The 72,089-nt window shown below is 45.1% G+C and overlaps 1 protein-coding gene, 1 long non-coding RNA gene and 1 pseudogene across 2 annotated transcripts; 2 read left to right on the top strand and 1 right to left on the bottom strand.

Annotated features, from left to right (window-relative positions):
• Positions 1–11,676: 11,676 nt before the first annotated feature.
• On the top strand, positions 11,677–14,146 carry LOC147105548 (ATP-sensitive inward rectifier potassium channel 8 pseudogene; annotated as a pseudogene).
• Positions 14,147–18,947: 4,801 nt separating this feature from the next.
• LOC147105549 (uncharacterized) lies at positions 18,948–50,583 on the top strand. Its single transcript, XR_015081515.1, has 3 exons — positions 18,948–19,941; positions 40,759–41,128; positions 49,898–50,583. It is a non-coding gene; the product is annotated as an uncharacterized LOC147105549 (long non-coding RNA).
• Positions 50,584–50,989: 406 nt separating this feature from the next.
• Positions 50,990–58,983, bottom strand: LOC147105550 (ATP-sensitive inward rectifier potassium channel 8-like). Its single transcript, XM_086010015.1, has one exon. The coding sequence runs from the start codon at positions 58,104–58,106 to the stop codon at positions 56,874–56,876; it is 1,233 nt and encodes a 410-aa protein (XP_085866141.1). The 5' UTR covers positions 58,107–58,983; the 3' UTR covers positions 50,990–56,873.
• Positions 58,984–72,089: the final 13,106 nt, after the last annotated feature.

Consider the following 72,089-nt stretch of genomic DNA (forward strand, 5'->3'; position numbering starts at 1 on the left):
ACATCCAAACTGGAAAGGTTGCAAAATGCCTGGGGAACAGCATGCATTGACGCTCCCAAGTGGTCAATCTCTCGGGCATGAAATGAATTCTTTGGTCCAGATACCACGGACATCTGACACATTACTTTCACATCTGCTGAAGCAACATCTTTCCACTCTGGTTTATGGTAGTGTGGGCGACGAGACAGAGCATCTGCGTCAATGTTCTGTTGGTAATTACGTGGTGGCCCTCGGCGGCGAGGGTTGTAGCGATGGCAACGATTTCAGTCCGCGGCATATCGGCTTCCTTGAACTGGAACTCCACCTGGACCAGTGACGTTTTCCGCCTCTGCACCCTTTTCACCTTCCACTACGTCAAACTCCACAGTTTCACCGTCACCAACACTGTGTAGATATTTCCGTGGGTTATTCTTCTTTATGGCAGTCTGATGTACAAATACATCTTCCTTTGTATCATTCCTGTTGATGAATCCATAGCCATTTCGTACGTTGAACCACTTTACTGTTCCAAGAACCTTTGTTGCGTTGACTTTCTTCTCCCCTCGTCTATTATTGCACTTAGCGGAACATGTCTTAACTACAGGGACAGCAGGCCATTCTGTTACTGTGCCCCTTTGTAGTTTCCCGACTTCTTGGTAAGTTTTATGAGACGGTCATTTACTTTTTTTAGATTTTCCTCACCTCTACATTCTCGCTTGAAATATCCATCCTTTCCACAGTTATAACAAAAGACTCCAGGTCAATCTCCTTCATGGGGATATCCTTTAGAGGAATCATTCATTTTGCTGTTAGACTTCGCAGGGTGTTCAACCTTTCCACAGTTATAACAAAAGACTCCAGGTCTATCTCCTTCATGGGGATATCCTTTAGAGGAATCATTCATTTTGCTGTTAGACTTCGCAGGGTGTTCAATCTTTTGCACCCGTGCGTCATCCCTTTCTGTGTTGGGCTTAGACCGAAAATATGCCATCTCGGCTCTCATGACATTTATTTCCTTCTTCAGCTGTTCCATCTCAGGGTTGACATCACCCTTAGGAGTAGGAACTGTAACAGGAGTCACAAGCTTGGACATCACAGCACTCTTTGCTACATTCCGGGCCTGAAGCATATCCTCCTCCTCTCTGACTTCCCTTAGCAGCTCAGTGAAGGTAGGTGGATCTCGCAACTTATTGGTCATGCGTATGCGAAGAGCACTCACGTCTTCGAGCAATGCACCTCGCACAACCTGTTCAATATGGAACCGATTCATTTCAGGCAACTCAATCCCTCTTTTCCGTAACATACAATGCAGCAGTTTGTCTATTCTCAGCAGATAACTGGACAGCTTCTCTCCCTCACACTGGAATGTGCTTCTGAATCTGACCATCAAATCTGAAATGGTTTCAGTAGTTCCAAAGGCAGTTTCTAGAGCCTGCATGTAGTCAAAGGAAGTAGCAGAGGTGTTCTGCGCCTTTAAGAATCTTACAATGTCAGCAGCAGGACCCTTAAGGCTTTCTACTATTCTCTGCCTCTTCACATTGTCACTGCACTGCCATTCCTCTAGCAGAGACAGGGTCTGCTCAGCCCAGGCGTCGTACTCCTCTTCCCCACTGGGAGTTGGTCTCACTCCTGAGAACATACGGAGCTTACGGTATCCCTGAGCCTCGAAGGGCAGATTGGTGCATTTATCCACCGGAGAACTAATGGCACTGACCAACTGAGTGTTCATATCCAGGGCCGAAGGACCTATCAGACCTTTGACATCAGCAACAGTCTTTCCTTCTTGTCTCAAGAATTACAACAACTTGGTCTGAAACCCTTCTTCTTCCTTAATAGTAATAGGGACAAACTGAACTGGCCAGGGACCAGCCTCTTCAGAAAGCCCAACTGCCTCAGGTAAACCATGACCTCTCAGGTTCTCTGATGTCTGGATCAACACAAACTGCTTCTTGGTAGCTGTATCCAAGCAGCGCCCAACTATCCTAACCTTTCCAAAGGCTTTGACACAATTCAGAGCCCTTAGTAGACATCATTAGGGTCATCGTTAGCAACATCATTCAGCACAATGGCATGGGTAGTAGCTATTTGCTTCCGTTTGCACCAAGCTTCAATCTCAATAACATCCATCTTTTATGCTCAAACAGCCCAGTAGAAACCACAAACCACTCTCTTAGCAATGAGCATTCAATACTGTTAGTTTACTGACATAAATAGACCACAATCCCGGGAGAGCCCCCAAAATGTAACCCCTTCACGGTTCTTTAGATATATGTGAGATGTGGTCTCTGTTGTAGACAGTATTCTATAGTCCAGTAAGGAGATCACTACTACAATGGCTTAATTCTAACTATCTTACTTTATAGTTTTAACATCAGACAGTATAAGAAGATTACGGGTCAATGACCTAAATTAGACATTTGCATACATTAGAATGACTCTAGACATAATAAACATACATTCTCCATTTACATGGATTCAAAGGACTGTCCCTGTGTCCAAATTCGAGTGCACTCTTTCGTTGGCGCGCTTAAGTTGGAGCTCATGGTATGTATAATGTCTGCAAGACTTACGACTCCGAACCCCTTCGTTGAATTCTCTTCATGATCACTGAATCCCACTTTGAGTTCTGGATGCAGAGCACACAGCAGCAGCTGGAGTTGGTGACTCTCTCTCTCTCTCTCTGCAGCTTTTCCAAGTAGCTCCCCATCAGCACGAGGCAAGCAGCTCTCCCCAGACCTCTGCCTTGCAGATCTGGATTCAGACGACGATCCCCCGGTACTGGTGACTTGCAGCCAGCCAGTTCAGGATGCAGTGCTACTAATACGAAGGGCGGCGGCCGAGTTTGGAAGCCCGGGACGGGATGCGGCAGCCATTTGCCTCCTGAGCCCTCTTTTCAGAGCTCCTGCCCTCTCCTCTTCCAGTCGCTCTCTTTTCCCGCTCGAAAAACCCGACTCCACCCCTTCCTCCTGGGGTTTCTGCCTGGAGACAGCGCAGCCTCGCTGTCTGCAACAGTTGATACTGGTGCAGAATTATGGAAAGTCTGCTCTTAGTCACATTGTGTCCTTAAAAGTTCTTGCCGTACCTTCACATGGCAACTTTAACCCAGGGATTTATAACAATGATAATACAGTGTCTAAGTTAAAGATTGATAACCATACTTAGCGTACATAACATTTCCAGTGGGTATTACACAAAAATTGACCTAGCACAAGCATATTTGCAGATGGAGGTTGAGGAGTCCTCTCGGAAGTATCTCACGATAAACACTCACAAAGGTCTTTACCAGTATCATCGATTGGTATTCGGAGTAGCATCGGCTCCGGCGATATGGCAAAGAGCGATGGAACAAGTCCTGAAAGGGATTCCGGGGACTCAGTGTTACTTGGACGACATCCTTGTAACAGGTGAAGATGACAGTGAACACCTTAACAACCTAGAACAGGTGCTCACTAGACTACGGGAACATGGGCTCCGAGCCAACTGCCCCAAGTGCGAATTTTTAAAGAAACAGATATCGTATTGTGGCCACGTGATTGATGAAGAGGGGTTACATAAGTCCCCTGACAAAATTGAAGCGGTTGTTAAGGCCCCAGCGCCTGAAAATATGTCGCAACTGTGGTCATTCCTCGGATTGGTGAATTACTATCATAAGTTTTTGCCGAATTTGTCGAGAATTCTGCACCCACTGAACGCCCTGCTATGAACGGGGGTAGCATGGAAATGGAGCGATGATTGTAAGCGTGCTTTTCAGAAGAGTAAGGACTTAATCACTTCAAGGGAAGTATTGGCTCACTACAACCCAGCACTGCCAATCAGGCTGGCGTGTGATGCGTCTCCCTACGGCATTGGGGCGGTACTGTCACATAAATTCCTTGATGGTTTAGAGAGGCCGATAGCTTTTGCGTCACGCTCGTTAACTTCTGCCGAGCGTAACTACGCCCAGATTGACAGAGAGGCCCTCAGCCTAATGTGGGGGGTGAAGAAGTTCAATCACTACCTGCACGGTCAAAAATTTACTCTACTAACCGATCATCAACCTCTTGTCTCCATTTTCAACCCTCAGAAGGGCGTACCGATAATGACAGCACAACGGCTGCAGAGATGGTCCCTTTTCCTAGGGGCACACCAATATGACATCGAGTACAAAGGAACTAAACAGCATGGAAATGCTGATGGATTGTCACGTCTACCGTTGCCGATGGTGGAAGAAGAAGACCTTGCAGTGGATCCAATGGAGTTATTCCACTCGACCATAGTCGAATGTCTCCCTGTGACGAATGCAAACATAGAAAAGGAAACACGGAATGACCCGACACTATCACGGGTCTATGATTTAACGGTGAAGGGATGGCCAGCACATGGCGAACCACTGCTGCCAGCATTCTCGCCGAGAAGAGAACAGCTGTCAGTGTGCAGAGGAACCTTGATGTGTGGATCCAGAGTAGTAATTCCACCTAAGTTGACGGATAGAGTGCTCAATGAGCTTCATGAGGGTCATCTGGGTGGGGTAAAAATGAACAGCTTAGCCAGAGCGTTTGTGTGGTGGCCAGGAATCGATAGAGAAATCGAAGAGATGACCAAGAGCTGTGCAGGATGCCAGAAGGTCCAAAATGCCCCACCACAAGCTCCTCTGCATCCATGGGAGTGGCCCTCATCTCCATGGCAAAGGGTGCACATTGATTTTGCTGGTCCCTTCGTGGACTCGATGTTTTTAATTGCGGTGGATGCACATTCAAAGTGGCCAGAGGTAATAAAAATGTCCTGAACCACCACGGAAAAAACTATCACAGTTTTATGAACCATATTCGCCAGGAATGGGCTGCCTGAACAGATTTGCTCTGACAATGGACCACGGTTTGTGTCTGAAGAGTTCCGGAGGTTCTTAAAGAACAATGGTGTTAAGCATTACACATCTGCCCCATATCATCCAGCCACTAATGGATTGGCCGAGAGGTTTGTCCAAACATTCAAGAAGGCTATCAAGGCAATGTGTAATGAAGATATACCCCTACAACACAAGGTGGACAACTTCTTGTTTGCCTACCGGAATGCGACACATGCGGTTACCAACCAAACTCCAGCCATGATGTTCTTCAATCGAAGACTACGATGCCGCTTGGATTTGGTTAAGCCAAACGTCCAAAGAGATGTGGAGAACAGGCAGTTTCAGAATATGAATGAAAGGCCGACCAGGAGTTTTAAGATAGGTCAACCAGTTTTGGCCCGCCACTGAGAAATGGCAGCCAGGAACGATTTGTACATGACAAGGACCTCTCATGTATACCGTGGACGTTGGGGAGAGCATTGTAAGACGCCATGCTGACCAGATTCTAGAGTCACTGGAAAACGTCAACTCCACACCACGATCTGATACACCTGGTAATGAAATCGACGTTCCAATTGCAGCTACCGCAGAACCGGTAATATTGGAAGCAGATGAACCAAACAACGACATTGATCCCGACTCAACATTGCCAGAAGAACCTGATACCCCAAAGAGGCGTTATCCAAACAGAATCAGGAAGCCTCCTCAAAGACTGAACTTATAATTGCTTAAACTTAACCAATGTATCTAGCAACAGTAATTGTGATTGTAATTAGTTATCATTTAGTTGTTAAATGAATGTTATGTACTGTTTATCTAAAAGGGGAGGAATTGTTGTGTATGTACCTTTAAGAGAATAACTGGTCTCAGACTGCAGTACCGGCAGTGACCACCCCTGTATAAAAGGCGCTAGTGAGCCTCTGTGTTTTTAGTTTCACTATTGACTTCCACCAGTAAAGACTTATTTTGTTCACTCCTGCTGTCCGTGTCTCAATTATTCACGGACGTAACAGTGACCAATGCAGCATCCCTCCAGTTCACTGCTGCACATCAACCAGGGTATGCACACTGCCATGCCATATTAGCATAAGCTTACTCTTCAACCATAGGTGGCTACCATATGGCTCTGTAATTGCAGGCGACACTTGTCCAACATCATACTTCATCTCTGCTATATCCTGTTATTTCCTATCACTTTTACTATCAGCGTTACAAAAGCAAGTCGCCAAGCCCTCAATGCGCTTTTGCCATTTCCCATTACACAATCAACTGTTTGGCATAATTTATCTTTAACACATGACAAAAGGATAATAAACCAGCAAGAGTCAGAAAAAAAGAAACATCATCCAAGTGACTCCCCTTGTGACTATAGGTGCTTAATCTTTCTCTTACGCATGCTTCTACGTGGTGCTTCCCCTGTGGCTTCAGTAAATGTAGAGGCACCTTGCTGACTAGGATGCTGCGCCTGCTTAGATGCCTTTGGCGGGTGTCCTCTGGGTTTGGGAGCCTGGGAGGGCTCTTCAACAATCTGCTCTTCCTGCAGCTGTGCAGGGGCTGAAACAGCCATCTAGGTTGGGTCTGCAAAGTGGGTCTCTGACTGAGGACGCCGCAGTGGCATGGTCATGTGAACGCTTTGAGAGGCGCCCACACGTCCTTCTGTCCTGCCGCACCTCAGTGCTGGCAAATGGCTGGAGAGCACCTTGCTGCACTTCAGGGGGGTCATGAGGACCCATAACTGCACTGGCAGTCCTCAAAAGGACTTCCATGAAGCTCTGGTCTCTCTGCTCAATAGCCGCCCATCGCTCCACCAAAGATGTCATTCTATTTTGGACAGTCACCATGTTTTCCTGACTCTGGCAACTTATTTCCTCCATGGCCATAGCCATCCTTTCCACTGAGGTAGCATCTTTTCCATGGAGGTTGCCATCCTATCATGGTGGTGTGTTCATGTGCCATTGCCTCCACCACGGCAGTGCTGATGTTAGAGATGGACTCCTCCATTCTCTCCACACTCACACTAACCCTGGAGGCAAACCCTTCCAGAGACACCTTCACTTGTTCCTGTATTTCACGAACCGCTCTTTTTCTGGATGGTCCCAGAGGCACAGCGTCTGCATGCAGCTCAGCAGAGCTAGGAGAGTCCTGCGGCCTCTGCCGAGGACTCTCCACTGCTGTTGCTGTCTCCACCATCTGCTGATGCTCACTTGTGCATTGTGATAGACCAGGTGGCAACACTACTCTAACTCACGATGGCCCCAAGGAGGTGTGCGTTGCTGTACTGGTGAGACCTGGTGACGCTGCTCCCTCAAAGGCTTCAGGTTCCTCTGAGGATTTGTCCAGGTCTTCATCCTGGATCGTGGGGAGGGGGGCACTTGATGGTCCTGTGGGAGAGTAAAGGCATGATTTAGACATCTGATCTTGATGCAGCAGACACGTCCTTTTGAGCAGATGATACAATGCGATTCTCTATGAACATCATATGCCATTGCTTTCTGAGAGGGATGAAACTCTATTATGTCACCAGCTTCCTCTAGTGTGCCTGTCTCTCCATCGCCCACTTCCAGGTCCTCGCCACTTCCAACAATTTTGTTAGTTGCTTCCTCAGCACTGGTCAATGTTGCTAGGGTAGGTGTTCCTCCTCCAGTCATTGCTCTCTCTCTCTTAATGTGGGCTATCTTTTCCTGCAAGGAGGGCACAAGCGGTGTTTCAGCCACAGTGATGGAGTGAGTGTGAATAATCCCTACCATGGAAGCTTTGAGGGAGATGAAGATGGGGGTGTAAGGTGCCAAGAGGAAGGTAGCTCCCTGTGCATTGTTAGTTGTTGTCACTGCATGACAGTGAGAGTGAGTCTAAAGGGTGTATAGGCAGGATGTTGAAGTGATTCAGTGCAGAGACAGAGATGGATAGGAAAGGGTGCAAGGGAAGTAAGAGTAAGGTGGGATGTGGTGGAGCAGTCTTACAACGATGAGAAGAGAAGGGAAGCAGAGTGAAGGCAAGTGAGATGGGTACTCACTTTTGATGTTCGCACAAGATCATTAAACCTTTTGCGGCACTGGATCCATGACCGTGCATAAATGGACCTTGCGCTCACCTCCTGAGCAATGCGCAGCCAGGCTGCCTTGGTCTGCTGAGGAGGCTTCCTCCGGCCATCAGGAGGGAAGAGAATCTCCCTGCGCCCTCTGGCAGCATCCACAAGAGCATGGAGGGACTCATCATTAAACCGAGGAGTTGCCTTGCTCTGGAAGAAGTCATAGCTTTGAAAAGAAGTCCAGGAAACCACAGTGGAAAGGCTCAGGCTGGAAGGCAGCTTTAAAAGCAGCTGCTATGATGACGTCATCAGAGACGGCCAGCCGACCCGATCCCACTCATTGGACCGGTCAGCGCGCCTCCATGAAATTAACAAGCTCGTTGAATCAAAATCGGACATCTGCAGCTGATCCCGCCGGAAGCGGCTCCCGAACCCGCCCACCATGCAACCCAACTCCAACCCTCCTCGGGAATTAAAATCGAGCCCCATGAGTTCACAATCCCACCATGGGAGTTTGAGAAATTGAATTCAGTTTTAAAAACCTGAAAATAACAAGTGAGCATGAAGCCGTCGTAAAAACCCAACTGGTTCACTGATGTCCTTTAGGGAAGAAAAACTGCCGTCCTTACTCGGTCTGGGCCTATATGTGACTCCAGTCCCACACCAGCGTGGTTGGCACTTTGCCCTCTGAAGTGGTCTAGCAAGCCACTCAGTTGTATCAAACCGTTACATCCTAGCAGTTCAAGGAGAAGGCCCACCACCACCCTCTCGAGGGCAATTAGGGATGGGCAATAAATAGCGACCTTGCCAGCGATGCCCATATCCCAAGAATTTTTTTTTTTAAGTTCAAATAATGCTTTGAATCTTACTATGAGAGTTAAGTTTAAGAGACGTTTAACCATTATTAATATCATCTACATCCCAAGATTTCTTCTTCTCTCTTCTTCTTAGGCAGTCCCTCGGAACCGAGGATGACTTGCTTCCACATTAAAAATGAGTTCTCAGGTGACTGATGAGTCCAATGCGGGACCTACAGTCTCTGTCGCAGGTGGGGCAGATGGTGGTTGAAGGGGCGGGTGGGTGGGGTGCTTGGGTTGACGTGCGCTCCTTGCGCTGCCTGCGCTTGGCTTCCACTTGCTCCCGGCAAAGAGACTCGAGGTGTTCGGCGCCTTCCCGGATGCTTCTCCTCCACTTTGTGCGGTCTTGGGCCAGGGATTCCCAGGTGTCGGTGGGCATGTTACACTTTTTCAAGGAGGTTTTGAGGCCATGCCATCAAAGCTTAAACAAAAGCAAAAGGATGTTAAAGTCATTTAGTCTTTTGCAGTTAATTTTAAGCAAGGGTTGCTGATGGTAACAAGTTACTACTTAATCATGAGCCGTTAAAATAATGTGTATAATATCTTATAGATTTAAGTAAATTATAAAATAATTCTAGTTTTCCAGTCTTGGACTCCTATATTGATTAAGAATGTCCCACGCATTGTTACGTCTACACATCAGTTCCCCAACACGTGCTCATTGCAACATTGCACAGTGTTTGTAAATGTAAGACCAGATGTAAGGACGTGTCCCTGTCCAACTCCCGCCACAAACAAATCAAATCAAATCAAATCAAATCAACTTTTATTGTCATTGTTAGTGCACAAGTGCAGTACAACGAAATGTAGGCTTGCGGCTCCCGAGAGTGTACAATTTGGATTAGGACACTTAAACATTTCAACATACATTTGTACATATATATTAGCATAAATATGACCATAATAAAGTGCATCGGCAGATGTGCAGGCTTTAGTGTTTATTTGTGGAGTTCAGTAGGATGACAGCCCTGGGAAAGAAGCTGTTCCTAAATCTGGTCGTACGGGTGCGAATGCATCTGTAGCGTCTTCCAGATGGTAGGAGGGCGAACAGACTGTGGCTGGGGTGGGGAGGGTCTTTGATGATCCTGATCCTCGAAGCCGGTGACACTACTGTATCACCATGTGCTTCTATGCGGATATTGTATCAATGTATGCACCTCAAAACAAAATATACAACTGTAACACTATGTACACCAGTGTCAAATTCTTATTAAATAAACACATATCGCCTAGTATCTTGAATTAGGAATGTTATTTTCTCGCTTTCTGGGAATGTGTTAGCGAGGAGCGGATAGTCTCAAGCCCGTTTCATGTTCACCAAAATTGGCTTTTTAGCCAATGCTCACTTTAAATCCCTTTTGGCGCCTTACAGCAGATGTATCAGTTTACCATGTGCAGATGTTACAGAATGAGAACAGAAATAACAAACAATGGCAAATGATTAAAGTGGAACAAAAGGATCTGGAGAATGTAAACTTAGGAAAATAAAACAAATTGCATTTATACAGCGTCTTTCACAACCTCAGGACATCCCAAAGCGCTTTACAGCCAATGAAGTACTTTTGAAGTGTAGTCACTGTTGTAATGTAGGAAACATGGGAGCCAATTTACACAACGTCCCACAAACAACAATCAGATGGATGACTAGATAATCTGTTTCAGTGATGTTGGTTGAGGGATAAATATTGGCCAGGACACCAGGGATAACTCCCCTGCTCTTCTTCAAAATAGTGCCGCAGGATCTTTTACATCCCCTTGAGAGGGCAGACGGGGCCTCGGTTTAATGTCTCACCCAAAAGACGACACCTCCGACAGTGCAGCACTCCCTCGGTACTGCATTGGAGTATCAGTCTGGAGTATAATCTCAAGTCTCTGGAGCTAATTTTACAGGTCTCTCTTTGGTCACCTCTCAGCCTTCTCTTTTCTAGAGAAAAGTGCTCCTTTGCATTAATGTTGAGCGATTTGGGGTGCTCATCAATAAACTGCCAATAGGAGTATTCAATCCTCTGACTCCTAGTGATGAGGTGTCAGCTGTGGCTCAGTTGGTAACACTCGAAATTAGAAGGTTGTGTGGTTCAAATCCCACTCTGAGACTTGAACACAAATTCTAGGCTGACACTACAGTGCAGTACTGAGGGAGTGTTGCACTGTAGCAGGTGCGTCTTTTGGATGAGACATTAAACCAAGGCTCTGTCTGCTCTCTCAGGTGAACGTAAAAGATCCTATGGCACTATTTTGAAGAAGAGCAGGGGAGTTATCCCCGGTGTCCTGGCTAATATTTATCCCTCAATCAACATCTAAAAACAGATTATCTGGTCATTATCTCATTGCTGTTTGTGGGAGCTTGCTGTGTGCAAATTGGCTGCCGCGTTTCCTACATTACAACAGTGACTACATGTCAAAATAGTACTTCATTGGCTATGAAGTGCTTTAGGACGTCCGGTGGTCGTAAAAGGCGCTATAGAAATGCAAGTCTTTCTTTCTCGCACTAAGCTAAGTTCATCTTGGGTGCAGTATAACTTCAGTCTGGCATAAAGCCACATATCAAAAGTGCACATACTGGTCCCATTTTTCAAAGTTTGAAACTTAGCACAAAGCTCCTGCCCCACTCCGAACTTTTAACAAAACCTGTCCAAGCAAGCATGTGCAGGGTACAACTGTGGCTGAGTCGAGTGTGAGGTGCAATCGGCAGGATGATTAGGTTCTGAGAATGTTTTAAAACCAAATAAGCTTAACAGGGACGTGTTCAGTTTTTGTTGTTGTTGTTAAAATACACGACAACGGTTGCATGCATATGTTGTGTTAAGGGGAAAGGACGATCGGTGTTTATAATTGCGATTTAATCTCGAGTGTGCGGCGCCTGTCCCCGATAAAGCGTTAATTTCAGGCAGGCTCCTGCAGACAAGAGCAGAAGCATCAGACAGGCGGTCCGCCCATCCGCGTCAGAAAGTTTATGGCCGCATGAGGAAGTGTGGAAAAAATGAGCTGGTCTGCGCACGTAACCTGCACCACCCACAGAAAAAGTTGAGTGGAGCAACCGAGCAAGTCTCAGTGTGTGACAGCCTTACACTTGGGATTACAATAACCCTGGTGCCTCCGTCTTGATTCACCACACTGGATGATTTAGGAAGCGACATAGTGCATTGCCAGCACGGATGAGGTAACATTGCCCAGTTGATTTTATTTCCTACGGTCATTTGACCCTGAGATTACCTAGCAATGAGTGTTGAGAAAACGAGTGCAAACGTCTTAATCAGATCGTTCAAAGATAGACCTTTGGGCAACTAAACGAGGAGCCAGAGTAGGAGGACACTCCATGCGAAGACCCAGTCTCCCGCACGGCCTTTGTAAACCCAGGACTATGCACCCAGAATGTTGGCCAGGAAGAGCATCATCCCAGAGGAATATGTCCTGGCTCGGATCGCAGCTGAGAATGTCCGGCAGCCCCGCTACACCGTCCGGCCACGCCAGGCTCGCTTCATCGCCAAGAACGGGGCTTGCAACGCGGCTCATAAGAATATCCGAGAGCAGGGCCGCTTCCTGCAGGATGTGTTCACCACCCTGGTGGACCTGAAGTGGCGCTACACCCTCTTCATCTTCACCATGTCCTTCCTCTGCAGCTGGCTCCTCTTCGCCATGATGTGGTGGCTGGTGGCGTTTGCCCACGGCGACCTGGACCACTATCGCAACTCGGTGGTCGAGCCCTGTGTGACCAAAGTGAGATCCTTCACCTCGGCCTTCCTCTTCTCCATCGAGGTGCAGGTCACCATCGGCTTCGGGGGCAGGATGATAACCGAGGAGTGTCCAACAGCCATCACCGGGCTCATCGTGCAGAACATCTCGGGGTTGATCATCAACGCCGTCATGCTGGGCTGTATCTTCATGAAGACCGCACAGGCTCATCGCCGGGCCGAGACCCTGATCTTCAGTCGCCACGCCGTCATCGGCCTGAGGAACGGCAAACTGTGCTTCATGTTCAGGGTGGGCGACCTGAGGAAGAGCATGATCATCAGCGCCTCGGTCAGGATGCAAGTGGTGAAGAAGACCACCACCACCGAGGGAGAGGTCATCCCCATCCACCAGATCGACATCCTCGTGGACAACCCAATGGACACCAACAGCATCTTCCTGGTGTCTCCACTCACCATCTGCCACATTATAGACAAGCGCAGCCCCCTCTATGAGATCTCGGCCAGCGACCTCCAGAGCCAGAACCTGGAGGTGATTGTCATACTTGAAGGGGTGGTGGAGACCACGGGCATCACAACTCAGGCCAGGACCTCCTACATAGCCGAGGAGATCTTATGGGGCTATCGCTTCGTCCCAATGGTGACCGAGGAGGACGGCACCTACTCGGTGGATTATTCCAAGTTTGGCAACAGGACCAAAGTGGCGACTCCTCGCTGCACTGCCCGAGAACTGGAAGAGAAACCATCCATCCTGATCCAGACCCTGCAGAAGAGCGAGCTCTCCCACCAGAACTCCCTGAGGAAGCGCAGTTCCATGAGGCGGAACAACTCAATGAGAAGGAACAACTCCTCTTTCTTAAATAAAGTGCAGTTTTTTACGCCCGATACCACAGAGTACTGATTCATTCGAACATTAATTGGGATATAAATTCAAAGCAAATCATTTTCCAGAGAGCGAAGTGAACGCGTTCAGTGTTTGAGAATCTACACGTAATTCAGACCAATTCACTAGCGAGTTTTCTGTAGTTTGCAAAGTTTTCAAAGATAATTATCTGGCAAGGTCTTTACTTTGATATCATTTGTCCTATCTGCGCTCAGCTTACATCAGAACACGGACTGAGAACACAGTTCAGCAATCTGAAGTGAAGACATTTGTTTCCCTGTTGGATGTTAAGGAAACCGTATGTATAGAATTTTACAAAGTACTGTGGCTGCCTGTCATTTCTCTTGGATGTCATTGGCCCCACGTCTTTCATTAACAGGACTGTCGGCCAATGAGGTGCAAGATGTGGCACCGGTCACCAACCAATCAATGGACTGCAATAGGCAAGGGGACATTTCAGCTGCCATTTTGCTATGTTGGTGCCACTGATGAATTATTTTCAGCAGCCTTTTATTTTTGTTGTAGCGGGCCCTCTACTTCCTGGAGCTTGTACGCACCAAAGTGCCGTTCACCCTTTCACCTTTCCCCAGCCCCACACTTTTTTTGGCCTGTGCCCCACTCCTGAGCTCAGGCCTCCACCTTGCCTCTGCTCCTCCCCCCCACTTTACAGCAACTTGGAAATTCTTTAAATTGGAATTAATTTATCTCTGTTTAATTAGTTCTGCTGAAATAAATAGTCTAAACAAACTGCTGATCTTATTCGTATGTTTTTTCACGAGTACTCTAAGCCCAGTGAGCACAGCACATGACTTGGAGGAAGAGAGAGACAGATTTTCCTGGAAGAAGCAAAGGAGACGGATTCTCAAGGGAGAAGGGGCTTTATCTGAGAAAGGACATACATGCCTTAGAGGCGGTGCAACAAAGGTTCACTAGATTGGTCCCTGGGGTGAGAGGGTTGTCCTATGAGAAGAGATTGAGTAGATTAGGCCTGGGGGATTCGGAGGGGGATTGACAGGGTAGATGCTGAGAGGTTGATTCCCTTAGAGTCATAGAGTCATAGAGTTATACAGCACGGATAGAGGCCCTTCGGCCCATCGTGTCCGCGCCGGCCATCACGCCCTGTCTAATCTAATCCCATATTCCAGCATTTGGTCCGTAGCCTTGGATGCTATGGCATTTCAAGTGCTCATCCAAATGCGTCTTAAATGTTGTGAGGGTTCCAGCCTCCACAACCCTTCCGGGCAGTGAGTTCCAGACTCCAACCACCCTCTGGGTGAAAAAGTTCTTTCTCAAATCCCCTCTAAACCTCCCGCCCTTTACCTTGAATCTGTGCCCCCTAGTTATTGACCCTTCTACTAAGGGAAAAAGCTCCTTAGTATCCATCCTATCTATGCCCCTCATAATTTTGTACACCTCAATCATGTCCGCCCTCAGCCTCCTCTGCTCCAAGGAAAACAAACCCAATCTGCCCAGTCTCTCTTCATAGCTGAAGCGTTCCAGCCCTGGTAGCATCCTGGTGAATCTCCTCTGCACCCTCTCCAAAGCTATCACATCCTTCCTGTAGTGTGGCGACCAGAACTGCACACAGTATTCCAGCTGTGGCCTAACCAGTGTTTTATACAGCTCCATCATAACCTCCTTGCTCTTATATTCTATGCCTCGGCTAATGAAGGCAAGTATCCCATATGCCTTTTTTACCACCTGTTCCGCCGCCTTCAGGGATCTGTGTACTTGCACACCCAGATCCCTCTGACCCTCCGTCTTGCCTAGGGTCTTACCATTCATTGTGTATTCCCTTGCCTTGTTAGTCCCCCCAAAGTGCATCACCTCGCACTTTTCCGGGTTAAATTCCATTTGCCACTGTTCCGCCCATCTGACCAACCCATCGATATCGTCCTGCAGACTGAGACTACCCTCCTCGCTATTTACCACCCTACCAATTTTCGTATCATCCACGAACTTACTGATCATACCTTTTACATTCATACCCAAGTCATTAATATAGACCACAAACAGCAAGGGACCCAGCACCAATCCCTGTGGTACCCCACTGGCCACAGGCTTCCAGTCACAAAAACAACCTTCGACCATCACCCTCTGCCTTCTGCCACTAAGCCAGTTTTGTATCCAACGTGCCAAGGCACCCTGGATTCCATGGGCTCTTACCTTCTTGACCAGTCTCCTGTGCGGGACTTTATCGAAGGCCTTACTGAAATCCATGTATACCACATCCACTGCGTTACCCTCATCCACACACCTAGTCACCCCCTCAAAAAATTCAATCAAATTAGTCAGACATGATCTTGCCTTGACAAAGCCATGTTGACTATCCCTGATTAATCCTTGCCTCTCCAAGTGGAGACTGATTTTGTCCCTCAGAATTTTTTCCAATAATTTTCCCGCCACTGATGTTAGGCTCACTGGCCTGTAGTTCCCCGGTTTTTCCCTACTCCCCTTCTTGAATAATGGAACTACATTAGCGGTTCTCCAGTCCTCTGGCACATCCCCTGTGGCCAGAGAGGTTCTGAATATGTGTGTTAGAGCCCCCGCAATCTCTTCCTTTGCCTCACACGGCAGCCTGGGATACATTTCGTCCGGGCCTGGGGATTTATCCATTTTTAGGCCTGCTAAAACCGCCAATACCTCCTCCCTCTCGATGTTAATGTGTTCGAGCATATCACAGTCCCCCCGCCCTATTTCTATGTCTACATCGTCCCTCTCCATAGTGAAAACAGATGCAAAAAATTCATTTAGAACCCCTCCTACATCTTCCGGCTCCACACACAGATTGCCACTTTTGTCCCTAATGGGCCCTATTTTTTCCCTAGTTATCCTCTTACCCTTAATATACTTATAAAACATCTTAGGATTTTCCTTTATTTTGCTCGCCAGTGTTATTTCATGGCCCCTCCTTGATCTCCTAATTTCTTTTTTAAGTATCCCCCTGCACTTTTTGTACTCCTCTAGGGCTTCCTCCGTCTTTAGCCTTTTGTATCTGCCAAAAGCCCTCCTTTTTTTTCTAATCCATTCTCGTATATCCCCTGACATCCACGGTTCCCTGTGGTTTTTGGAACCACCCTTGACCTTTACGGGAACATGTTGCCATTGTATGATCTCAATCTCCCTTCTGAAAGCCTCCCATTGCTCCGATGCGGATTTTCCTACCAGTAGCTGATCCCAGTCCATTTTGGCCAGATCCTGCCTTATCCTATTAAAATCGGCCTTCCCCCAATTTAGAACCTTTATTTCCGGCCCATCCCTGTCCTTTTCCATGACCACCTTAAATCTCACCATATTATGGTCACTGTCACCAAAGTGCTCGCCTACTAGCACTTCTTCCACTTGGCCGGCCACATTCCCTAGAATTAGGTCCAGTACCGCCCCCTCTCTTGTAGGACCTTCTACATGCTGGCTCAAAAAGCTCTCCTGGATGCACTTTACGAATTCTACACCCTCTGTGCCTTTCACACTCTGACTATCCCAGTTAATATTGGGGAAGTTGAAATCCCCCATTATTATTACCCTATTATTTGCACATTTCTCTGAGATTTGCCAACATATCTGTTCCTCTATCTCCCCCTGACTGTTTGGAGGCCTATAGTACACTCCCAGCAAAGTGCTTGCCCCCTTCTTGTTTTTAAGCTCCACCCATATGGCCTCATTAGAGGAACCTGCTAATATGTCATCCCTCCTTACTGCAGTAATTGACTCCTTAATTAATATCGCTACACCCCCTCCTCTTATAACCCCCCTCTGTCGCGCCTGAAGATTCTGTACCCCGGAATATTGAGCTGCCAGTCTTGCCCCTCCCTCAACCATGTCTCCGTGATAGCAACAATATCATACTCCCATGTGTTTATCAACACCTTCAGTTCATCCACCTTATTTGCAAGACTCCTTGCATTAAAATAGATGCCATCCAGCCTTGCCCTTGTATATTTGCCCTGTCTACCAAGCTGACTTGTTTTTTTCTCTATAATTGGCAGCACATCACCCCCTCTTTCAGCTCCCCTCTGTATCCCATCCCCCTGCCAAGTTAGTTTAAACCCCCCCCAACAGTGCTAGCAAACCTCCCCGCAAGGATATTTGTCCCGCTCTGGTTCAGGTGCAACCCGTCCGACTTGTACAAGTCCCACCTTTCCCAGAAGCAGGCCCAGTGATCCAGGAAACTAAAACCCTCCCTCCTACACCAACTCTTTAGCCACGCATTCATCTGCACTATCCTCCTATTCCTATACTCACTAGCACGTGGCACTGGGAGTAATCCAGAGATTACAACCTTTGAGGTCCTGCCCTTTAATCTGTTACCTAGCTCCCTAAATTCTTGATGCAGGACCTCATCCCCCTTCCTACCTATGTCATTGGTCCCAATGTGGACCACGACCTCTGCCTGCTCCCCCTCCCCCTTAAGAATGCCCTGTAGCCGCTCAGTGACATCCATGACCCTGGCCCCAGGGAGGCAACAAACCATCCTGGAGTCACGTTTGCGGCCACAGAAACGCCTATCTGTTCCCCTTACGATAGAATCCCCTACCACTATTGCTCTCCCACTCTTTTTCCTCCCTTTCTGAGCAGCAGAAGCGTCCCTGGTGCCAGGAAGCTGGCTGCTGCTGCCTTCCCCTGGTGAGTCATCCCCCTCAACAGTATCCAACTTGGTATACTTGTTTGAAAGGGGGATGTCCGCAGGGGGCCCCTGCACTTCCTGCCTGCCTCTGTTGCTCCGCCTGATGGTCACCCCCTGTGCAGCCCTACCCTGAGGCGTGAACAACTCGCTAAACGTGCTATCCACGAGCCTCTCAGCATCGCGCATGCTCCAAAACTCATCCACCCGCAGCTCGAGCGCCACAATGCGGTCTACAAGTAGCTGCAGCTGGATGCATTTCCCGCACACATGGTCGCCAGGGACACTGGCAGCGTCCCTGACTTCCCACATAGAGCAGGAGGAGCAGAACACGGGTCTGAGCTCTCCTGCCATGACTTACTCCTTTAATTAATCTAAAAATTTATTCAATACCCCAGTTACAGGTATACTCTAGGGCGCTTTATTTACCAACTGTCCTCACTACAACACAGAGCCCCTAGAAATTTAACACCACAGGATTCAAGCTTGTAATGAAAAGAGAGAAATACTCACCAACCAATCACTTACCTGCTCCCTGGTGACGTCACACCCCGATTACTTTTTACCTCTCTGCAACTTCCGAGCTCGCAGACTGGAGTTTGGTATGCCTCTCCTGGCCTCGCTGCCGCTTTTATTGCCGCCGCCGCCGCCGAGTCTCCCACAGGTCCGCTGCTCCCGCTACCTGCCGCCGCTGCTCTGAGGCCTCTCCTGGCCTCGCTGCCGCTTTTATTGCCGCCGCCGCCGCCGAGTCTCCCACAGGTCCGCTGCTCCCGCTACCTGCCGCCGCTGCTCTGAGGCCTCTCCTGGCCTCGCTGCCGCTTTTATTGCCGCCGCCGCCGCCGAGTCTCCCACAGGTCCGCTGCTCCCGCTACCTGCCGCCGCTGCTCTGAGGCCTCTCCTGGCCTCGCTGCTGCTTTTATTGCCGCCGCCGCCGCCGAGTCTCCCACAGGCCCGCTGCTCCCGCTACCTGCCGCTGCTGCTTGGCTGGAGAGTCTAGAACTAGGAGGGGTAGTTGTAGGATAAGGAGTCGATCATTTAAGACTGAGATGAGGAGAAATTTCTTCACTCAGAGGGTTATGAATCTTTGGAATTCTCTACCCCAGAGGGCTGTGGATGCTGAGTCGTTGAGTATATTCAAGGCTGAGATAGATTTTTGGATTCTAGGGGAATCGAGGGATATGGAGATCAGGTGGGAAAGTGGAGTTGAGATTGAAGATCAGCCATGACCTTATTGAATGGCAGAGCAGGCTTGAAGGGCCATATGGCCTACACCTGCACCTAATTCTTACATTCTTATGAATAAGGGAGAGGTACAGAAAGCATGTTGAAAGGGGGAAGACAGCAATAAGCAGAAGAGAGAGGGAGGTAGATCTTGTTATGAGTAGGGAGCTTCCCTGCCTTTGCTGGGATTGTGACGGACGGTTACTGTTGGGGCATAATAGGCCTAGGTTATAATACATTGTATGCGCTGGCTATGCTCTAGGAGTTTATATATTTATAATACATGCTGAGAATTATTTTGAATCTTAGAGTAAGTGGAATGTAAACAATGTTGCTGTGTAACTCTTGTCACTTAAATATACCCATTAAAAGTAAAAGGAGTGGAGACACTAGTGTATGAAGACCCTTACAGATTTCTAAGCATCTGGTGATTTATTACTCAACAAGCTGTTTATTTTTGAGGCAGATTTTTAATCATCATTGAACTGTCCATAGCTGTTGGGTATGAAGGAGAATTGGCCCATTTATGTCTGAGCATGTGATAAGTTATAAATAGTAAAGTGTGACACTATTTTTCCAACTACAGCACCACTATAACACCATTAAAGCTGTGCTTGCCTGGCTCTTTGTTTGCAATGTGCTAAAAAGTAAATGCCATCCTGAACATGACTTTTTTTTTACTATTTTAAACCCTGGCGAGGGTAGTACTTCAAATACAATTCTGCTCAATTGCCTCTTCCCAGGAATTATAAATACCCCCTTTAACACAGTACTTGAAAACACTTTGCGAGCAGACCTTCCATAGCTGGTTGTGGTAATTCGGAGGATATGCTGATTTGTAAGTACAGTGGCGTTACACCATGTAACATAGAATGGATTATTATGCTGCTAATATGAAGCTGTGTGTAAGTTGGCTGTAAATAGGCACATCTGAAGGTCAACTAGAGTTTAATTGCTTATAGATTGGCAGAAGCTTGTGAAATTCTGGCTGTTCCTCAAGGTTGCAAAAGAAAAACATCAGGGAATGACTTTCTTTTTTTTTCATACTTTTAACACTTTGTATTGTGATGTTGGCTCTCTGATTTTTCATCCCGGCGTTTTATGATACAGCCGAAATATAGTATATGAACACACGTATTCTTGATACTCCATTGCCTGCCCTCAGTACTCTCACTGCCTTTCCTCTCTTAAACACAATGGTTGAATCAGTGGGGTCGATTTTTACTTGTATCGCCTGGCATTAAAGGGATGGTAATGGCCTCAAAATTGGGTCAGTAGCCTTACTGTCCATTTAACACTGCGGAACAGGCAGAGGCATTTTGAAAGGGGGTGCCCGGAGTGCCTCGATTGCCATTTTTGGTCAGAACTAGTCAGAGCCTGCGGTGGGCACTGTCCGACCTGTTCTATGGGCGATGGAGCCGAAGAGACCAAAACAAAGTAAGTTTGGAATTATTTTTGTGAGAAGCAGGAGCGCTCCTCCAGGCCCCACAAAAATAATCTGGTCCGCTGCCACACCGGGTCCCCCACCCTCTATGATCGTGACCCCCCTTTGCATTTACATCGCTGGTGGCCTGGGTGGCCCAATAATGGGACGCCTCAATCCATTGAGCGGTGTCGAGATGCCCGCTTGGCTGCCCGCAGCTCATCAGTCCAATGTGACTGAGGCCAGTGCCTCAAAATCACAGTTGCCTCTTCACCGCAGATACAGGTGTTCAGCCAGAGCACCCAAGAGTCAAAATTGATCCCACTCCCTCAATCACCTCCATTACCTCCAAGGAGCAATGAACTTTCTGATTCTCTTACTTCCTCAAGGACACAGTTTCTTCATGTCATTGACCGGTCTGACCAACAACTACCTTTGATGGCTTCACCCTTAGTGTTTCTTCATCTATTAACACTCTTGGTTTCACTTTCTCCTTTGATCTGAAATGGACCTCCCTTCATTTCCTCCATTGTTACAGTTGCCTCGAAGTAGCTTGTTTTCCTTTTTCTTACCAAACACATTGTTTTTTCTTGAAGAATTCCTAACTCTCAATAAAGCCCAAATAGCCAACCCATTAAAGACTTGAACCCGTCGCTCATGTTCTAGGAAAACTCTTTAGCCCCTTTCTCCTCACCTCTAACTTCAAAACTCTCTCTCCATCCTTCTCTTTAATTTATTGATATTATTACTATGATCAGAGCTTTCCTTACTAGTTTCCTTCTAAGCTCCAACACACCATTTTACACATTCCTCCTCCCTTCTACATCCTTACTGTGTTTAAATCAGGACATTGCATAGTCTTCCACTCTAATTCATTCCCTTCAAGGACCCCCAAACTCTGGCAATCTTTACTTCTTTCGACCTTTCCACCTTCCTACAATTTAAAGGTATTTTAAAATTTGAGCTAGGAGTCATTTAGTCAGTTCTTGATGGTTTACCTCACCTCCTCCTTTACTCTTTTGAACCTTGCTGGTAGGACATGGATCATAGAGCTCGGATCTTCACTATGGGGTCTCAATAAAATCAAACATGTTTAAGCAAATGTTTTTACTGCTTAATATATTTTTTTCAGTGCACTGCTCTATTTTTGGCAATAGTCCAGAAGTTACTGTTGCTGTGCTAGTCAGAATATTGCTATTTATTGTTATTTATCTATTTATTTTGGAAAGTTAGACTATTACTATTTATATAGTGATGTGCACAGCACTGTTTGGTAGGGATAATATATTTAGTCTAATTACCCCGATCTTTCCCTACTAGGCTGAAGTCAAATTCCACATCGCTCTTCTAATTGTCAGCCTTGGCTCAGTGGCAGTGCTCTTGTCTCTGAGTCAGGATGACTGTGGGTTCAGGTCCCCCTCCAGTGACTTGAGCACACAAATCTTTCAGTTGAGATGTTAAACCGAAGCCCTGTCTGCCCTTTCAGGTGGTGTCCTGGCCAATATGTATCCCTCAACCAACATCACTAAAACAGATTATCTGTTCATTATCACATTGCTGTTTGTGCGAGTTTGCTGCGTGGAATTTGGCTGCCATGTTTCCTACATTACAACAGTGAATACACTTCAAAAGTACTTCATTGGCTGTAAAATGTTTTGGGACGTCCTGAGGTCATAAAATGTGCAATATAAATGCAAATTATTTCTTTTTAGATAAGTCTGTGATCACTGAAAGACCAAATTTTCACAATAAAGTAAGAAAGGCTTGCAATTATATAGCGCCTTTCACGACCTCAGGACATCCCAAAGCACTTTACAGCCAATGAAGCACTTTTGAAGTGTAGTCACTGTTGTAATGTAGGAAATGTGGCAGCCAATTTGCGCACAGCAAGCTCCCACAAACAACAATGGCCCAGAAATTCGGGTCGGGGGCTTCCCGCGGGTGCAAGCCCCCGACCTGCACTTACCTAGCGCGCTGGCCGTTGAGCTGTGGGCCCCCGTGGAATTGCGATCCTGGGCCTCCTCCAACTGCCGGCGCGCAGTGCTTGCGTATCCCAGGGGCGCAGTTAGTTCGATGCATCCCCTGGGATCACGTGGGCCATGGGGAGCCAATGGTAGCAGGGAATGCTTCATTCATAAGTTTGACAGGAAGAGCTGTCAAACCTATAAATACTATAAGCCCCAAAACATCACTAAAACTTCAAATACATTTTTTTTTAAATCACATTTTTAAAATAACTATAAATTACATGAAATAACTATTTTAAACAATATTTTAAATTTTTGAAAAAATTAATTACATTTTCTAACAGGGCTAAAAATAAACTTACCTTTCTTTAAAGTATTTAAAAATAATAAACCTGTGGAAAAAATGTTTTAATTTTAATTAATTCACCACTTACCTTGTTAAAAGCAGGCCTTGCGCCTGCTTTTTACATGTGTAACTTCTGGAGACTTACCTTCCCGGAGAAAGCTGGAAAAGAAACGTAAGTTCAATGCGCACGCGCTGCCGCCCCCGTGCACGCGTTCCACCTCTTAATCCCTTCTTTCAGGGGAACGGAAGTTCTGGTTTCCCGCGCATGCGCAGTGCATGCATGAAACCGGCACTTTCGTTGGGCCTATGCGTGAGTACCCCGAGCGTACTCACGTGTTGGGACCTGAATAATGACCAGATTTTCTGTTTTTTTAGTGATGTTGATTGAGGGATAAATATTGACATGGGTCACAAGTCCCTTGTGCTTCTTCAAAATAGTGCCATGGGATCCCCTATGTTCACCACAGAGAGGAGACAGGGCCTTGGTTTAACATTGCAGCTGAAAGACAGCACCTCCAACAGTGCAGCACTCCCTCAGTACCACAATGGAGTGGCAGCCTAGATCTGGAGTGGGAGTTGAACTTAGAGCTATTCATTGACTCAGAGGTGGGAGTGCCACCAACTGCACCACAGCTGACACTCCTCAATGCTGGAGTAGAGTTCTTGGTGTGGGGAAACCCGAAACAGTTGTACTCATACCCATTCAGATCCAATGGAAAAAAAATACAGTAATCTGTGACTGAAAGTGATTTCGCTTCTGCTTTTTTTTTATGTGCACCTATTATGTACATTTTTTTAATGCTGCTTGTAACCTTTGACTGCAGTAGTGAGATCCAAAAATCTCTTCAGCTGTTTTGTTTCATTGACTTAATTAATAATAATGCTGTGCCATTATTATGGCAGTGACTTCACTTCAGAAGTATTTCATTGGCTGTAATGCGCTTTGGGACGTCCTGAGATCATGAATGGCACTAAATTAATGCAAGTCTTTCTTTAAAAAATTGATGTCATGTCCAGACCCTGAATGACTCATTCTATTATACGTGTGTATATATTGCAAGCAATTTTTTTAAATGATCTTATTACTTGCTAGTGCCAATTTTGGGGATACTGGGAAAACACACTTGGTTGAACTCTGCAATTTGCCAATTAAAAAAAAAAATTATTTTTAAAATTCCGAACAAAATTGGATCCTGTTAGTGAAAAATATTAAAGTTAAGCATTCCAACAACTTCTTTGGATAAATCAGCCTTTAGAACAAATTTATAGCAAACAACTCCTTTCAAAATTGAGAATGATTGAACATTTGTGTTTAAAAAAGTTAGTGGCACATATAAATTACCGGTACCACATTTAAACAAAGGCGAAATTAATGTCCAAATAGCAGTTTCATAGCAACATTTGACAATTATATCCATGTTAATTATACTGCTCACCTGTGAAATGTTTTTATAGAAAATGTCGACTGTACTTGAACTAAGAAAACATTAAAATTAAACACATATATTATTGTTGTATGTATTTTTCAGCTGTAAGTCATTTAATATATTATGGAGGTTATCTCCCCTCTTCATAGGCTGGCAAAGTGGCTTGGCATACTAACCTCATAGACCTGCTGCTACATTCTTTTGGGTTTTATGCTAGATATTTTCTTGGGTCTGGTGTCACTGGTTGCTTCCATAAGCAGACCTAATGCTCCTTATGATCTGGAGTGTACATTTTCCAGCCCCCATAAAACAATAGAGAGACCCATTGATCATAACAAACATTGCAGGGTATAACATATTTAGAAAAGATAGAGTGGGAAAAAGGGGAGGTGGAGTAGCTGTACTTGTTAGTGATAACATAATGGCAGTAGAAAAAAGTAACACAGCTGACGTAATAAAACTCACTACACACTTGGTTTGAGCATAAAGCAAGGCTTTAATCAACTTGTTTCAGAACATGGAGGTCTAGTTGTACTTCACTAGTTCCTTGTCTTACAAAATGTCCCTGGCTAGCTGGGCCCACGCCCGAGCATTTATACTCCTTGGACGGTGCCACCAGCTGGCCGTCCAACGTTATTTCATAAGTAGTTTCTTGATGATGAGATTTATAACACTCTTCCTGCCTAAAAGATTTGGAAGTCCGACGACTTCCTTAGGCGGACCATGAACAGCCGCAGTCTTGTAGAATTTTGTTTATGGCTAGAAGGCACATCTCCCCGGACCGTGTCTTGGTCCCTGGGCCGCTTGATCCATACCGGTGGATCGACAGGACCCGTGTTGCACTGATCGACCCGAGGGAGGCTGGGGAGATTGTGACTCCAGGTGCGGGTCCCCACAGGCGCAGAATTGGCTTCATCCTGTTTGATAGCCGGGGATTGACCGGCGTCCTGGCCTCGGATGGCCATCCCACGGGGAGCGCTCGGCTCCCCGAGTGGATCCGGTGGGGCAGCTGGCAGATCTCTTGATGTCCCAGGTAGGGCGTCATCTTCGGGGGAGCGCAGAGTGTCGGCATCATCCCCGTGGGTCCCTCTATCAGTTGGGTCCGTGGAACCGGCTGGACAGGGAGCCAGGTCCCGGAGTGAAACGGTGGATTCCCGGCCATCAGGGTACCGCACGTGCGCGTATGTGGGATTGACGTCCGTGAGTTCTACCTCGTCGATGAGAGGATCATTTTTAGATGATCGGACGAATCTTCGGAGCAGCACGGGGCCGGGAGCTGCCAACCATGACGGTAGAGACGTCCCATGGGTGGAGCAATGCTGGAAGCTGAAGAATCGCTCATGAGGTGTGACATTGGTAGACGTAGAAAGGAGAGACCTGATGGAATGCAACACGTCAGGGAGCATAGTTTCCCACTGCTGGTCTGGTAGGTTGCGTGACCTCAGCGCAAGACGAACAGCGTTCCAAATGATAGCGTTGTATCTCTCAACCTGTCTGTTATCGATGGGATGGTACGGTGTCGTTTTACTTGTGGCAATTCCCCGTTGGGAGAGATAACTTTTGAGTTCGCTTGACATGAAGGAGGGACTCCGATCAGAGTGGATGAAATTGGCCGTACCGCAAAGGGAAAAGACTTAATCAAGGCATTTGATCACTGTGGAATTAAGCATATTGGGACAGGGGAAAGCAAAGGGAAAGCGTGAATATTCGTCCACCATTGTCAGTAAGTAGGTGTTTCGCATTGAGGAAGGCAATGGCCTTTTAAAGTCAATGCTGAGTCGCTGCATAGGTTGCATAACGTGTATGAGCGAGCCATCCGATGGATGGAAGAATTGCGGTTTTAATTCGGCACAAATTCTACAGGAGGAGCACGTTCTTTTCACATCTTCCGTAGAAAATGGGAGATTTTTAGATCGCACAAAGTGCAACATACGGGTAACGCCAGGATGGCATAATCAGTATGAAGATCCACAAGAGTCGAAGTTGACATAGAAGAGCAGAATGCCCGCATGAGGGCATCCAGGGCCACATTTTCTTTGCCGGGTCGATAATGTATGGTGTATCCAAAGGCGGCCAATTCCATCCTCCAGAGTTGTATTTTGTTATTCTTGATCTTAGTGCGTTTCTGGTTATTCAGCATAAAGGCCACGGAGTGCTGATCGGTTATAAGTGTGAAATGGCGACGAGTGAGAAAATGACTCCATTTACGTACAGCTTCGATGATGGCCATAGCCTCCTTCTCGACAGCAGGAGAATGAAGCTCGCTACCCTGCAACGTTCTGAACAGAAATGCAACGGGTCGACCACCTTAATTCAAGGTAGCAGAGATCGCCACATCCGATGCATCCCACTCGATCACGAAAGGAAGATTTTCATCAATGGAACGAAGCGTGGCTTTTTCCAGTTGTCGCTTGAGGAGGTTGAAAGCTGTCATTTCCATTGGAGGCAATGGCTATGACTTTGCGTGAAGCAGGGGTTGGATCTTGTTGGAGAAGTGAGTTATCCATTTTGCATAATAGGCGAACATGCCGAGTGCCCGACGAAGAGAGCCGAGATTCGTAGGGGGAGGGAGCTCCTGAAGCAGACGAAGTCGCTCCGGATCCGGTTTGATGACACCGTTGCCCACCCAGTAGCCAAGGATGTTGACTGATGGTACTGATTTCACAGATTTGGACTCATTTAAGGTTAAGTTGCGATGACGGAGAACGTCAAAAAATTTCTGGAGGTTGGCATCATGCTCCTTCTGGTCATGACCAGCAATGGTGATATTATCCAGATATGGAAAAGTGTCCGTTAAGTTCTCCTGTTTGACTAGGCTATCCATTGCCTTTTGAAAGACGGCCACCCCATGGAGACCCCAAATGGAAGGCGACAAAACTGGTAAAGTCGACGATTGGCCTCAAAGGCCGTATACTTTTTGTCAGTGTCCTTTATCGGTACTTGATGATATGCGCTCTTTAAATCAAAGGTTGAAAATACCTTGTAGTTAGCAAGGTTATTGACCATGTCATTGATGCGTGGTAGTGGGTAGGCATCCAGGTCGGTATACTGATAAATAATTTGCGAGTAATTGATGCAAAGACGTTTCTTGTGTTGCTTCAGAGGATTTTTGACAACGACGACTTGAGCCCGCCAGGAAGATGAACATGGCTCAGTGATACCATCAGCTAGAAGGCGAGAGATTTCTGCCTCGATAAAGGATCGATCATCTTGGCTGAAACGTTGTGATTTGGTGACTATGGGCTTACATCGGGGGGAAAGATTGGCAAACAAGGAGAGCTCGTTGAGCGAAGCCACCGAAAGCGCACAAAATGGTACTTTGGAAATAGTAAGCTCTGGCTTTGACCCTCCAAACTCGAAAGTGAGTCTTTTGTGTTGTTTCTGGAAATCCTGTCCCAGGAGCACATCACTGCATAGGTTCTTGAGCACCCCGAGCCGGGTGGAGAAATAAGTGCGGCCATTGAGAATAAGGTCGACAAGACAAAAGCCGGAAGAATTGGTGGTCAGTGTCGTCAGAGCCATTGCAATTTCCCTGTCCGAGGGGTAAATACGCAGCTTTAACTTACTGACAGCCTGCTCACTAATGAAGCTGTCAGAGTCGATTAGTGCACTCAAAATGTGTTCATTTACCAAAACCTTCGTGACTGCATGGGACAAACTTTGGGGAGAAACAGCTGTGATGGGAGGAGGGGCATTTTACCCATGACAGCTGTAACCTTAGTAGTGGCTCTTGGGGGAGGAGCAGTTTTATAGATAGTAGCTGCAAAACTAACAGGAGCTCTCGACTGGTATACCTTAGAAAAGTGGCCTTTTTTACTAACAGTGGCTCTTGACTGGCATACCTTAGAAAAGTGACCTTTCTTGCTGCAATGATTGCAGGTTGCGTTACGAGCAGGACAAAATTTCCTATCATGGAACGCACCTCCACAGAAGAAACACTTCCTTCCAGATTGCCAAGATGCCACTAGGGCGGGGTCGTCATCAGTGTAGGTTTCTCGGGTAGGGCTGTCATCAGCCAGGTTGGAGTCATCATCTGTGAGGGCTTCTGCCCGAGGCCTATCAAAGGAGTCACTAAAAGTGATAGCAGCAGCCCGTGCACGTGGTGAAAGATAGGTGTCTGCATTCCCCTTTGCTAAGTCCAGAGAACATGCTTGGTCATAGGCAGCCTGTAACTTGAGGGTTTTATTCTCCAGACGCTGATGTATGAATGGAGACGCAATCCCATTAATAAAGGAATCATGAATTAACTCCTCCTGGTACTGCTCAGCTGTAACAGCTTTAAGATTACAATCCTTGCTGAGCCTGCGAAGTTTCTGAAGGAATTTGTCAAGTGATTCTCCAGGTTGTTGTCGAGTTGTGGCCAGTAGATGCCGAGCAAAAATTTCATTTGGGGACTTGACATATAGCTGCAGTAGTAGTTGGATAGCGGCATCATAGTCTACACAGTCTTCAATATAATCAAACACATGAGGGGATACATAATTAGCAAGCATTTGTAACTTGTTAGGAACATTCTCACCACACTCCTCAAGGAAGTTGCTAAAGGTACGATACCAGTGTTTCCATACCTTAGCAGCTGTAAGTGAATTCTGGTCCAGGTCGAAACAGGCGGGTCTGAGTAGTTTCTCCATGATGGATCGATTACTTGTCTGAGTTCCCTTCTATGTTTCGAGTCGTAGCTGGCTGTTCCCGAAATCACCCAAAGCGTGGAGTCGATATCAAGTTAATTAAATTGGCGTAATAAAACTCACTACGTACTTGGTTTGAGCATAAAGCAAGGCTTTAATCAACTTGTTTCAGAACATGGAGGTCTAGTTGTACTTCACTAGTTCCTTGTCTTACAAAATGGAAAGCTGGGCCCATGCCCGAGCATTTATACTCCTTGGACGGCGCCACCAGCTGGCCGTTCAGCATTATTTCATGAGTAGTTTCTTGATGATGATGAGATTTATAACAACAGCCATCATTGAGACAGAAATAGAATCCATGTGGATTGGGATAAGAGATTTAAAAAAGGACCAATAACACCTATAGGGACAGTCTACAGACCACCTAATAGTGGAAGGGAGGTAGAGGAAGAAATATGCAAACAAATTAGGGAAATGAGTAACAACATAGAATAATAATCATGGGGAATTTCAGCTACCCCAAAATTAATTGGCCACAAAAGGTAGGTAAAGGGGATAAGAGAATGGAGTTCCTACAATGTTACAGGACTCCTTTCTAACCCAGTATGTAAGAAGCCCAACAAGGGAGGATTTGCTACTGGATCTGGTAATGGGGAATGAACTAGAGCACTAAAGAGAAGTAAAAGTAGGGGAACATCTAGGCAATAGTGACCATAATAAAATGCAGTTTAGGATAATAATTGAGAAGGACATAAGCAGGACAAAGACCAAGGTAATAGATTGGAGAAAAGCTGAATTTTAGAGGCCGAGAATAGAACTTAGGAAAATAAAAAGGACAAAAATATTGTCAAACAATGATGTAGAACAGCAATGGGAAACATTTAAAACGGTGTTCAACAGAGTCCAGGAAAAATATATTGCGCTAAAAAACAAGAACAAACTAAACACTAATGAGACACCATAAGGGAAAAATTGAGGGTAAGGAAAGAGGCCTACACTAAGTACATGGACAGCAGAGAAGAGCAATAGACTAATGAACAAGGTCAGAGAATGCAGAGTCAGGAGATAAGTAGCAGAATGAATAGCTGGCTGACAGAAAGACAGAAGCAGAGAATAGGGTAAAGGGTAGCTATTCAGAGTGGCAGAAGGTGGGAAGTGGGGACCACTGTTGTACACAATTTATAACAACGATTTAGACTTTGGAATCAAAAGCACAATTTCTAAATTTGCAGATGACACCAAATTGGTGGGGGGGGGGGAGCGTGGATAGTTAACACTGAGGAGGACTGCAACAAATTACAAGAAGACATTAATAAACTTGCAGAATGGGCATATAATTGGCAAATTAATCTCAATGTAAGTGTGAGGTATTACATTTTGGTAAGAAAAATAAGGAGGTCACATATTAGAAAATAAGAATTTAAATAGGGTAGAGGAGCAAAGGGATCTGGGTGTACAAATACACAAATCACTAAAAGTAGTGACACAGGTTAATAAAGCCATAAGAAAAGAAAACCAAGGACTAGGGTTTATTTCTAGAGCGATAGAGTTGAAAAGTAGAGAGGTTATGCTAAACTTGTATTGAACCTTGGTTAGACCACACTTGGAGCACTGTGTGCAGTTCTTGTTGCCATATTATAAAAAGGCAGTGGAGAGAGTGCAAAAAAGATTTACAAGGATGAAACCAGAACTGCAAGGGTACACCTATCAGGAAAGGATGAACAGGCTGGGTCTCTTTCCTCTTGAAAAATCAAGACTGAGAGGTGACCTAATAGAGGTCTTTAAAATTATGAAAGGTTTTGATAAAGTGGATACAGAGAGAGTGTTTCCACTTGTGGAGAAGAGCAAAACTAGAGGCCATCAACATAAGATAGTCACCAAGAAATCCAATAGGGAATTCAGAAGAAACTTCTTTACCCAAAGAGTGGTGAGAATGTGGAACTCGCTACCACAGGGAGTGGTTGAAGCAAATAGTATAGATGCATTTGAGAGGAAGTGAGATAGCATATGAGGGAGAAGGGAAAAGAGGGTTATGCTGATAGAGTTAGATGAGGAAGGATGGGAGGAGGCTTGAATATAGCATAAACACCGGCATGGACCGGTTGGGCCAAATGGCCTGTTTCTGTGCCGTATATTCTATGTTATTCTATGTAAACCTTATTCTGTACACCAGCAACTGAAATGTATCAAGTGCCGCCACACAAATTCTTCTTTCTCTCCAAATGGCGAACTAGATAAACATTCTTATCAAAACGAGATGCAAGCTTTGGACTAACAAGTGGTTACATTTACATAAAGCAGATGAATGATCAGTAACTAGTATAACATTGTGATTTAGACATTACCTTGAATATGTAAAAGTAATAAAGATGCAATGCACTTTCTCCCAGAATATAGACCTTGAAAACAGAGCCACAATCTAGCTTAGAACCTTAGCTAAACTGCCATCAACTTTTAAAACATAGTCTGGTCTTTGGCTCTTCACTGTGAGATTCACATTCACTTACAAGTGACTGCACTTCAAAAGTACTTCATTGGCTCTAAAGTGCTTTAGGACATCCGGAGGTCATGAAAGGTGCTATATAAATGCCAGTCTTTCTTTCTTTCACTGCCTGAAATTGGCTATGAAACATAAGAAATAGGAGCAGGAATAGGCCACTTGGCCCCTCGAGCCTGCTCTGCCATTCAATAAGATCATGGTTGATCTTTGCTCAAAGCCACTTCCCAGCCCGCTCCCCATAACCCTTCACTCCCTTATCTTGCAAAAATCTGTCTATCTCCACTTTAAATGTATTTAATGACCCAGCCTCCACAGCTCTCTGGGGCAGAGAATTCCACAAATTTACAACCCTCTGAAAGAAGAAGTTCCTCCTCATCTCAGTTCTAAAAGGGCGACCCTTTATTCTGAGACTGCCAATATATTTCTGTAAGAGGAGGGCCCTGACTGCAATCGACATGGACTTTAGCCAATTAATGGCCCTGCCCACTTTTTAAATAAGGTAAACAGCTCTGAGTCAAAGTCACTAACCCAAGACTGGGGCCTACCTCTTGACCTGTCATCAGATGATTTATGAACAGCCCCACAGACGTCCTGATGCAAAGGCTGCTGACAACTGCAGCTCATAAGTATATTAGAACAAATATTTATTCATCATTATTGAACAAAGGGAAGCTTTGACAATGTTAAATATGCTTGTCATTGACTATGATAGCTCCAACTAACTGACATCTAGGGAATTAAATATGTCTTGAGCAGTAACGCAAAATGGGAGGTAGCGAATCGACAGCCTGTTTTACACTGATGCCAAGGGAAAAGAAAATGCGGCTGAGTATAAAACGGCGTGCCGATTTGCTATCGCCTGTTTTGCGCTACTGTGCAAGGCAAATTTCACCCCCTTGAAATTACTTTTGTGCTTCGTGTCCCCACTTTACACTTATGAAGAACACTGCAGCTAGCTTGTCTGGAATTGAACGGTTGTGTTTTAACTTTGAGAAATACACTGTGTGATCTTCTTTTAACCCCTTAAATGTTGGGAGCACAAAATCTAAGTCAAAAAGTTCAGCACGTAAAAGTGTGTTTTTGTCACACTCGGGCGCAATATTCAGCTCGGAATGAAAGGATGATTTTTTTTTTCTGATGACTGCCAGTTCCTACCATTACATCCAGTTTTGGATGAGCAGAAATGTTCTCCAATTAAATATTGGGAAGACCAAAGCCATTGTTTTCGGTGCCTACCACAAACTCCGTTCCCTAGCCACTGACTCCATCCTTCTCCATAACATCTGTCTGAGGCTGAACCACATTGTTTGCAACCTTGGTGTCATATTTGACCCTGAAATGAGCTTCCGACCACACATCTGTGGCATAACTAAGACCGCCTATTTCCACCTCCGTAACATTGCCTGTCTCCGCCCTTGCCTCAGCTCATCAAGTGCTGAAACCCTCATCCAGGCCTTTGTTACCTCTAGGCTTGACTATTCCAATGCACTCCTGGCTGGCCTCCCACATTGTACAAGGTATTGGTGAGACCGCACCTGGAATACTGCATACAGTTTTGGTGTCCATACTTAAGAAAAGACATACTTGTTCTCGAGTCAGTACAAAGAAGGTTCACTCGGTTAATCCCGGGGATGAGGGGATGGACATATGAGGAGAGGTTGAGTAGATTGGGACTCTACTCATTGGAGTTCTGAAGAATGAGAGGCGATCTTATTGAAACATATAAGATTGTGAAGGGGTTGGATCGGGTGGATGCGGGGAGGATGTTCCCGATGATGGGTGAAACTAGAACTAGTCTTAGAATAAGGGGCTGCTCTTTCAAAACTGAGATGAGGAGGAACTACTTCACTCAGAGGGTGGTAGATCCATGGAATATGCTGCCCCAAAAAGCTGTAGAAGCTACATCATTACATAAATTTAAAACAGAAATAGACAGTTTCCTAGAAGTAAAGGGAATTAAGGGTTACGGGGAGCGGGCAGGAATTTGGACATGAGTCTAGGTTCGAATCGGACATGGCCCTGTGGGTAGCGGAGCGGGCCCAGGGGCCGTGTAGCCTGATCCTGCTCCTATTTTGTGTGTCTAATTCTGTTAGATTCAGGAGATGGTTCTGTGATAGTAGATTGGCGGTTAGGATCAGATCAGCCATGATCTTATTAAATGGCGGAGCAGGCTCGAGGGGCCGATTGGCCTACTCCTGCTCCTATTTCTTATGTTCTTATGTTCTTACCCTATGTAAACTTGAGGTCATCCAAAACCCTGCTGCCCGTGTCCTAACTCGCACCAAGTCCCGTTCACTCCTCACCCCTGTGATCGCTGACCTCCATTGGCTCCCAGTTAAGCAACACCTCGATTTCAATATTCTCATCCTTGTTTTCAAATCCCTCCGTGGCCTCGCCCCTCCCTATCTCCGTAATCTCCTCCAGCTCCACAACCCTCCAAGATATCTGCGCTTCTCTAATTCTGCCCCCTTGAGCATCCCTAATTATAATTGCCCAATCATTGGTGGCCGTGCCTTCAGCTGCCGAGGCCCTAAGCTCTGGAATTCCCTCCCTAAACCTGTCCACCTCTCTACCTCTCCTCCTTTAAGACGCTCCTTAAAACCGACCTCTTTGACCAACCTTTTGGTCATCTGCTCTAATTTCTCCTTATGTGGCTCGGTGTCAGATTTTTTGTCTTATAATACTCCTGTGAAGTGTCTTGGGATGTTTTACTGCGTAAAAGGCGCTATATAAATACAAGTTGTTGTTACATTTGTCACGCGCATGTAATCTGAATTTGGAATCAAGTTGCTATTAAGTATAAGCTTAGAATCTCAAACTGCTCATTATTAGCTTCTGATTACTCTAATATTGATACTTATCCCACAGAAAGGGTACAAGAACAGTTAGTGAGGAAAATGCAAATGCCACACCGCTGAAGGTTGGGGGTGCCCTTCTGACATTGTAGTTAAGGCATATTGTTGGAGCAGGGTACAGGAAGCTTTGTTTTATATCTGGCGTGTGCTGACACTGAGCAGGCAGCAAGGACACACATCCAAAGCCAGCAGGGACCTTTCTTGGGTGTTGGGTCCCTATGACATCATCGGGATCTGACTGCAATTTAAACGTGACAACCTCGATGGGAATCCGCAGTGGCTTTCCCACCAGGTGAAGACAGCGGGAAGGGGACCCAGGTGCAGAAGAGGCCCAAACTGCTTTTTTTGGCTCTCCTCACGGGGCCAAGAGGAGCAGAAGATGCCCACAGAATAGCCTTTGAAGGCGATCCTGCCACCTACCTGCTGTCCGCAGAAGGGTTGGGGGAGGGTGGTCTCCAAGCTGTGCGATTTTCCACTGCTTCCTGCCAACTCCCCTCCTGGAATGGCTGGCAGGATTTAATGAGGCTTGGGAGTTAAAGTAGCCTGAGCCTCATTTCTGGAACAGTGACTGAGCTTCAAACTCACACTGCTACCTGGCCACCCAAAACTGACCCAGAGATAGAATTGGGCCGAATGATCAAATCATAAAAGTGACAGTACAGAAGAAGGTTACTCAGCCCACCCTGAAAGGGCGGCGGAAGCAGATTCAATAGTAAAGTTCAAAAGGGAATTGGATAAATACTTGTGAAGGAAAATATTTGCAGGGTTATGGGAAAGAGCAGGGGAGTGGGGCTAATTGGATTGCTCTTTCAAAGAGCCGTCAATGGGAGGAATGACCATCATGTCTGTACTAGTGCTCGCTCATTAACTGGAATGATCGAATTCAATTTCCTTGCCTCTTCCCTTTCATTTTCTTCCTTTGCAAATACTTAGCCAATTCCCTTATAAATGGCATTAGTCTACTTGTGGTGAAAACACCTCAGGTTCTTGTAACCCTCTGAAAAAAATCTTCTAATTTCCCCTTCATTCTTTGAGTGGCGATCCTGAATTTATATCCCCTTGCTACTGATTCACTAACCAGTGGAAACAATCTTTCACTATTTGCCCCGAACCTTTCCATATCTTTGCACTTTCAATCCCATTCATCTTTTTTAATGTAGTTTCCATTTGAATAAATTTCTCCAGTGGTAGCTCTTGCACATTCTCCTCAGGTACTCCTACAGTTGCACTTTCAGCTTCCTGAACTGAAATACTTATTAAGTATCACTGCCATTGCCTCACTCTCCAGTACCTGAAGTTTCCATTGCACCAAAGTGGTCCCACCCAGTCTTTAATTATCCATTTTACTTCTCCTGTTTCTTTAAAAGTGCATAGAATTACATAAAAAATACAGCATAGAAACAGACTGTTTGGCCCAACCAGTCCGTGTTGGTATTTATCCTCCACACCAGCAGTATCCTAATCCCGTGTGCTTGCCATGTTTCCAGATCCTTTATCCTTCTTTGCATCAACCACCTATCTAACCCATTCTTAAAAGTTGACATGGTCCCTGCTTCAGTCACTAACTCTGGTAGTGCATTCCACATCCTCACAATCTTCTGTGTAGAAAAGTTTTTAAGAACATATGGAAATAGGAGCAGGAGTAGGCCATTTGGCTCTCTGAGCCTGCTCCGCCATTCAATAAGATCATGGCTGATCTTCTACCTCATCTCCACTTTCCTGCACTATCCCCATATCCCTTAATTCCCTTAATATTCAAAAATCTATCACTCTCTGTCTTGAATATACTCAATGACTGAGCCTCCACTGCCCTCTGGGGTAGAGAATTCCAAAGATTCACCACCCTCTGAGTGAAGAAATTTCTCCTCATGTCAGTCCTAAATGGCCGACCCCTTACTCTGAGACCGTGACTCCTGGTTCTAGCCTCCCCAGGCAGAGGAAACATCCTCCCTGCATCTACCATGTCAAGTCCTGTAAGAATTTGGTATGTTTCAATGCGATCACCTCTCATTCTTCTAAACTCTAGAGAATATAGGCCTAGTCTACTCAATCTCTCCTCACAGAACAATCCCCCCATCCCAGGAACCAGTCTGGTGAACCTTCGTTGCGCTCCCTCTATGGCAAGTATATCCTTTCTTAGGTAAGGAGACCAAAACTGTACACAATACTCCAGGTGTGGTCTCACCAGGGCCCTATATAATTACAGTAAGACGTCTTTACTCTTATACTCAAATTCTCTTGTAATAAAGGCCAACATACCATTTGCTTTCCTAATTGCTTGCTGTACCTGCATGTTAACTTTCAGTGATTCGTGTACAAGGACACCCAGGTCCCTCTGAACACCAACATTTCTCAATCTCTCACCATTTAAAAAATACTCTGCTTTTCCATTTTTCCTACCAAAGTGGATAAATTCACATTTCTCCACATTATTTTCCATTTGCCATGTTCTTGCCCACTCACTTAGCCTGTCTATATCCCCTTGAAGCCTCCTTGCATCCTCCTCACAACTTACATTCCCACCCAGCTTTGTATCATCAGCAAACCTGGATATATTACATTTGGTCCCCTCATCCAAATCATCGATGTAGATTGTGAATAGCTGAGGCCCAAGCACTGATCCTTGCGGTACCCCACTAGTTACAGCCTGCCAACCCAAAAATGATCCGTTTATTCCTACTCGCTGTTTCCTGTCCTTTAACCAGTCCTCAATGCATGCTAGTATATTACCCCTAATCCCATTAACCCTAATTTTGTTTAATAACCTCTTGTGTGGCACCTTATCGAATACCTTCTGAAAATCCAAATACACCACATCCACTGGCTCCCCCTTGTCTATTCTGCTAGTTACAACCTCAAAAAGCTCTGGTAACAGATTTGTCAAACATGATTTCCCTTTCATAAATCCGTGTTGACTCTGCTCAATCCTATTATTATTTTCTAAGGGCCCTGTTACCACAAACTTAATAATAGATTCTAGCATTTTCCCTACTGCTGATGTCAGACTAACTGGTTTGTAGTTCCCCGTTTTCTCTCTCCCTCCTTTCTTAAATAGTGGGGTTACATTTGCCGCCTTCTAATCCGCAGGAACCATTCCAGAATCTATGGAATTTTGAAAAATGACAACCAATGCATCCACTATCTCTATAGCTACTGACGTAAGAAAACTACTAGGCACTTGACCTAAGCGTTAAACAAAGCTTTAATCAACTGTTTTACAACATGGAGGTCTAGTTGTGTCCTTCACTAGTTCCTGTTAAGAATGTCCTGCGCAAGCTGGGCCCGTACCCGAGTATTTATACTCTCCCTGGACAGCACCACCCGTAGGCCGCTCAGTATTATTTCATAAGTCTTTCTTTCATGAATGACTGTTTCATGTCAGCCACTTCTTTCAAAACCCTAGGATGTAGGCCATCAGATCTGTGGATTTATCGGCTTTCAGTCCCATTAATTTCTCCAGTACTATTTTTTTACTAATACTAATTTCTTTCAGTTCCTCATTCTCGCTAGAGCCTTGGTTCTCCACTAATTCTGGGAAGTTTTTTGCATCTTCTTCCATGAAAAAGTATTTGTTTAATTTCTCTGCCATTTCCTTATTCCTCATTATAATTTCTCCTGTCTCAGCCTGTAAGGGACCCACATTTACTTTTGCTAATCTTTTCCTTTTTACATACCTATAGAAGCTTTTACAGTCTGTTTTTATGTCTCTTGCTAGTTTACTCTCATATTCTATTTTCCCTTTCTTTATCAATTTCTTGGTCCTCCTTTGCTGAATTCTAAAATCCTCCCAATCCTCAGGCTTACGACTCCTTTTGGCAACATTATAAGCCTCTTCCTTTGATCTAATACTATCTTTAACTTCTCTTGTTAGCCACGGTTGGACCACTTATCCTGTGGGTTTTTTGTGCCTTAAAGGAATGTATATTTGTTGTAAATTATGTATTAATTCTGTAAATACTAGCCATTGCTTGTCTACCATCATACTTTTTAATGTAGTTTCCCAATCTACCTTAGCCAACTCACCCCTCATACATACGTAGTTTGCTTTGTTTAGATTTAAGACCCTAGTTTCGGATTTAACTAAATTGCTTTCAAACTCAATATAAAATTCCATCATATTATGGTCACTCTTCCCTAAAGGCCCCTTTACTACAAGGTTATTAATTAACCATTTCTCATTGCACAATACTAGATCTAAAATAACCTGTTCCCTAGTTGGTTCCTCAACATACTGATCTAGAAAACTATCTTGCATACATTCCATGAATTTGTCCTACACACTATTACTGCAAATTTGGTTTGCACAGTCTATAGGTAGATTAAACCCCCCCCCCCATGATTACTGTATTGCACTTTTTACATGTGCCTCTGATTTATACACTGCCCTACTGCTTGGGGGGCCTATAAACAACTCCCACCAATCTTTTCCACCCCTTGCTGTTTCTTAACTCCACCCAAACTGATTCTACTTCTTGATTTTCGGAGCTAAGATCCTTTCTCTCTACTGTTTTTATCCCATCCTGTATTGTCAGGGCTACCCTTCCTCCTTTTCCATTTTGCCTATCTCTTCTAAAAGTTAAGTATCCTGGAATATTTAGTTCCCAACCTTGGCCACTTTGCAACCACGTCTCCGTTATGGCTATTAGATCAAACCTGTTAATTTCTATCTGCGCAATTATTTCATCCCCCTGTATTTTGTTGTGATTGCTTTGCACATTCAGATATAGTGCCTTTAGCTTTGACTTATTTCTATTTGTCCCTGGTGTCACCTTAGTCACTGATGCCTTATTATCTTTGTTACTCTCTCTGTCCCTTCCTGACCCACTCTGCTTATTTTTACCCAAAACTCTTCTCTTGCACCTGGACATTTCTCTCGCTGCTTTTAAATTTACTCTTTGCTGAATCCTCCCACCACCCCCGCCCCCCTTCATTAGTTTAAAGCCCTGTCTACTGCCCTAGTTATTTGGTTTGCCAGGACATTGGTCCCAGCCCTGTTTAAGTGGAGCCTGTCCCAACGGAACAGATCCCTCTTTCCCCAGTACTGGTGCCAGTGCCCCATGAACTGAAACCCCTTCCTCCCGCACCACACTTTGAGCCACGCATTTAAACCTCTAATTTGTTTGTCCCTATGTCAATTTGCGCATAATCCAGAGATTATTACCTTTGAGGGTCTGCTTTTTAATTTGGATCCTAGCTCCTCAAACTCCCTCAGTAGAACCTCATTCCTAGTTCTACCTATGTCGTTGGTTCCTACGTGGACCATGACAAATGGATCCTCTCCCTCCCACTCCAAGTTTTTTTCCAGCCGCAAGGAGATGTCTTTAACCTTGGCATCGGGCAGGCAACACAACCTTCGGAACTCTTGGTTGCGGCTGCAGAGAACAGTATCTATCCCTTTTTTTCTTACTCTCTGTCCTAAATCTCTTACATTTAATCTTATATCTATGTCTCTTCATTCTAAGCCCCTCAATTATTGGAAGCAGTCTGTTTCTACCTACTTGACCAGTCACATCATAAATTTAAATGCTTCAAACAAATCTCATTGTAATCTCCCATTGAAAATATCTCAATCGTTTGCTCTATTTTTTATGTTGACCACCAGTCCTTTTTTGATACTTCCTCTTGGCCTTCCTAGTCTCCTTTTTTGCTTCCTTTGTCAGAGGAGTCATTGTTGGGATGAGACGCTAAACTGAGGCCCTGTCTGCCCTCTCAGGTGGACATAAAAGATCCCTGATGTAAGACAGCTACTAGGCACTTGGTCTAAACGTTGAACAAAGCTTTAATCAACTCTTTTACAACATGGAGATCTAGTTGTGTCCTTCACTAGTTCCTGTTAAGAATGTCCTGCGCAAGCTGGATGCATACCCGAGTATTTATACTCTCCCTGGACAGCGCCATCAGCAGGCCGCTCAGTATTATTTCATAAGTCTTTCTTTCATGAATGACTGAGTCATGTCAATCCCATTTGTAGGGGGTGGCGGGTGTGGCGCGTGGCGTGTGCCCGGTCAGTTATGCCCCTGACTGTTGGTGAGCGGTTCAAATTGCTCCCACGCCCCTGGGTTCTCGACACCGGACTTAGGTGCAGGCGGCGATACAGAAAACTCGAGTAGACAAGGGGTTTGGTGTAAGAAAACCAAGATTTTATTAAAACAGAAATAAAAACACAGTCTTATGAGAAATTACTGGTAAACAATTACAGGCATAAACAAAATAACTATACTTATACAGGGAATGGGGAACACACGGCACATCGAGGGAAAACAAACTACATTAACAATCCCCTTATCCTTATCCCACCCCTATACCTAACTAGATTAAGCTATGAGGGGCCAGGAATTCATGCTCACCGAGTCAAAATCTGCTGAGTTCAAATGGCTGTGGGGTTTGGGGTTTGCTCTTTGTGCTCTCTGGGGCCTGCCGTCATCACGTGGTCTCAGGGCGCTGCAAGGGCGTCGTCCAGGTAAGGTAACCCGAGGTTAAAGTCTTTGCTTGGGTACTTTACCTCGCAGGGATGATGGTTCTTCTTCCTCGGGCAGCAGCAGCTGAAGTTTGCATGAAGATAATCGCAGGTCGGCTGGATTGAAGGCCCGATTATTCGAAGCGTTCTTCAATCTTCTCCCAATTCGTCTCGTCTCATCTCATCTCATCTCACCTCACCTCGTCTCGTCCCACCTCGTCTGGCCTGGTTTGCCCGTGTTCGCCTGGTGCAATGCCGGGCGTCCCTGATGGAGTCGGGAAAGACACGGGCAGTGGCCAGGCGGCAAGCATGGGAGGGGAAAAAGAGCAGGAGCCATGAGGGCAAGGAGCAAGAGAGTGTCGGTTACTGGTGGGCCTACAATTATACTCCTTCGGATGGCCCTTATCTGCGCGCCAAATCAGGTCAGTTCATTGTTTCACTTTTGGCGGGCTGTTTTGAATGATTACACCAATCTAAACTAACTGTTTTTAGATGGCCGTTTATCGCACCTAATGGCCTGATGTCCGAGCTGTATTGTCATTAATGCATTTTAATCGGCCTGTGCAGCCTTGGTCACTTCCCTGAGCTGTTTCCGATTATTTATGCAGACAAACTAATGGCCTTGCGCTTAGGCCTAACTGGGGTGATCTGTTCCAATCCGATGAAATGCATAGTCAGTGTTTGCTTAACTGTCTAGGTTTTTAAGCACAAAAGTCCTTTTTCACAGAAATGCATTTTAACTTTCAATTTCCCAAAACAGCTTGTTCTGTGCTGCAGAGTCCAAGCTTTTAAAATCTTACAAGCTTTTGGTCACGAGGTGCGGACGCCATCTTTTGGGTACCCTTTTTAAATTGTCCATAGGGTCCCTTTTATTAATAACCTTGGGGGAATGTGGGAATTTTGCGAATCTTACACATTGCACTATTTTGTAGAAGAGCAGAGAAGCTGTCCTGTATCCCTCAACCAATACCACCAAAAATATATTGTCTGGTCAGTTATCTCATTACTGTTTGTGGGAACTTGCTGTGCACAAAGTGACTGCCACATTTGCCTACCTAACAACAGTGATTACAATTTTCTTTATTTGTTCCTGGGATGTGGGCATCGCTGGCAAAGCCAGCATTTATTGCCCATCCCTAATTGCCCTTGAGAAGGTGGTGGTGAGCTGCCATCTTGAACCGCTGCAGTCCGTGTGGTGAAGATTCTCCCATCGTGTATTTACGGAGGGAGTTCCAGGATTTTGACCCAGCGACAATGAAGGGACAGCAATATATTTCCAAGTCAGGATTCTGTGTAACTTGGAGGGGAATTTGGAGGTGATGGTGTTCCCATACGCCTGCTGCCCTTGTCCCTGCCATTGAATGTCAAGGGGCTTTCGCTTGTTGGTGATAGTCGTTGCCTGGCACTTGGGTGGTTCGAATGTTACTTGCCACATATCAGCCCAAGCCTGAATGTTGTCCAGGTGTTGCTGCATGCTGGCATGGACTGCTTCATTATCTGAGGAGTTGCGAATGGTACGGAACAATCATCAGCAAACATCCCACTTCTGACCTTATGATGGAGGGAAGGTCATTGATGAAGCAGCTGAAGATGGTTGGACCTATCACTGCCCTGAGGACTCCTGCAGTGATGTCCTAGGGCTGAGGTGAGTGGCCTCCAACAACCACAACCATCTTCCTTTGTGCTAGGTATGACTCCAGCCAGTGGAGAGTTTTCCCCCTGATTCCCATTGACTTCAATTTTACGAGGGTTCCTTGATGCCACACTCGGTCAAATGCTATCTTGATGTCAAGGGCAGTCACTCTCACCTCATCTCTGGAATTCAGATCTTTTGTAATGAGGTCTGGACCTGAGTGGTACTGGCGGAACCCAAACTGAGCATCAGTGAGCAGATTATTGGTGAGTAAGTGCCGCTTGATAGCACTTTCGATGACACCTTCCATCACTTTGTTGATGATTAAAAGTAGACTGATGGGGCGGTAATTGGCTGGATTGGATTTGTCCTGCATTTTGTGGACAGGGCATACCTGGGCAGTTTTCCACATTGTCGGATAGATGCCAGTGTTGTAGCTGTACTGGAACAGCTTGGCTAGAGGCGCGACTAGTTCCAGAGCACAAGTCTTCAGCACGATAGCTGGGATGTTGTCAGGGCCCATAGCCTTTGCTGTATCCAGTGCGCTCAGCCATTTCTTGATATCACGTGGAGTGAATCGAATTGGCTGAAGACTGACTTCTGTGATGGTGGGGACCTCAGAAGTTGGCTGATATGGATCATCTACTCAGCACTTCTGGCTGAAGATGGTAGCAAACACTTCAGCCTTGTCTTTTACATTCCTGTGCTGTGCTCCACCATCATTGAGGATGGAGATATTCATGGAGCCTCCTCCTCCCACTAGTTGCTAAATTGTCCACTACCATTCAGGACTGGATGTGGCAGGACTTCAGAGCTTTGATCTGATACTTTGATTGTGGAATTGCTTAGCTCTGTCTATAAGATGCTGCTTCTGCTGTTTACCATGCATGTAGTCCTGTGTTGCAGCTTCCCAATGGCACCTCATTTTTAGGTATGCCTGGTGCTACTCCTGGCATGTTCTTTTGCACTCCTCATTGAACCAGGGTTGGTCCCCTGCCTTGACGGTAACGGTAGAGTGGGGGGTATGCTGGGCCATGAGGTTACAGGTTGTAGCAAAATACTGTGGATGCTGGAAATCTGAAATAACAACAGAAAATGCTGGAAACACTCAGCAGGCCAGGGAGCATCTGTGGAGAGAGAAACAGAGTCACCGTTTCTGAAAAAGGATCCTCAACTTGAAACGTTGACTCTGTTTCTCTCTCCTTGATGCTGCCTGACCTGCTGAGTGTTTCCAGCACTTTCTGTTGTTATTTAAGGTTACAGATTGTGGCGGAATACAATTCTGCTGCAGCGGATGGCCCACAGTGCCTCATGGATGCCCAGTTTTGAGCTGCTAGATCTGTTCTGAATCTATCCCATTTAGCATGGTGGTAGTGCCACACAACACAATGGAGGGTGTCCTCAGTGTGAAGATGGGACTGTGTGATGATTACTGCTACCAAAGCTATCATGGACAGATGCATCTGCGACAGGTAGATTGGTGAGGACAAGATCAAGTAGGTTCTTCCCTCGTGTTGGTTCTCTCACCACCTATCGCAGGCCCAAACTGGCAGCTATGTCCTTCAGGACTCGGCCAGCTCAGTCAGTAGTGGTGCTACTGAGCCACTCTTGGTGATGGACATTGAAGTCCCCCACCCAGAGTACATTCTGTGCCCTTATTACTCTCAGTGCTTCTTCCAAGTGGTGTTCAACATGGAGGAGTACTGATTCATCAGTTGAGGCAGGGCGGTAGGTGGTAATCAGCAGGAGGTTTCCTTGCCCATGTTTGACCTGAAGCCATGAGACTTAATGTGGTCCGGGGTCAATGTTGAGGACTCCCAGGGCCACTCTCTCCTGACTGTATACCACTGTGCCGCCACCTCTGGTGGGTCTGTCCTGCTGGTGGGACAGGAGATATCCAGGGATGGTGATGGAGGAGCCAAGGACATTGGCTGAAAGGTATGATTCTGTGAGTATGACTATGTCAGGCTGTTGCTTGACTAGTCTGTAGGACAGCTCTCCCAATTTTGGCACAAGTCCCCAGATGTTGGAGAGGAGGACCTTGCAATGGCGACTGGGCTGGGTGTGCCATGTCCGATGCCGAGGTCGATGCTGGGTGGTTCATCCGGTTTTATTGTTATTATTGTTTTTCCTAGAGGTTTGGTACAATTGGCCTGCTCGGCCATTTCAGAGGACAGTTAAGTGTCAACCACATTGTTGTAAGAACATAAGAACATAAGAAATAGGAGCAGGAGTAGGCCAATCGGCCCCTCGAGCCTGCTCCACCATTCAATAAGATCATGGCTGATCTGATCCTAACCGCCAATCCACTATGACAGGACTATCTCCTGAACCTAACAGAATTAGACACACAAAATAGGAGCAGGATCAGGCTACACGGCCCCTGGGCCCGCTCCGCTACCCACAGGGCCATGACCGATCCGAACCTAGACTCATGTCCAAATTCCTGCCCGCTCCCCGTAACCCTTAATTCCCTTTACTTCTAGGAAACTGTCTATTTCTGTTTTAAATTTATGTAATGATGTAGCTTCGACAGCTTTTTGGGGCAGCATATTCCATGGACCTACCACCCTCTGAGTGAAGTAGTTCCTCCTCATCTCAGTTTTGAAAGAGCAGCCCCTTATTCTAAGACTATGCCCCCTAGTTCTAGTTTCACCCATCATCTGGAACATCCTCCCTGCATCCACCCGATCCAACCCCTTCACAATCTTATATGTTTCAATAAGATCGCCTTTCATTCTTCTGAACTCCAATGAGTAGAGTCCCAATCTACTCAACCTCTCCTCATATGTCCATCCCCTCATCCCCGGGATTAACCGAGTGAACCTTCTTTGTACTGACTCGAGAGCAAGTATGTCTTTTCTTAAGTATGGACACCAAAACTGTATGCAGTATTCCAGGTGCGGTCTCACCAATACCTTGTACAACTGAAGCAATACCTCACTATTTTTATATGCTATCCCCCTAGCAATGAAAGCCAACATTCCATTGGCCTTCTTAATCACTTGCTGCACCTGCATACTAACCTTTTGAGTTTCGTGCACCGGGACCCCCAGATCCCTTTGTACTTCAGTACTTTCCAGTTTCTTGCCATTAAGATAATAACTTGCTCTACGATTTTTCCTGCCAAAGTGCATAACCTCACACTTTCCAGTATTGTGTTCCATCTGCCAAATCTCTGCCCACTTACTTAGCCTGTCTATGTCCCCTTGCAGGTTTTTTATGTCCTCCTCACTCACTACTTTCCCTCCCATCTTAGTATCATCTGCAAACTTTGATATGTTACACTCGGTCCCCTCCTCCAAATCGTTAATATAGATTGTAAAGAGTTGGGGACCCAGCACTGACCCCTGCGGAACACCACTGGTTACTGATTGCCAGTCTGAGAATGAACCATTTATCCCAACTCTCTGCCTTCTGTTAGATAGCCAATCCTCTATCCATGCCAGAATATTACCCCCAATCCCGTGATTTTTTATCTTAAGCAATAATCTTTTGTGTGGCACCTTGTCAAATGCCTTTTGGAAGTCTAAATACACTACGTCCACTGGTTCACCTTTATCCACCCTATATGTTACTTCCTCAAAGAACTCCAGCAAATTTGTCAAACATGACTTCCCCTTCATAAAACCATGCTGACTTTGTCTTATTAAATTATGATTATCCAAATGTCCTGTTACTGTCTCCTTAATAATGGACTCCAAAATCTTACCTACCACAAATGTTAGGCTAACCAGTCTATAGTTTCCAGCCTTCTGTCTACTGCCCTTTTTAAATAAGGGTGTTACATTAGCAGTTTTCCAGTCTGCCGGGACCTTTGCTGAGTCCAGGGAGCTTTGGAAGATTATTACCAATGCATCCACAATCCCTACCGCCACTTCCCTCAAGACCCTAGGATGTAAGCCATCAGGTCCAGGCGATTTATCCGCCTTGAGTCCCATTATTTACCGAGTACCACTTCCTTAGTGATTTTGATCGTGTTTATCTCCTCCCCCCCTATAGCCCCCTGCTTGTCCAGTGTTGGGATATTCTTGGTGTCCTCTACTGTAAAGACTGATACAAAATATTCATTCAGTGTTTTTTCCATCTCCATATTTCCCACCATTAATTTCCCGGTCTCATCCTCTAAGGGACCAACATTTACTTTAGCCACCCTTTTTCTTTTCATATAACTATAAAAACTCTTACTATCTGTTTTTATATTTTTTGCTAATTTACTTTCATAATCTATCTTCCCTTTCTTAATCAATCTTTTTGTTATTTTTTGCTGTCTTTTAAAGTTTTCCCAATCCTCTATCCTCCCACTAGATTTGGCTACCTTATATGCCCTTGTTTTTAGTCGAATACTATCCTTAATTTCTTTACTTAGCCACGGATGGCTGTCTTTTCTTTTACACCCTTTTCTTAGTGGAATATACTTTTTTTGGAAGTTGTAAAATAACTCCTTAAATGTACACCACTGATCATGTATCGTCTTACCCTTTAATCTATTTTCCCATTCCACTTTACTCAATTCCGCTCTCATACCTTCATAGTCTCCTTTATTCAAGCTTAGCACGCTTGTTTGAGATCCAACCTCCTCACCCTCTAATTGAATATGGAATTCAACCATGTTATGGTCACTCATTCCAAGGGGATCCTTTACTAGGACATTTTTAATTAATCCTGTCTCGTTACACAGGACCAGATCTAAGGTTGCTTGCCCCCTGGTCAGTTCAGTTACATACTGCTCAAGAAACCCATCCCTAATACACTCAATGAACTCATCCTCAAGGCAGCCCTGCCCAATTTGATTTGTCCAATTAATATGATAGTTAAAATCCTCCATAATTATAGATGTTCCCTTATTACAAGCCTCAACTATTTCCTGATTGATACTCCGTCCAACCGAGTTGCAACTGTTCGGAGGCCTATAGACTACGCCCACTAATGTTTTTTTCCCCTTATTATTCCTTATCTCCACCCAAACTGTTTCATTATCCTGATCTTTTGACCGAATATCATTTCTCTGTATTACAGTGATTCCTTCCTTTATTAACATAGCCGCCCCACCTCCCCTTCCTTCCTGCCTGTCCTTCCTGATTGTTAAATAACCTGGTATGTTTAATTCCCAGGCATTGTCACCCTGCAGCCATGTTTCTGTAATGGCCACAAGATCATACCCATATGTAGCTATTTGTGCCATTAACTCGTCAATTTTGTTACGAATGCTACGCGCATTCAGATAGAGAACTTTCAAATGTGTTTTGTGACACTTAGTTCCTGCTTTTGCCCTTTTTATTACTTTACCTTTTACTCCATACCTTCTGCCCCTTCCTGACATGCTCTGGTTTTTAATTTCCCCACTGCTACCTAAGTCTATGACCTTCTCTGTTGTCATTTTTATTATTTGTTCTCTAGGAACCTCCCCCCCACTAGTTAGTTTAAAGCCCTCTCTACAGCCCTAGTTATATGATCCGCCAGGACTCTAGTCCCAGCACTGGCCAAGTGAAGCCCGTCCCAACGGAACAGCTCCGTCCTGCCCCAGTACTGGTGCCAGTGCCCCAGGAAGCAAAACCCATTTCTCCCACACCAGTCTTTGAGCCACGCATTTAACTCTCTTACTTTATTTGTCCTAGCCAAATTCGCTCGTGGCTCAGGTAATAATCCAGAGATTATTACCCTTGAGGTTCTGTTTTTTAATTTGACCCCTAGCTGCTCATACTCCTTTAACAGAACCGGCTTCCTAGTCCTATCTATGTCGTTTGTACCAACATGGACCACGACGACTGGATCCACCCACTGGGTCTGGAGTCACATATAGGCCAGACCAGGTAAGGACGGCAGATTTCCTTCCATAAAGGACATTAGTGAACCAGATGGGATTTTATGTCAATCCAATAGTTTTATGGCCCCTATACTGATACTAGCTTTTTATTCCAGATTTTAGTTAAGTAACTGAATTTAAGCTCCCCGGCTGCCATGGTGGAATTTAAACTCATGTCTCTGGATCATTAGTCCAGACTTCTTTGGCTGTGAAGCATTTTGGGGCATCTTGAGAATATGCAGGTTAACATACAATTACAAGTTCTTCCTTTTCTTATTTTTATATTTCTGACAGTTTCCTTCTGCATTATCCATTCATATCAATATTGTTAAAGCTTCATTTTGCTCTGACTTCTCTTTTTCTCAATGGCCCTAGTTTCTGCCCCACCCTTTGACCCTAGTCAGAACATATTGGAATATCAGCTGCTGCTGGTCCAATGTTTGGTCAGCAATGTTTTTCCAACCCATTCAGCTGGATTTGGTTTAATTCCATGCTAATGAAATTAGTTATTTGTCTGTCCGACACCTTAACCTTGCAATCCTCTTTTACTTTATTTTCATTGTGAACCTTATAGTCATTATTTCCCAAGCACTTTCCTACCTTCAGGTTGTTTACTTGTCCCACTTCATTACCCGGGACCAAATCCAGCGCTGGATCTTTCCTTGTAGGACATGCGAAGTACTGGTTAAAGAAACAGTCTTGGATGTATTCTACAAACCCTTTCCCACTCTGACCACAAACTTGTCTTAGCCCAGCCTACCTTAATTACAGCTTTGATCCTACTGCTATGCTCTCCAAACTGCTTACAAATGTCATCCTCAATTAATTCCATTAATTGATGGTCCGTACTGTACTCCCAATATGGAAACTGGTCCCTTATTTTTTCATGTTAAGCTGACTGGTCTATAATTCCCTGGACATGTTCTATCCCCCTTCTTAAATATTGGTACTACGTTAGCTATCCGCCAGTCCTCTGGCACTACACCTTTTTCTAACAAATTATTAAAAATGCATAGTAATGCCTCTGCTAGCTCTTCCCTAGAATCTTTTAAAATGTGTGGATGTAATCTATCCGGATGAGGGGTTTTATCCTCTTTGAGTTTGATTAATTTATTTAATATATCCCTTTTATTTATTTTAAATGCACTTATCTCATTACCAATCTCATCATCCAATATCATGTCCACCTGTTATATCTCCCTGGTAAATACTGAAGCAAAATAATTATTTAATATTTCTGCCATCTCTTTATCGTTACCTGTGGCATTATCCTGATTATCCCTTAATGGCCCTATTCCCATTCCAACCTTCCTTTTTTTATTCATGTGCCTATAAAATATTTTACTATTTTATGTTCCTTGATAATTTAATTTCATAGTTCCTCTTTGCATCCCTAATTGTTTTTTTGACTTCTCTCCTAATCTTTTTGTATTCTCTCTTATCATGCACTCCCCTGCTGTCTATGTACTTAATGTATGCCTCTTTCCTTACCCTCAATTGTTCCCTTATGGCTTTATTCATCCATGGAATCTCATTATTGTTTAGTTTGTTCTTTCCTTTTAGCTGAATATATTTTTACTGCACTCTGTTGAACACTGTTTTAAATTCTTCCCATTGCTGTTCTACATCATTGTTTGCCAATATTGTTACCCATTTTTTTTCCTAAGTTCTATTCTCAGCCCCTCAAAAACAGCTTTTCTCCAATCTATTAACCTGGTTTTCATCATACTTATGTCCTTCTCAATTGTCAAGATGGCGGCCGTGACGGTCCGGTGCTGAGATCGCTCTCCCTGTTTCGGGCAGCCAGCTCTCGCCGCTCGCTCCCGCAACTGGAGCGAGGTGCTCGGCGAGTCGGGCAGAGGCAGCGCAGCGCGGTGAGCAGCAGCAGCAGCCAAGTCGACCTGCTGGAGCACATCGGCCGGCAGCTCCTCGGCGGGAAGGAATTCCGACTGGGAGGAGGGGAGCCGAGCATGGCGGCCATAGGCCGACCCGGGAGAGAGAGAAGTAGGCCCCGGGCCGTGGAGCATGGAGCCGGCGACGGTGAAGAGGAGGCCGCATTGGAGCATTCACATCCCGACAATGTGTTCGGCGAGTCGGGCAGAGGAGCGCAGCGCAACGAGCAGCAGCAGCAGACTCAACGACAAGTTGCAGCACGTCGGCCGGCAGCTCCATTTCGGGTAGCTCGCAGTCCGGATGGGAGGAGGGGAGCCGGGCATGGTGGCCAGAGTGGGAGAAGCAGGCATGTGGAGCCGGCAACAGTGAGGAGGAGGCCGCGGTGAAGAGGAGGACGGAGCGGCTGAGGGACATCGTGCTCCCACTGCCACGGGAAGCCATTGTATTGACTCTGAACGCGGCGCTGTCTGTATAGCTGACGCGTCCCTACGGGGAACAAGCATTCCATTGTACTTGTTACATATGGCAAATAAATCTAATCTGAATCTGAATCTGAATTATCATCTTAAAGCATATTATATTATTGTCCCTATTGCCTATATGTTCCCCAACCTTTACTTCTCTTATCTGCTCTGGTTCATTCCCCATTACTAGATCCAATAGCAAATCCTTCCTTTTTGGGTTTTTTACATATTGGATTAGAAAGGAGTCCTGTACACATTGTAGGAACTGCATTCCCTTGTCCCCTTTACCTACCTCTTCTGTCCAATTAATATCAGGGTAGTTGAAATCTCCTAGTTGAAAGGTAGTTAAACAATAACATGACCCAGGGATCACAACAGAGAACGTTAACTTTTTACACCAGTCACTGGAAATATATCACATACCACCACATAAGTTCTTCTGTCTTTATGGAAGGTGGGCTGAATAAGCACTCTACAAAGACGAGACGCAGATTAAACCAATAAGTGCTTTATTTACATAAGATGTATGAAGAAACAGTACAGAGTTTTCATAGTGAGGATATATTTTTCCCTACACTCCTTGGTATACAAGAACACTAAATACACAACTCACTTTCTCTCTAAACATGGGGGTCAATTTTAACTGGAGTCGTGTTTGGGACAGGCATGGGTAAGGGAAACCCTACCCCACCCTGAGAGCTCAGAGTGCGAACTGCATCATATTCACTCCTGAGCCGAAGTTTTAAATAATCCAGGACAGTTTCTCATACGGAACTACTAGGATTGATAACAGGGCTGGTGGGCGGGAGCAAAAATCGGGTCTGGAACCCGAGGACACCGGGGATCCAAGGGAACGGTTCCTGGGATAAAATTAGCAGTAGGCAGTGGCTTTGGAAGCTGAGTGTTGGGATGGAGAGGCATGTTTGGGTCTGGGGCAATCCAAGGACTCCTTGTGGGGCCCAGGGGGGAGCACTGCTGCTCCTCCAGGCCCACAAGGATTCCACAGGTAAGTAATTTTACAAACTATCCTTCGCCTATTCTCGTCACTCTGTGGACTCCCACTACTGTTCTACTGTTGGGGTTGACTCTGTGCGGACTTGCCGAGTCCAGAGGTTAACATGCCATTGTGGCACCGATGATGTCATTCAGCTGTTACTGTTCGATGTAAAGTAGACACCTGCTTGCCAGGGGCGGGCGGCCCTCCTTTGCCTGAATTAAGGTAAGTAAAGATGGTGGAGGTGGGAACATGGTGTGACACACTTCCTCACCATCTTAATCCCTCCCCCCACCCACACCATCCTGCTAGGCAGGTCAGGTTAAATTCGAGCCCATGGGCTCCAAGACAGACCATTGATTCTAGTTTAACCTTTTGAGGCATCGCTGGCTCAGGATTTAAAGTACAGACAGCCTTTGCATGTTGGCCTTTACGTGTCACTCTGTGAATTTCCCCTTTAAGTCAGTGACATGGAGTCTCTGGCCACTGAGCAGGCATTGCCAGAGGGCCCCAGCCAATCAAGGACCTGCCCTTTTCTTGAAAGGATGCAGAAACAGCTGTCAATCAAAGTCATTAACCCAAACTAGGGGACGGACCTTGAACTATGGGTAGGCAACATACCTCTCATGATTTAATTTAATCAGAATAGCTATTCTTCAACATTGAATGGAAGCAATTTCTATTAACAACCTAAGAATATTTTCAATGAATGTGACCATCCCTGCTAATTAACCCCTGGAATTTCCTATCGCTGTCACCTTCATCACCTCACATAAGTACGCAACATTATGCTGGTATGTCTGGAGTTGAGCAGTTAAGAATATAAGAAGTAGGAGCAGGCATAGGTCACATGGCCCCTCGAGCCTGCTCCGCCATTCAATAAGATCATGGCTTATCTTCAACCTCAACTCCACTTTCCCGCCCAATCTCCATATCCCTTGATTCCCCTAGAGTCCAAAAATCTATCGATCTCAGCCTTGAATATACTCAATGACTGAGCATCCACAGCCCTTTGGTTAGAGAATTCCAAAGATTCACAACCTTCTGAGTGAAGAAATTTCCTCCTCATCTCAGTCTTAAATGGCCGTTCCCTTATCCTGAGACTATGCCCCCTAGTTCTAGACTCTCCAGCCAGGGGAAACAACCTCTCAGTATCTACCCTGTCAATCCCTCTCAGAATCTTATATGTTTCAATGAGATCACCTCCCATTCTTCTAAATTCTAGGGAATATAGGACTAGTCTCCTTAATCTCTCCTCTTAGGACAATCCCCCCATCCCAGGAATCAGTCTGGTGAACCTAGCTGGGGATAAAAGTTGGGCCTATTAAGGATCCAAGGGGAAATCTTGATGAAGAGGCAAAGGACATGGCTAAAGTATTAAATGAGTACTTTGCATCTGTCTTCACAAAGGAAGCGGGAGATGTGAAGGTTACACTAAATGAGGAGAGGGAAGTTATGGACAGGATAGTAATAGATAGAGAAGGCATACTAAAAGGATTAGCATTACTGAAAGCTGGTCCAGATGGAATGCATCCTAGGGTGCTGAAAGGAGCAAAGGTAGAAATAGCAGAGGCATTGGTCCCAATCTTTCAATCCTCATTGGATGCAGGAGTAGTGCCGGAGGACTGGAGGGCTGCCAATGTTATACCACTATTCAAGTTAGGGGAGAGGGGTAAACCAGGAAACTACAGGCCAGTCAGCAAAGCATCAGTGCTGGGAAAGTTAGTTAGTTCTAGACTCTGCAGCCAGGGGAAACAACCTCTCAGTATCTACCCTGTCAATCCCTCTCAGAATCTTGTATGTTTCAATGAGATCACCTCTCATTCTTCTAAACTCCAGAGAGTATAGGCCCAATCTGCTCAATCTCTCATCATAGGACAGCCCTCTCATCCCAGGAATCAATCTAGTGAACCTTTGTTGCACCGCCACTAAGGCAAGTATATCCTTCCTCAGATAAGGAGACCAACACTGTGCATAGTACTCCAGTTGGGAGCTCAGTTGAAATCTCCACTCCCCCCAAGAAACCTTGGGTGGCAGTGATTTAAACCCTTTAAATGCTGATCCTAGCAGTACAGAAATATAAGTTAAAAGCAAATTTTGCTATCATTGTAACTAAAAAATATTGGTAGTAATTTTCCCCTTCACCACCTGGGTGGTGATCTGGTGGAGCGATTGCCAGCCCATTGTAGGACCAGCTGAGTTTAATCCCATTGAAATCGATGGGATGAAAATTGGGTGGGTTCGACAATGGGTGGGCGATCTGCTCTGTCAGGTTGCTGCTAAGGCAAGAATTACCCCCCATTAAGCTTTAAATGAGTAGGCAAAGGGCTGAAAATGAATTAGAATTAGGGACCAGTTATTTAAAGAACGCTCTATGTAAAAAATGTAATTTGTCTGCCATCTTATTATGAAATTACACACAAATTGAAGTAAGGAAATTGGTGTCTCGCTATGTTCAAAGCTAATGGAAAAGAAAGACTTGTATTTATATAGCAACTTTCATGACCTTAGGATGTCCCAAAGCAATTTACAGCCAATGAAGTACTTTTGAAATGGGGCCACTGTTATAATGTAGGAAACACGGCAGCCAATTTGCGCACAGCCAGGTCCCACGCACCAAAATCAGGGAATGACCAGATAATCTGTTTTAGTGATAAATATTGGCCAGGACGCCGGGGAGAACTCCCCTGCTCTTCTTAAAAATACTGCCATGGGATCTTGTTTAACCTTTGGGACCTGGGATCAAATCTAGTTCCACCTGATCAGAGAAACATCTTCTTTACTGTCCAAAGGAAATGTGCAATTGACTATGTTCTTCTAAGTTCAAATACAATCCAAAAGTTTCCATTGTGGTACTTTACCCACTGAACTATCCAGTTTGTCTATCTGTATTATATCAACATGTATTAAATTACATTCTAGTTAGCATTTATTGTAACTTTCCAGATGTTTGTGAAAGGGTTAAAAGGGAGAAAGGGGCTTTTTAGCTAAAAAAAAATAAGGGAATTGAGGAACCAAGCATATATCCAACCACATAAGGAGTTGTTTTGTACATGTCCCAGAGGGAAGTATGGTGTAATGTGGTCAAATGTTCAAACCGTCAGTTACAAATTGAATAAGGTACACAAACCGTTAGTTACTAATTAAGGAATGAGGTGAAGATAACGTATGGGGTCACAGGACTAATGTAAACGGTCAGAATGTGCACACGGGTCGCAGAATTTGCACCTGAAATCAACTGTATGATGTAAGCCACAACTTAGAACAAAAAAAACTGTATATAAGGCAGGGGATCTTAGCGATCGGAGAGCATTCGTCCCAGGATGGATGTCTCCCCTGTCGACTTGTAAAATAAAGTTGCTTTACTGAACGAACCTCCGGACTCCGAGTGATTGATTGGGAATAAGGTGGACGTCGACCCTTTATATCAGAGGGTCCGTCTTGGGGAGAAGAAGCTCTCCCGGGTTACCCTTACAAACATTTTCAATATTAATTAATTGGGATTTAATAATCTTAAGCAAATGGCTCACATGAAAGTGTGTGCAAAATGGATCATTCATTAAGCAAGTAAATAAATGCTAATGCATGGTGAAATTTTGCTTTAATTTTCATTGATAAGAATCCAACAATGTTATGTAATACTTAAGAAAAAAAACAAAAGCTTGAAAGCACTAGCCTGGAGTGACTGAGGATAGACATCTAGATTGAAGGAGAAGGGCTGTCACCAATTTCTCAGTGGAGTGAAAGTTCAGACTTCTTGTTCTTGCTCGGACAATAAATTAATATTATTTTCCTTGTTAGTAAAGAGATTGGCAGAAAGAACCTACAAAAATGGAGGGCAGGAAAGGACCAACTGGTCCATCAAGCCTGCCCCATACCCATGTTGCACAGAGCCTCATCACCTCCTACACCCACCCCACCCCGTAACCCCCTGAGGGAGGCAAAAAAAACAGCCCAGGGCCAATAAAGGGAAAAAACTCTGAAAAATTCCTATCCGACCCCCTCAGGTGATCAAAACCAAGCCAGGAGATCACATGGACCATGTGTATGTTAACTGTCAATCCATAACTTTCCATATGATGCTATATGAAAGAAGCCTCTTATGGACAAGCACTAGTCTCCCATTAGTCAGCAGTTAAAACTATTGACATAAGAAAACTCACTAAGCACTTGGTTGAGTATAAAACAAGGCTTTAATCAACTGTTTCACAACCATGGGATTCTAGTTACATCACTAGTTCCTGGTTACAAAAACGTCCTGGGCAAGCTGGGCCCACGCCCGAGTATTTATACTCCTTGGACGGCGCCACCAGCTGGCCACCCAGTGTAATTTCATGAGTCATTCCTTCATGAATGATATTCATGACAACTATAACTTTAGGATCATCTTAGGGCGGGGAGGGGGCCTTAATCTCACGCCATTCCTGTTTCTCACTGGAGTGTAAATCCACTACAGGGGTCAAACTTAGTTTAACCCGTGGACTCCTGGACACTTTTAAAATTGAGCTGGGGTGTTTTTAAGTGTGTAACAATGCGCCTGCGTTTTAAACATTAGCTGCTGAGAGAGGAGCTCGATGAATCAAGTCACCACAGAGCCCAGGGCCAATAAGGCGCTCTCTTGGGCAGGAAAATCAAAGTCCTACCCAAGCAGTGTAGAAAGGGTACTGCAGAGCTGGAAGTCAAACTGGAGTTACATTCCGCCCAATAGCTACAGTATTAATGTAACTTAAAGGAGCCCACATTACAGAATCCAGTCTTATAGAAACTAACTGAGTTAAGGAATGCACTATTTTTAAAAACAAAGCAAATGTCCCTGGCTATCAAGTAAGCTGGTAAGTAGTTAGTACTTTTTATTAAAAAGGTCATTGGAAATTTTCAAACATAATTGGGTATTAACTTTCAAACGCTAATACAATACTTGCCTATGTTATTAGTGCTGTGGTGCTGCTGCAATGTGAAATCAAGTGAACTAGTGTAAACACACTCTGTTGCTGCAAGCTATTCTCCAAATCCTATGTATTCCAACTGTACAACCGCCGACAGAAATCAGAGCTGCACTTGGAATTGAACCGAGTTAAGTTAATATACCCCAGCCTAATATTTAACGGTTTTGAGATATACCAATAAACCAATTTGTCAACGTCACTTTCAAAAAAGAAGGCGGCAGGAACAGATCGGCTAGTGCTGAACGATGCTTAAAGAATCGTTCTGGGCTAAGTTATACTCCGATTTAACCAATGTGAAGGGGAAAGGCAATGGCTCCAAATGACTAGTAAATGGTTTGCGTGTTAGTCTATATAGCGTCCCTCTTTAAAGTGTGAACAAATTAATCTGAGCAGTGATTACTCGTAATCCTGATTTTGCATCAGTTAAACTCTCAGTTATCAACCGCATCAGGATTGGCCTCGGGTGTAAAGAATTGAACTTTGGGAACTACCAGAGAGGAGTTGTTCCTTCTCATTGAGTTGTTCCGCCTCATGGAACTGCGCTTCCTCAGGGAGTTCTGGTGGGAGAGCTCGCTCTTCTGCAGGGTCTGGATCAGGATGGATGGTTTCTCTTCCAGTTCTCGGGCAGTGCAGCGAGGAGTCGCCACTTTGGTCCTGTTGCCAAACTTGGAATAATCCACCGAGTAGGTGCCGTCCTCCTCGGTCACCATTGGGACGAAGCGATAGCCCCATAAGATCTCCTCGGCTATGTAGGAGGTCCTGGCTTGAGTTGTGATGCCCGTGGTCTCCACCACCCCTTCAAGTATGACAATCACCTCCAGGTTCTGGCTCTGGAGGTCGCTGGCCGAGATCTCATAGAGGGGGCTGCGCTTGTCTATAATGTGGCAGATGGTGAGTGGAGACACCAGGAAGATGCTGTTGGTGTCCATTGGGTTGTCCACGAGGATGTCGATCTGGTGGATGGGGATGACCTCTCCCTCGGTGGTGGTGGTCTTCTTCACCACTTGCATCCTGACCGAGGCGCTGATGATCATGCTCTTCCTCAGGTCGCCCACCCTGAACATGAAGCACAGTTTGCCGTTCCTCAGGCCGATGACGGCGTGGCGACTGAAGATCAGGGTCTCGGCCCGGCGATGAGCCTGTGCGGTCTTCATGAAGATACAGCCCAGCATGACGGCGTTGATGATCAACCCCGAGATGTTCTGCACGATGAGCCCGGTGATGGCTGTTGGACACTCCTCGGTTATCATCCTGCCCCCGAAGCCGATGGTGACCTGCACCTCGATGGAGAAGAGGAAGGCCGAGGTGAAGGATCTCACTTTGGTCACACAGGGCTCGACCACCGAGTTGCGATAGTGGTCCAGGTCGCCGTGGGCAAACGCCACCAGCCACCACATCATGGCGAAGAGGAGCCAGCTGCAGAGGAAGGACATGGTGAAGATGAAGAGGGTGTAGCGCCACTTCAGGTCCACCAGGGTGGTGAACACATCCTGCAGGAAGCGGCCCTGCTCTCGGATATTCTTATGAGCCGCGTTGCAAGCCCCGTTCTTGGCGATGAAGCGAGCCTGGCGTGGCCGGACGGTGTAGCGGGGCTGCCGGACATTCTCAGCTGCGATCCGAGCCAGGACATATTCCTCTGGGATGATGCTCTTCCTGGCCAACATTCTGGGTGCATAGTCCTGGGTTTACAAAGGCCGTGCGGGAGACTGGGTCTATCTGGCAATAGTTTCTGTCTGTGGCTCTGGGTTGGCTCTAGCAAGCTGATAAATGACAGGGCCGATATGGCAGGTTCAAGTCCAGGTCGCCGCCGATCTTCAGGATCTTCAGGTACTCGCAGGCTGGTTGAATGCAAGTTGGACGCTGATCAGACGCCGCTGCTCCTGCTCTGGTCTGTGCTTTCTCCAGGTGTAAACTGAGCCCGGTTCTTCAGCCCCTTGTCTTGGTATCCAGGTGTAATGGGAGCCTGGCACTGCTACCTGCTGTGCTGTGCTGTGAAGCTCCCAGGGACCGCTATCCAAGAGCTGAGCCGATCCAGCTGCTGCACTTGAGAACAAAGTTGAGGGAGAGAGTCATCGCTGAAGGGAATTGCGCACATTCACACCGCCAGTCCCGGGGACGTGGCTGTGTGTGTGGTGGGTGTCTGCCGGCCTGGGAGACGCAGTCTTCTTATCGCAACGAGCCCAAAGCAACTAATGCCACAGATTGAGACGGTTTTCAGCCCAGTTCCCGAGCCCCAGCTCGAACTTTCTGACGTAAATGGGAGGATCTTCCCTCCTTATTCCCAGAGGCGAATCCAGAAAATGATAAAGGCCGTTACCATTAACCCTTTCAGATCATCAACATCACCCATTTGTAATATTTATATTCGTGCCGCATGTTTTATTTGCTTTATCAACTTAATTGAACTGGAGTCAACTCGTTCAACTTCATTTTATTTCATTCAGAGCTGATGTTTCACTTTTCACCCTGGAAATCCCGGCACTCGATAAATCCTCGCGGAGTCAGTGCCGAGTTACTGCAGAGTGCTGGGACATAAACACTCGGCTCTTGTTCCAGCCCCGCCTGCTCTGCTGAATTTGCCCTGAGATTGCTCTCTGGGCTCAGCCCTCCACCGCACACTGTCCCACACCACAGACCCTCCGAGCGGCCCAGCCGAGCAAACCAGCCCCGCTTCACACTGTCTGACTCGTCCCTGGCCACACGGTGTGTGGTAAAAACAGAGAATGCTGGAAATACTCAGCAGGCCAGGCAGCAACACTGAAGAGAGAAACATACGAACATACATAGGACCATATATGAATTAGGAGCAGGAGTCGGCCACTCGGCCCTTCGAGTCTGCTCCACCATTCAATAAGATCATGGCTGATCTGATTACTCCACATTCCCACCTACCCCCATAACCTTTCACCCCCTTGCTTATCAAGAATCTATCTACCTCTGCCTTAAAAATATTCAAAGACTCTGCTTCCACCGCCCTCTGAGGAAGAGAGTTCCAAAGACTCAGGACCGTCTGTGAGAAAAAGTGTCTCCTCATCTCTGCCTTAAATGGGCGACCCCTTATTTTTAAACAGTGACCCCTAGTTCTAGATTCTCCCACAAGAGGAAACATCCTCTCCACATCCACCCTGTCCAGACCCCTCAGGATTTTATATGTTTCAATCAAGTCACCTCTTATTTTTCTAAACTCCAGTGGATGCAAGCCTAGCCTGTCCAACCTTTCCGCATAAGACAACCTGCCCATTCCAGGTATTAGTCTAGTAAACCGTCTCTGAACTGCTTCCAATGCATTTACATCCTTCCTTAAATAAGGAGACCAATACTGTACACAGTACTCCAGATGTGGTCTCACCAAAGCCCTGTATAACTGAAGCATAACCTCCCTACTTTTGTATTCAATTCCCCTTGCAATAAACGATAACATTCTATTAGCTTTCCTAATTACTTGCTGTACCTGCATAGTAACCTTTTCTGATTCATGCACTAAGACACCCAGATCCCTCTGCATCTCAGAGCTCTGCAATCTCTCACCATTTAGATAATATGCTTTTTTATTCTTCCTGCCAAAATGGACAACTTCACATTTTCCCACATTATACTCCATTTGCCAGATCTTTGCCCACTCACTTAACTTATCTATATCCCTTTGTAGCCTCCTTATGTCCTCTTCACAATTTACTTTCCTACCTATCTTTGTGTCATCAGCAAATTTAACAACCATACCTTCGGTCTCTTCAAGTCATTTATATAAATTGTAAAAAGTTGAGGCCCCAGCACTGATCCCTGTGGCACACCACTCGTTACATCTTGCCAATCAGAAAATGAGTTAACGGTTCAAGCTGATGACCTTTCGTCGGAACTGTATTAAATGGGACTTGGGGACTAGATCTCATCTCTTGCTTCCCATTCAAAGGTGTAGAGAGTCTCTCAAAGGAGAGGGGAGAGGTGGGGAGGGGAAGAGGAAATGAGAGGGGAGAGGAAAGGAGAGGGAGGGGAAAGGAGAGGAGAAGGGAGGGGAAAGGAGAGGGGAAGGGAGGGAAAAGGGGAGGGGAGGAGATGAGGAAAGGAGAGGGGAGGGGAGGGATGAGGAGAGGGGCGGGGGAAGGAGAGGGGAAAGGAAAGGAGAGGGGAGACGAAAGGAGAGGAGAGAAGGGGGAGAGAAAAGGGGAGGGGAGGGGAAAAGAGAGGGGAGTGGAGGGAAGGGGAGATGAAAGGAGGGGGAGAGGAGGGATGTGAAGAGGAAAATGAGGGGGCGTGGAGGGGAGAGGAAAAGGAAAGGAGAGAGAAAGAGAAAGGGAGAGGTAAAGAGAAGGAGGAAGACATCCCACTCACCCATTCAATGATTGAGCCTATGTTTTGATTTATTGGTTCTATTGAGAAACCTTGAGGCTGAAATCTGTGCTGAGACTAAATTGGTTTGCTCCTTTGATAAGGCACGGGAACTGAAATTTGATTTCCTTTTGCACAATATAAATAATAATGTTACAACAGACAGTGACACAGGTCCTATACACCATATGAGGGATGAGGAAACAGTCACATCACCAAGATCAGTGTTTGCAAAGGAGACAGATGGTTGTCGATGGTTACCAGAATCCATTTAAATCGTTCAAAATAAATTGGATTACTGTAGTGGAAGAAATCACTTTCAGGCAGGAAGGAATTTATTGAAAATATAATTGCATCCACTACTAGCTTCAGTTTTAAGTGTGAAATAGAAATGTAATTAGTCGCATGTAATGTCTGCCATAGAGATAGATAGATAGAGATAGAAACAGAATCATAGAATGGTTACAGCACAGAAGGAGGCCATTCGGCCCGTCGAGCCTGTGCCGGCTCTCTGCACTTCAGCTAGTCCCACTCCCCCGCCCTTTCCCCGTAGCCCTGCAAATATTTTTCTTCAGGTACTTATCCAATTTCCTTTTGAAAGCCATGATTGAATCTGCCTCCACTACCCTTCAGGCAGTGCATTCCAGATCCTAACCACTCACTGTGCAGAAAAGTATTTTCTCATGTCGCCTTTGGTTCTTCTGCCAATCACCTTAAATCTGTGTCCTCTGGTTCTTGACCCTTCCGTCAATGGGAACAGTTTCTCTCTATCTACTCTGTCCAGATCCCTCATGACTTTTAACACCTCTATCAAATCTCCTCTCAACCTTCTCTATTCTATGGTGAATAACCCCAGCTTCTCCAGTCTATCCACATAACTGAAGTCCCTCCTCCCTGGAACTATTCTTGTAAATCTTTTCTGCACCCTCTCTAAGGCCTTCACATCCTTCCTAAAGTGCGGTGCCCAGAATTGGACACAATCCTCCAGTTGAAGCCGAACCAGTGTTTCATAAATGTTCATCATAACTTCCTTGCTTTTGTACTCTATGCCTCTATTTATGAAGCCCAGGATCCCGTATGCTTTTTAAACCACTTTCGCAACCTGCCCTACCACCTTCAACGATTTGTGCACATATACCCCCAGGTCTCTCTGTTCATGCACCCCCTTTAGAATTGTACCATTTAGTGTATATTGCCTCTCCTCATTCTTCCTAACAAAATGTATCACTTCGCACTTTTCTGCGTTAAATTTCATCTGCCACGTGTCCGCCCATTCCACCAGCCTGTCTATGTCCTCTTGAAGTCTTGTCACTATCCTCATCACTCTTCACTATACTTCCACATTTTGTGTCATCTGCAGATTTTGAAATTGTGCCCTGTACATCCAAGTCCAAGTCATTAATATATATCAAGAAAAGCAGTGGTCCTAGTACTGACCCTTGGGGAACACCACTGTATACCTTCCTCCAGTCCGAAAAACAACCGTTCACCACTACTCTGTTTCCTGTCACTTAGCCAATTTCGTATCCATGCTGCCACTGTCCGTTTTGATCATGGGCTTCAACTTTGCTGGCAAGCCTATTATGTGGCACTTTATCAAACGCCTTTTGGAAATCCATGTACAACACAACCACATTGCCCTCATGAACCGTCTCTGTTACCTCATCAAAAAACTCAACTAAGTTAGTTAAACATGATTTGCCTTTAACAAATCTGTTTTGGCTTTCTTTAATTAATTCATACTTGTCCAAGTGTCTGTTAGTTTTGTTCTGGATTATCTTTTCTAAAAGCTTCCCCACTACCGAGGTTAAACTGACTGACCTGTAGTTGCTGGGTTTATCCTTACACCTTTTTAAAATAAGGGTGTAACATTTGCAATTCTCCAGTCTTCTGGCACCACCCCCGTATCTAAGGAGGATTGGAAGATTATGGCCAGTACCTCCGCAATTTCCACCTTTACTTCCCTCAGCGTCCTAGGATGTATCCCATCTGGTTCTGGTGACTTATCAACTTTAAGTACAGCCAGCCTTTCTAGAACCTCCACTTTATCAATTTTTATCCCATTCAGTATCTCAACTACCTCTTCTTTCACTATGACTTTGGCAGCATCTTCCTTGGTAAAGACAGATGAAAAGTACTAATTTAGTACCTCAGCCATGCCCTCTGCCTCCATGAGTAGGTCTCCTTTTTGGTCCCTAATCAGCTCCACCCCTCCTCTTACTACCTGTTTACTATTTATATGTCAATAGAAGACTTTTGGATTTCCTTTTTATGTTAGCTGCCAGTCCAATCTCATACTCCCTCTTTGCCCCTCTTATTTCCTTTTTCACTTCCCCTCTGAACTTTCTATATTCAGCCTGGTCCTCACTTGTATTCTGAACCTGATGCCTGTCATACGCCCCCTTTTCCTGCTTCATCTTACTCTCTGTCTCTTTCATCATCCAGGAAGCTTTGACTTTGGTTGTCCTTCCTTTCCCCCTTGTGAGAATGTACCTTGACTGTACCCAAACCATCTCCTCTTTAAAGGCAGCCATTGTTTGATTACATTAGTTGGATAGATAGATAGATAGATAGATAGATAGATAGATAGATAGATAGATAGATAGATAGATAGATAGATAGATAGATAGATAGATAGATAGATAGATAGATAGATAGATAGATAGATAGAGAGATAAATAGATAGATAGCTGGATAGATAGATGGATATGCTTCAGAAATCTGGAAACATCTGTTGAATGAAATACATTTTATCTACAATAATTTTGCTTGTGATTTTCTACATTTTATTTAATCTTTGAAGACAACCATGTGAAATTTCATAAATGTTGTCCCAATAGAAAGATCATCTTTTCCACGTTCTTTCAGCTATGCATGGAGATCCAGCACAACATTGGGAGCGGGGCAAGAGAGGATTAGCACAAAATCGAATCATTCATACTGGAGATTAACATTGGACAATTGGACGTGAAAGGATGCGTAATATATCTGTGAGTGGAGTTGGGAAAGGAGGAGCACAACATAAGGGAATGGGACAGAAGCAGCATAATGTTGGCAAAAGAGGTGGGAAAGGAAAAGCACAGCATCGTGAACTGGGACAGGAGAGGAGGAAGGCAGTTTTGAAGAATGGGGTAGGACAGAAAGAGCAGAACATTAGTGAGTGGGACCAGGCAAGAACATAAGAACATAATAAATAGGAGCTGGAGTAGGCCATTTGGCCCTTTGAACCTACTCCGCCATTCAACAAGATCATGGCTGATCTACCTCAACTCCACTTTCCTGCACTATCCCCATATCCCTTAATTCCCCTAGTTCCCAAAAATTTATCGACCTCTGTCTTGAATATATTCAACGACTGACCATCCACAGCTCTCTGGGGTAGATTCAAAACCAACTTCCAAAGATTCACAACCCTTTGACTGAAGAAATTTCTCCTCATCTCAGTCCTAAATGGCCGACCCCTTATTCTGAGAATGTGACCCCGTGTTCTAGATTCCCCAGCCAGGGTAAACATTTTCTCAGCATTAACCCTGTAAAGCCGCTCAAGGATTTTATATATTTCAATTAGATCACCTCTTATTCTTCTAAACTCTAGGGAATATAGGCCTAGTTTACTCAATCTCACCTCATAGGATAATCCCCTCATCCCAGGGACCAGTCTAGTGAACCTTTGTTGCACTCCCTCTATGGCAAGTATGTCTTTTCTTAAGTAAGGTGACCAGAACTGTACACAGTACTCCAGGTGTGGCCTCACCAATGCCCTGTATAATTGTAGTAAGACTTCTTTACTCTTATACTCCAATCCCTTTGTAACAAAAGCTAACATACCATTTGCTTTCCTAATTGCTTGCTGTACCTGCATCTTCTGTGATTCATGTACAAGAACACCCAGGTCCCTCTGAATACAAACATTTCCCAGTCTCTCACCATTCAAAAATATTCTGCTTTTTTGTTTTTCCTACCAAAGTGGATAACTTCACACTTCCCCACATTGTATTCCATTTGCCATGTTCTTGCCCACTCAGTCAACCTGTCTATATCTCTCTGCAGCCTCTTTGCGTCCTCCTCACAGCTTACTTTCCCACCTAACTTTGTATCATCAGCAAACTTGGATACATTACACTCAGTCCCTTCATGTAAATCATTAATATAGATTGTGAATAGCTGAGGCCCAAGCACTGATCCTTGCGGTACCCCACTAGTTACAGCCTGCCAACCCAAAAAAGTTCCGTTTGTTCCTACTCTCCGTTTTTTGTCTATTAACCAATCCTCTATCCATGCGAATATATTACCCCCAATCCCATGAGTCCTAATTTTGTGTAATAACCTCTTTTGTGGCACCTTATTGAATTTTTTTGAAAATCCAAATACACTGCATCCACTGGTTCCCCTTATCCATCCCGCTAGTTACATCTTCAAAAAACTCTAATAGATTTGTCAAACATGATTTCCCTTTCATAAAACCATATTGACTCTGCCCAATCCTATTACGATTTTCTAAGTGCCTTGTTACCACGTCCCTAATAATAGATTCTAGCATTTTCCTACTACTGATGTTCGGCCAACTGACCTATAGTTCCCCGTTTTTTTTGTTTCCTCTTTTCTTAAATATTGGGGTTATGTTTGTTACCTTCCAATCCTTGGGGATTGTTCTGGAATCTAGGGAATTTTGGAAGATTAATACCAGTGCATCCACTATCTCTGCAGTTACCTCTTTTAAATCCCTAGGATGCAGGTCATCAGGTCCAGGGGATTTGTCACCACTTAGTTCTATTAATTTCTCCAGTACTATGTCTTTACTTATATTGATTTCCTTAAGTTCCTCATTCTCTTTAGACCCTTGGTTCCCCATTATTTCCGGAATGTTTTTTGTGTCTTTGACTGTGAAGACAGAATCAAAGTCAGATACATTGTTTAATGTCTCTGCCATTTCCTTATTGCCCATTATAATTTCTCCTGTCTCTGCCTGTAATGGGCCCACACTTACTTTCACTAATCTCTTCCTATTTACATACCTATAAAAACATTTACAATCTGTTTTTTATGTCTCTTGATAATTTACTCTCATATTCTTTTTTCTCTTTCCTTATCAATTTCTTGGTCCTCCTTTGCTGAATTTTAAAATCCTCCCAATCCTTTGGGCAGGATTGGGTATTAAATATTCATGGTTATAAAGTGTTCAGGAAAGATAGGAAGTGGTGTGGCAGTATTGGTCAAGGAGAATGTTACAGTGCTGGAGAGGGAGGATGTCCTGGAAAGGTCACGCACAGAATCTATATGGCTAGAGTTAAAAAATAATAGAGGTGCCATTACACTACTAGGTGTATTCTATAGACCACCAAATAGTGGGAAAGATATGGAGGAGCAAATTTGCAGAGAAATTACAGACAGGTGCAAGAACTATAGAGTAACAATAATGGGGGACTTCAACTATGCGAATATAGACTGGGATCATAATAGTGTTAAGAGCAGAGAAGAGGAAGAATTTCTGAAGTGTGTTCAGGAGAACTTTCTTGATCAGTATGTTTCCGGCCCGACGAGGGAGGAGGCATTGCTGGATCTGGTTCTGAGAAATTAGGTAGGTCAAGTAAGGCTAAAGGGATCAAGGGATATGGAGAAAAAGCAGGGACGGGGTACTGAATTTGGATGATCAGCCATGATCTCATTGAATGGCAGAGCAGGCTCGAGGGGCCGAATGGCCTACTCCTGCTCCTATCTTCTATGTTTCTATGAGCAAGTGTCAGTAGGGGAACATTTAGGGAACAGTGATCATAATATCATAAGGTTTAGATTAGCTATGGAAAAGGACAGGGAGCAATCTAGAGTAAAAAGGTTTAACTGGGGGAAGGCCAATTCCAGTGGGATGAGAGCGGATCTGACCCAGGTAAATTGGAATCAAAGATTTGCAGGCAAAACTGTAATGGAACAAAGAGGAAATAGTTCAGGTACAGTTGAGGTACATTCCCATTAGGGGGAAAGGCAGGGCAACTAAAGTCAGGGCTCCCTGGATGACAAAAGAGATAGAGAATATGATGAGGCAGAAAAAAGAGCGTGTATGACAGATGTCAGCTTGCAAATACATCTGAGAATCAAGCTATATATAGAAAGGTCAGAGGAGAAGTGAAAAAGAAAATAAGAGGGGCAAAGAGAGGGAATGAGAATAGAATGGCAGCCAACATAAAAGGCAATCCAAAAGTCTTTTATAGGCATATAAATGGTAAAAGGGTAGTAAGAGGAGGCGTGAGGTCGATTAGGGACCAAAAAGGAGACCATTGCATGGAGGCAGAGGGTATGGCTGAGGTACTAAATGAGTACGATAGCAAAATACTGCAAATGCTGGGAAACCGAAATAACAACAGAAAATGCTGGAAAAACTCAGCAGGCCAGGCAACATCCGTGGAGAGAGAAATAGAGTCAACGTTTCAGGTCGAAACCCTTTGTCAAGACTGAAAAAGCACAGGAAATGAAACAAATTAAGAGACCAGTTTAGGGGCTGGGAGAGAACAAAAGAGAAGTGAATAGACGTTGGGCTGGATTTTCATTCAGGAGTCGGGTTGGAAGCGGGACTACAACTTTCAGGGTTGTAGTCCCGCCTCCATCGAGATGCGACCAATCCACGTGATTTTAACTTGATTGACCAGCGGGCCACCCGGCAACAGGTGACGTCACAGACTGAAATTTCATCTCTCAAGACGTTTTGACAGATGAAATATCAGCATTTCACAGCTGTTTGAAGCTATCAAACACTGACAGTCTTACTTCTAACATGAGTCCTTCTCCACAGACTCAGTTAGAAATCTCTCCTGCACAGAAAGCTGAAGGCTGTCACTTTTGACAGTTCGCGGCCATTCTGCTTTCTGTGCCGGTGAGATGAGGGACTCCCCGAACCTAAAGGAAGGAAGGCCGAAAAGGTAAGAAAAGGTAATTTACACTTCTTTAGTCACCAAACACACTTACCTCTGCACTCATGCACACATCACTCACCTGAACACCGACATCTTGACCCCTCCAAGCCCTTCAACCCAACGGCCTGACTCCTCCAACTTGGCGTGGTTTGGAGCCGTCGGGAATCCCACAGTTTAAGCTTAAAAATATGGATTAGGCTAAAAACTGCCTGTTAACTACCTGTTAACAGGCAGTTAATTGGCACTAATCCCTTCCCGCCTCGGGTAGGCGGGTCCCAGTGCGGGGCGGGTACCCGCCTCCTTTGAAACTGGCATGGAGGCGGGTTGGGGGCGGGATGGGGTCGGGACCCCCGATTTCGGGATTTTAACCCCCCGCACGCCTCCAATCCTGACTCCACGACCCACTGAAAATCGAGCCCATTAAGAGGTATTCAAAACGAGACGAGATGGTGATAGGACTAGTGGAGACAAAAGACGGCTCTAGATTAGGTGTGAAATGCGCTGGCAGAATGAGAGACAGCTGCCATGTGGGAGAGAAAAAGGGGGGGGAGGGCCAAAACTAAACAAGTACCTCAGTTTGCTTCTGTCTTCACCAAGAGGATGCTGCCATAGACATAGTAAAGGAGGAGGTAGTGGAGAGACTTGATAGGATAAAAATTGATAAAGAGGAGGTATTAGAAAGGCTGGCTGTACTTAAAGTAGAGAAATCACCAGGAGCGGATGGGATGCATCCTAGGACACTGAGGGAATTGAGGGAGGAGATCGCGGAGGTACTGGCCATAATATTCCAATCTTCCTTAGCTATGGGGTTGGTGCCAGAGGACTGGAGAATTGCAAGTGTTAAACCATTGTTCAAAAAAGGGTGTAAAGATAAACCCAGCAACTGCAGGTCAGTCAGTTCGACCTCAGTAGTGGGGAAGCTTTTAGAAACAGTAATCAGGGACAAAATTAACAGTCACTTGGACAAGTGTGGATTAATTAAGGAAAGCCAGCATGGATTTGTTAAAGGCAAATCATGTTTAACTAACTTGATTGAGTTATTTGATGAGGTAACAGAGAGGGTTGATGAGGGCAATGCAGTTGATGTGGTGTACATGGATTTCCAAAAGGTATTTGATAAAGTGCCACATAATAGGCTTGCCAGCAAAGTTGAAGCCCATGGAATAAAAGAGACAGTGGCAGCATGGATACGGAATTGGCTAAGTGATAGGAGACAGAGAGTAGTGGCGAATGGTTGTTCTTCAGACTGGAGGAAGGTATACAGTAGTGTTCCCCGGGGGTCGGTTCTAGGACCACTGCTTTTCTTGATATATATTAATGACTTGGATGTGAGTGTACAGGGCACAATTTCAAAATTTGCAGATGACACAAAACTTGGAAGTACAGTGAACAGTAAGGAGGATAGTGACAGACTTCAGCAGGACATAGACAGGCTGGTGGAATGGGCGGACATGTGACAGATGAAATTTAAAGCAGAAAAGCGTAAAGTGATACATTTTGGTAGAAAGAATGAGGAGAGGACATATAAACTAAATGGTACCATCCTGAAGAGGGTGCACGAGCAGAGAGACCATGGAGGTATGTCTGCACAAATCATTGAAGGTGGCAGGGCAGGTTGAGAAAGCAGTTAAAAAGGCTTACGGGATCCTGGACTTCAAAAATAGATGTATAAAAGTGTGGAAATTATGATGAACCTGCATAAAACACTGGTTCAGCCCCAACTGGAGTACTGTGTCCAATTCTGGGCACCACACTTTAGGAAGGATGTGAAATCCTTAGAGAGTGTGCAGAAAAGATTTACGAGAATGATTCCAGGAATGAGGGACTTCAGTTACGTTGATAGACTGGAGAAGCTGGGGTTGTTCTCCTTGGAGCAGAGAAGGTTGAGAGGAGATTTGATAGAGGTGTTCAAAATCATGAGGGGTCTGGACAGAGTAGATAGAGGGAAACTGTTTCCATTGGTGGAAGGGTCGAGAACCAGAGGACACAGATTTAAAGTGATTGGCAGAAGAACCAAAGGCGACGTAAGAAAAAACTTTTCTGTGCAGCGAGTGGTTAAGATCTGGAATGCACTGCCTGAAAGGGTGGTGGAGGCAGATTCAATCACGGCTTTCAAAATGGAGTTGGATAAGTAGCTGAAGGAAAAAATTTGCCGGGCTACGGGGAAAGGGCAGGGGAGTGGGACTAGCTGAAGTGTTCTTGCAGAGAGCCGGCACGGGCTCGATGGGCCGAATGGCCTTCTTCCGTGCTGTAACCATTCTATGATTCTATCCTGAGGCTTACTACTCTTTTTGGCAACATTATAAGCCTCTTCCTTTGATCAAATGCAATCTTCATCTTCTCTCGTTAGCCACGGTTGGACCACTTTTCCTGTGGGGCTTTGTGCCTTAAAGGAATGTATATTTGTTGTAAATTATGTATTAATTCTTTAAATGCTAGCTATTGCTTGTCTACTGTCATACCTTTTAATGTAGTTTCCCAATCTACCTTAGTAAACTTGCCCTTCATACCTACGTAGATTGCTTTGTTTAGATTTAAGACCCTAGTTTCAGACTTAACTAAATCACTTTCAAACTCAATATAAAATTCTATCATATTATGGTAATTCTTCCCTAAAGGCCCCTTTACTACAAGGTTATTAATTAACCATTTCTCATTGTTCAATACTAGATCTAAAATAGCCTGTTCCCTAGTTGGTTCCTCAACATACTGATCTAGAAAACTATCTTGTATACATTCCATGAACTCGCCCTCCACATTACCACACTATTACTGCAAATTTGGTTTGCCCAGTCTATATGTAGATTAAAGTCCCCCATGATTACTGTATTACACTTATTATGCACGCCTCTAATTTCTTGTTTTATATTCTGCCCTACATTACAACTACTGTTTGGGGGGCCTATAAACAACTCCCACCAATATTTTCTGACCCTTGCTGTTTCTTAGCTCAAACTGATTCTACTCCTTGATTTTCGAAGCTAAGATCCTTTCTCTCTACTGTCTTTATCCCATTCTTTATTATCAGGGCTACCCCTCCTCCTTTTCCATTTTGCCTATCTCTTCTAAAAGTTAAGTATCCTGGAATATTTAGTTCCAAAACTTGGTCACTTTGCAACCATGTCTCCGTAATGGCTATTAGATCAAACCTACTAATTTCTATCTGCGCTATTAATTTATCTATTTTGTTGCGAATGTTTCACACATTCAGATTTAGTGCCTTTAGCTTTGACTTTTTCTATTTTTCCCTGATGTCACCTAAGTCACTGATGCCTTATTACCTTTGTTACTCTCTGTCCCTCCCTGACCCACTCTGCTTATTTTTACCCAAAACTCTGCTGCTCTAGAACCTTGACATTTCCCTTGCTGCTTTTAAAGTTACTCTTTCCTGAATCCTCCCACCACCACCATCATTAGTTTAAAGCCCTGTCTACTGCCCTAGTTATTCAATTCGCCAGGACACTAGTTCCAGCCTGGTTTAAATGGAGCCCACCCCAACGGAACAGCTCCCTCTTTCCCCAGTACTGGTGCCAATGGCCCATGAAGCGAAACCCCTGCCTCCCACATCACTCTTTCAGCCACGCATTTAACCTAATAGTCTGCTTATCCCTATGCCAATTGGCGCATGGCTCAGGTAACAACCAGAGATTATTACCTTTGAGGTTCTGCTTTTTAATTTGGACCCCAACTCCTCAAACTCTCTCAGCAGAACCTCATTCCTAGTTCTATCTATGTTGTTGGTTCCTACGTGGACTACAACAACTGGACCCTTCCATTCCCACTCCAAGTTCTTCTCCAGCCATGAGGAGATGTATTTAACCCTGGCAGCTGGCAGGCAACACAGCCTTCATTACTCCCTGTCGCAGCTGCAGAGAACAGTATCTATCCCTCTGACTATACTGTCGCCTACCACTACCACATTCTTTTTTATTCCCCCCACTTGAATGGCCTCCTGTACCACGGTGCCGTGGTCAGTTTGCCCATCCTCCCTGCAGTCCTTGTTCTCATCCATACATGTAGCAAGTACCTCATACCTGTTGGATAAGGTCAAGGGCTGAGGCTCCTCCAGCACTATATCCTGGGTCCCCATACCTTCCGGACTCGCAGTCACACCCTCCTGTCCCTGCCCATTGACTAACTCTAAAGTACTGCTTAACCTAAGGAGTGTGACTGCCTCCTGGAACAAAGTGTCCAGGTAACTCTCCCCTTCCCTGATGTATCGCAATGTCTGCAGCTCGGACTCCAGCTCAACAACTCTGAGCCGAAGTTCCTCAAGCTGCAGGCACATACCGCAGATGTGGTTGCTCGGGATCTTGTTGGTCTCCACCAACTCCCACATGCTGCAGTTACGACACACCACCTGCACTGTCATCTCTATCTAACCTTATTTTATTTAAATAATTAGTTACAGTTTTT

This window comes from Somniosus microcephalus, chromosome 17, assembly GCF_052327205.1.
Source record: "Somniosus microcephalus isolate GS21.2 chromosome 17, FLI_Smic_1.0, whole genome shotgun sequence".
NCBI lineage: Eukaryota > Metazoa > Chordata > Chondrichthyes > Squaliformes > Somniosidae > Somniosus > Somniosus microcephalus.

Excerpts from the sequence above, each read along its gene's own strand:
- LOC147105550 (XM_086010015.1), bottom strand. The coding sequence starts at position 58,106 with ATGTTGGCCAGGAAGAGCATCATCCCAGAGGAATATGTCCTGGCTCGG.